The 69432-nt window shown below is 42.4% G+C and overlaps 1 protein-coding gene across 10 annotated transcripts; it reads right to left on the bottom strand.

Moving 5' to 3' along the window:
• Positions 1 to 20393: 20393 nt before the first annotated feature.
• bcl6aa (BCL6A transcription repressor a) lies at positions 20394 to 26921 on the bottom strand. Of its 10 annotated transcripts, none has more exons than XM_079460144.1 (10): positions 26868 to 26917; positions 24381 to 24552; positions 24035 to 24256; positions 23789 to 23918; positions 22977 to 23719; positions 22467 to 22642; positions 22204 to 22371; positions 21963 to 22093; positions 21750 to 21887; positions 20394 to 21611 (listed from the first exon to the last, which is right to left on the bottom strand). In XM_079460144.1, exons 1-10 carry the CDS (start codon positions 26896 to 26898, stop codon positions 21468 to 21470), a joined length of 2055 nt encoding a protein of 684 aa, XP_079316270.1. In that variant the 5' UTR covers positions 26899 to 26917; the 3' UTR covers positions 20394 to 21467. The 10 variants fall into 10 exon arrangements, 8 of the variants coding, with proteins under 8 accessions (XP_079316270.1, XP_079316271.1, XP_079316272.1 ...); XM_079460145.1 differs by having other exon boundaries at positions 22467 to 22639; XM_079460146.1 differs by having other exon boundaries at positions 22977 to 23686.
• Between the last annotated feature and the right edge of the window lie 42511 nt (positions 26922 to 69432).

The raw sequence follows: 69432 nt of genomic DNA, 5'->3' as shown, positions 1-69432 counted from the left end.
ATATTGTCAGAGCAAATCTTTTCCCTGAGGCACGCCATGCATGCGTGTCGTGTCACAATCTGTAATTTCATTGACGCGCGAGCATGCTGCTCAGCACGGAAGCCATCCCATTCCCCCATTAAAGCCATTCATCTTCCATACCAGGTCCGTGGTCAAGTGTGCATTTCTTGCGCGTTTGGACCCAAAACCACACCACATTTCGTCCGTTGTGTGTTGGGACCACAGTGGTGCTCGTGTGTCGAGCTTGGGCCGACAGGGCCACGTCTTGCCAATCTTGGTCACAGAAAGACCCTCGTGTACGCCCAACGCTCACATCTCACATTTTGTACGATACGAAATTCAGAACCACAGGACCAAGCGCTTTCACGTTGGCGACGAGTTGTCTTGACGGCTCTAAGGTTAAAACGTGGTCAGTGCTGGAGCTTAGTGGGTCAGTGGGCGTTATAGTGCCTGCAAGGGCAAGTCATATGTGGTCAAAGGGCACAATAGTTGGTTTGTGGGTGAGGGTGCAGTGCTTAATGGGCCATCGGGCTCAATCGTGCTTTCGTGGGCAACACTTATGTGGTCAGGGGGCACAATAGTTGGTTTGTGGGTGAGGGTGCAGTGCTTAATGGGCCATCGGGCTCAATAGTGCTTTCGTGGGCAACACTTATGTGGTCAGGGGGCACAATAGTTGATTCGTGGGCGAGGGGGCGTGGCTTAGTGGTTCACATGAGGTTAGGGGGCATAACCGTGCTTTGCCGGGACCAGTGGGCAGAGACCGCCATGCTTTCGGTGGTAGGTGGGCAGAATACCAGTTTCGAGGGCACCAAAAGACCCCCTTAGCTCAATGGCACCCCCGGTGGGGCCCACGCACCCATTAGTGGGCTAAGTCGACGACTTACCCTGGGTAAGGCGAAAAGTGCCCGGTCGCCCATTAACTTGTAGGCATTCGGGCGTCTTTTTGGAGGTTACGGTCCCTTCGCTCAACTATCTGTCCAATGGCAATTTATTAACATGGGCAAAAATCCCACCAACCCACTAAATGTCCTTACGTGCCTTTCTGTCCCAATGCTCTCAGGTTTTCATTTACATTTACATTTAGGCATTTGGCAGACGCTTTTATCCAAAGCGACTTACATTGCATTATAGGTATCTGCAATCCCCTGGGATCGAACCCACAACCTTATGTATGGGGTATGGCTGTCTGGGATGCTCAAGCACCGTGCTGTTCATCGTTTGAGGCATTTCGTAAGGAGATGCAAAGACTGTTCGACCGCTCGGTCCGGGGGGATGAGGCCGCTGCTAAACTATTGCCCTTGACAAAGGGCAGATCATCCATCACAGATTATGCTATCCAGTTTCAGACCCTCAGTGCTGCCTGTGAATGGAACGCTGCCGTTTCGTTCGTGCAGGGACTCAACAATGCCATCGCAGACGAGCTGGCAAATTATGGATGTGCCCACAGAACTGGAGCAACTCATCTCTCTTGCTCTACAAGTTGAGTCTTGCCTAGATCTCAGCTGTCGTAGACGACAGGTCGTCAACCCATGGCGCCGGACAGAGGCTATTTTGTGCTTCCCTTCGGACTGACCGATGCTCCGGCTGTCTTTCAGGGCCTGGTCAACAGCGTTCTAGGTGACATGATCAATCAGTTTGTATTTGTGTATCGGGACGATATCTTAATCTTCTCCCCTTCCTTCCAGGTACACACCCAGCACGTTAGATGGGTTCTCCAGCGCCTGCTAGAGAATCGACTCTTTGTCAAAGCAGAGAAGTGCGAGTTCCATGCTGAGAATGTGACATTTCTTGGCCATATAATATCCACTACGGGTATCCAGGCTGATCCTGTCGACAAGCGGCCAATACCGGACTCTCGTAATGGTGTGGGGGATGTTTTCTTGGCACACTTTAGGCCCCTTAGTGCCAATTGGGCATTGTTAAATGCCACAGCCTACCTGAGCATCGTTTCTGACCATGTCCATCCCTTTATGACCACCATGTACCCATCCTCTGATGGCTACTTCCAGCAGGATAATGCACCATGTCACAAAGCTCGAATCATTTCAAATTGGTTTCTTGAACATGACAATGAGTTCACTGTACTAAAATGGCCCCCACAGTCCCCAGATCTCAACCCAATAGAGCATCTTTGGGATGTGGGGGAACGGGAGCTTCGTGCCCTGGATGTGCATACCACAAATCTCCATCAACTGCAAGATGCTAGACACAGTATTAGTATGGTGTCCTAATAATCCTTTAGGTGAGTGTATATATCTATATATATACATTGACACTAACCAAGCTCATATAATATGTCGTTAAATCACCCACATTTCAGCATTTTATATAACCAATTCGGTTGAACAAAGAAATCACAAAAACAATTTATAAACATACCTGCATGAGATGAAAATACAGTAATTATTTGTTGCATTCAATATAGTGCAAGTTTAATCACCCTTCTCTTGTCAAACAGTTGAACATAGAAAATATATTAGCAGACACGCTTCACAGGCCAACTTTACACTAACATACAACACAACGTGATACTGCATTCAGTCGGTTAAACTTTCACTTATGCAGGAAAAACAGCTTTAAGAGGGAAAAAATCACACACTTGTGCATACTCATCTACATTTTAACAAGACTGATCACTTAATTGGAGATAATTTTCACTTATAACACTCTTTTGAACAGGAGTGCACACAATACATACCTCGCTCTGCTCAGACCTCTTGTGGAATAAAGCTAGAGCACGCGCAACACGCCAATGACGTCACAACTGCGACGAACGCAAAACTCATAAAAATACATTTTCTTTTCTTACATACATATGTATCAGAAATATTAGGATTTTGTGTGAATTTAAAATAAAGCAAAAGTTATAATTAATACCTGTTACATTCACCCCCTTCTGAATTCCAAAATCCCAAAGACTCAAGCAACTTCACCTATACACTTGACTGATGTCTCTACAATGTCTCTACCCATTTCGGCCTGAAAATGCTATCTTTTAAAAAGGTTGAGAGAAATTCAAGGGTGATCAAGCCTTAAAGAACCCCAGAATAAAATGATGCCATTCACATTTAGCAGACGCTTTTATCCAAAGCTACTTACAAGTAGTTTTTTACAGTAGCGCATTACTGCAGATCAATCAGGGGTAAGGTGCCTTGCTCAAGGTCACTTCAGTCATGGCCTGCTGGCACTGTGATTCGAGCCAGCAACCTTCTGATCACCAGCCCAACGCTCTAACCACTAGGCCACAGCTTTGGCCTATAGAACTATAGACTTTCTACTCAATGTGTTTGAGTAGAAAGACGATTGACCTCTTCCAGCACGTGTAACTTGTTCTTGAGTATTTTCCACAACCTGGGTGTCTCGATCTCTTGTCTCTGAAATAGGCTGTTCTGTACTGGGCATATTTCCTTCCTCCATTGTGGGATTGGCTCTGTCACAATCAAGACTAAAACAGTCTGTCTGTCATTAAAAGGCTCTGTAATGTGAATGTGATCATCACAAAGCTTCTCAGAACAATCACCATCTTGACTCTGCTGTTCTCCCTCAGTATGGAACTGCACAGGTCCAGTTTCACTTTGTGAACTTTGACCCAGGGAATGTTCTGTTTCATCCAATACCCAGAGGCTTGTCCGTCTCTCTGAACTTTCACTTCCCAAGCAATCTGCACGATCCTGGGGCTTCTGACTCCCCATCATCATCTCTGTTAGGGTTGAGACCGGAGTCTGGTGCGGGTATAAATACAGGCGTTTATTCAGGTACCGAGAAGCAAAAACAGCACTTCAATCATAAGAACAGGTAAAAAGATACCCCGAAAAAACCTATCTAGGCTCGAGCGCTCGGCACTAAAATATCTCGTAACCTGATTCCAAAGGTTGTTTGAACCTGCAAGGAAATAGACGTAACATAGAAGTAACAAGTCCAAAAATGAGTCCATCGGTTCCAGGGTAGGGAAAAAAACAATAACCTCCGGAATGTGCTTGTGTGGCAGGATGGACTGTGGTTAATTGTAGCCCCTCCTCCCCACTTGGTTACGATTGGCTCTTGGTGTAGTATTGGTTGCCAATCATGTCAGGAGGGGGGTGTTATAACCCGAACGTACCCCTTGGTGGCAGTACGTGACGCTAGAGGCGCATGTTTCGGTTCACCTAGTTTGTGGTGGTGTCGCAGAATCCCTTGCTGTGTTGTGGTTACCCCATTTCTTTGTCATTTAATTGAACGGAGTAACAGACTTGGCTAACTTGCGCACGGCGCTGCTAACTTGCGCACGGCGCATTTCCTGCAAGATTCGTGTAGCTGTGTATGGCTGTTCGGGGATAGCTATTATAGCAAGGAAGCGCTTGCGACCTGCCTTAGGGCGACTGCTGCTTTGCTCAAGTGCTGTTAACGCACGTCTCCTTTATGTTCTGGGCTTTTCACCAAGTCAGAGTTAATGGCCGGAGCTCATTTGGCTGGCGAAAATACCTCATGTGTGCCCTTAATTGTCTCTTAAAAGGCATTTGCTTTTGTTTGTTTAAGTCATTTATTTTGCCCCTTTCGTTTGTTTATCTTATTTACCAGCATTAGTTGTTTGGCCAGATCATTCCCTTTGCCCTTTTGTTTACTTTATTTACCAGCATTATAGTCATTCGTTCAAGTTATTTCTTTTGCCCCTTTCGTTTGTTTATCTTATTTACCAGCATTAGTTGTTTGGCCAGATCATTCCCTTTGCCCTTTTGTTTACTTTATTTACCAGCATTATAGTCATTCGTTCAAGTTATTTCTTTTTGCCCCTTTCGTTTGTTTATCTTATTTACCAGCATTAGTTGTTTGGCCAGATCATTCCCTTTGCCTTTTGTTTACTTTATTTACCAGCATTACAGTCAGTTGTTCAAGTCATTTCTTTTGCCCCTTTCGTTTGTTTATCTTATTTACCAGCATTAGTTGTTTGGCCAGATCATTCCCTTTGCCCTTTTGTTTACTTTATTTCCCAGCATTATAGTCATTTGTTAAAGTCATTTATTTCGCCCTTTTGCTTATTTGATTGTTTTCGTAACGTTGTTTCATGATCCCTGTTTGTTTATGTTAAGACATCATTCTTTGTTTATTTAATTTCTCAGTATTACTGTTGTTGAAGTTACATTTGGTTTATTTTGTCCTTGTTATATGTAAAGGAGCTGAGTGCTGACGGTGGGGACGGTGTGCTCGAGGTGGTGGGTTCCCTTTTGTGTGTAGTGTTGGTACTTTCACAGTGTGACCGTTGCCGTGCTGGTTGTGTGGCTGTACACGTGCTTTGGAGTGGATTATTTGGATGCTCATGCCCGAGCCGCTGGACGCCCACCAGTACGCCTCATGCCCGGTTTTGTGAGTGTATGAGAGAGTCTGTTGGTACATTGAAATACACATCTTTGTGTATTATTTATTTATTGGTGTGTGTTGTGGATTGTATGAATTGTTTGGATTGCTGTGAATGTGGATGTATTTTGATGTGGTATTGAGCCTCGCTCTGAGTGTAGTGTTTTAAGAATAGGCTGACGTCAGCTTCCAGAGTGTTTACTACGTTTGCTGTGTATTTGATTAATAAAATTGTATATTTGGTATGGAAGCATTTCTCTGTTTATTCAATGCCCGAACCTGATTGCTTAAATCTATAGAAGCCTTGGTGGTTACTTTTATTTCCCCGGGTTAGATCTCGGGGTGGCGTAGTCGACACACACATTGCTGCCACTTGCTACACTTGGGAGGGATATTCCGTAAAGTCCGAACGAGCTGATCCAAACGGAGGCTCGAGTCCATCCGTGGCTAACCACGCCCGCAGCCGCCTGGCGAGAGGGAGAAGCAGCGTTCTCCGATGATCGGGAATGAACACTCGAAGGCTCCCAGCAAGAGAGTCCTGTAGATAAACGTAGTGTAGGCTCGTCCGAGGGTACGGCGGATGAAGCAGAGGAGGACGTGATTCCGGGGTAGCTGTGAGACAGACGGGAAACACCGTGCAGACAGTACAGTGCTGGAGTCAGGACAGCGAGACGGTGCACACCGGATAACGAGAGAGCCCCACCACACAGACAGGATAGCGGACTTCAAACGGCGACTAGTCGTCTGAAAAAGGGGCAGTCGAAGGCAGGGGTTAATTCCAAGATACGAACGATAATACTAGAGTAATTCCACAGCTAGCGGGTGATAGCCGAGGCGAATAATATCCAAGACTAGAGTGAATTTTAAACAAGAGTTAGATCCATGACACGAGAGATTATTCCAAGACAAGAGAAGAAACTTCCTAGACATGAGCGATAAATCCAAGACAAAAAACTCACGAAAGCATTCTAAGGATGTGCGGTCATAAATGCAAGACAAACTAACGATCTGACAATGGGTGAAAGAAAAAGCGAGGACTAAATAGTGATCAAATTAACCAAAGAGTGGCAGCAGGTGTGCGTGATTAGTGACACAAAACACACAGACGCACATGGTGAACTGACAGCTCTGCCATATGATCGACAAAACAAAAAAACACCACACGTGAGGTTCAGACCCGAGCCCTGACACATCACAGTCATCGAGATAAGGGTTACTGGCTCCTCCAAGTTCTGTCTGAATAGGTAAGAAGCTGATGTTCAACAAAAGATTGCGATGTACAACTTTCTTAGTTCCTTTTTTCATCCTGTACCATGTAGGTATGCATTTTGGGATTCCGGTTGATGACAACATACAGGGTTGACTCCCACTTGTCGGCAAGTTTTCTCCTCCCCCTCTCTCCCTTAATAGCAATCAGTACACGATCTGCAATGCTTAGGTGATTGCCCTTTACTTTCTTGTTATATCCCTGAGCTTGTTTTTTCTGTTCTTTGACAGCATGCTGCTGTGCAATGGTTTCTGCTTCATGAAAATGAGAGAGTAGTGTCTTGGCGTGACTGTCATAATCAACCACCACAGGATCTCTGAGTACCTGTTTAAACGTCACGTTAACTGGAAGTCTCGGCACACAGCCAAACATGAGATAAAAAGGTGAGATCCGGTTCAGTCCAGTCAAGTCTTCTACACACATACAACCAGTACTGTTCTTTCCTGTTTGCTGAGAGTTTACTGAGAGCGCGTGGTTTGAGCGGGAGCTCTTTCAAATCTAATACATCGTCTATTCTTGATGTATCTTGAATAATTGTGTCTTAAATTGTTATTAAGCGAGGGTGAAACCTATCCTTAAGTATATCATAAACAAAAATTGTTGTTAAACGTACTGATAAATTATTTTTATCGGATCCTTCTGTGTTAGCGCTAAGGCTGTTAGCATTACCAGCCTGCATAGGCTACTGCTTAACTCGCTGTTCTCATTATTACATCACTAATGGCTAATGGCTAATGCTTCAGACCTGTTTGTACCTTTGAGTGCAGATGAGGAAACGCTTGCGCTTCAGTCGGAATTGGAGGCTGTTGAGAAGCAGATCCAGGATTTACTTGAGAAGCAGACACGGCTGCGAGAACGTAAAACGGCGCTGGAAACATCCCGTGCTGAAGCACGCAAATCCGTGGTAAGTTTTCTCTGCACAGAGCCCAGGCTTCGAGAACACGATCAGCCAGAATGAACTTCACTCCTGCACCAGCACACCCGCGGCAAAAGGCGCAAGCCAGGACCGGTGAGATGACTCAGCTGCCGCCACCGGTCTTCGAGATCCGGACCAGGAACCGCTTTGCCGCCCTCTGCGAGACCGAATGCAACGCTGTGATCATCGGAGACTCGATCGTCCGGAACGTACGCGCTTCCTCCACTAAAGGTAAGCTGTGCACTCATTGTTTTCCCAGCGCTCGTGTTCTTGATGTGTCTGCGCAGGTACCTGCGATCCTGAAAGACGATGCTAACGTCGGAGCTGTCGTGCTGCACTCAGGAGTGAATGACGTCAGGATGCGGCAGTCAGAGATCCTGAAGAGGGACTTCAGGAGTCTGATCAAGACGGTACACAACGCATCGCCCGCAGCGAGGATCATCGTGTCAGGACCGCTGCCTACCTACCGATGAGGGAATGAAAAGTTCAGTAGAATTTTTTCGCTTAATCAATGGTTGATGTCATGGTGTATTGAACAGAAGCTGCTCTTTGTTAATAATTTTGATCTGTTTTGGGAGCGACCTGGGCTCTTCCGCCCCTACAGCCTGCACCCAGCAGCATCGGAGCGGCTCTTCTCTCCGACAACATCTCGAAGGCGCTACGCACCTGTTGACTATGTCTCCCTCAGGTAAGTCTCCCTCAGGTTAGTCAAAACTTTAACCATAGTCTGTGCTCCTCAACTGCTATAAATGTTACTGTTTCCAAATATATAGAGACCGTATGTGTCCCCCGAATAATACTACAAAGTAAATATTTTGGCAAAAGTCAGAGAAAAAAATCTGATCGTGATTAAACCTGAAGACAATGTAATAAACAACCAAAACCAATTCGTAAAGTTCGGCCTACTTAATATTAGATCACTAAATTCAAAGGCAGTTATTGTAAATGAAATGATCATGGACAACAGTTTTGATATACTCTGTCTTACCGAGACATGGCTTAAACCAAATGATTATTTCGGTCTAAATGAGTGTACCCCACCAAGCTACTGTTATATGCATGAGCCACGTCCGGTTGGTCGGGGTGGCGGCGTCGCAACAATATTTAGAAACTTTCTTACTGTAACTCAGAGAACAGAGCATAAATTTAAATAATTTGAAGTGCTTGCGTTGAACATAATTATTCCTAACAAAAGGAAAAAACATTGCTTTCTTTTACATTGGCTACGGTGTATAGACCCCCTGGTCCCTGTACTGATTTTCTGAAAGAGTTTGCCGACTTCCTATCGGACCTATTGGTTAACGTTGATAAAATACTAATTGTCTGAGATTTTAATATCCACGTAGATCGCGCTAACGATGGATTAGCAGTGGCGTTTACAGAACTACTACAATATTTTGGAGCAATACAACACATTAAAGGACCCACTCATCGATTTAATCATACACTAGACCTGAATATATCTCACAGAGCCGATCTAACCAATATGGATATTATGCCTCAAAGCGACGATGTCACCGATCACTATCTTATAACGGGTACTTTGCGCACATCAGGAATCAGCCCTTTAACTCTTTATCGACAGGGTAGAACAATTACCTCCGCTACTAAATCATCGTTAGTTTCGCAAAGAGTTTGCCAGATCTGACTCCTTTAATAACCATACCAATAAATAAATAATCACTCAATGACATGACCAGCAAATTGGGCACTATTTGATCTAATACATTAGAAGCTGTCGCACCTATGAAGTCAAAAAAGATTAATGAGAAAAAAATTGCACCATGGTACAATAGCACCACTCGCGCCCTTAAAAGAGAAACTCGCAAACTAGAGCGCAAATGGATAAAATTGCATTTAGAGGTCTTTAAAATGGCGTGGAAAGATAATGCAAATTGTTATAAAAAGGCACTAAAAGCAGCAAAGGCATGAGCACCTTCGTAACCTCATAGAAACCAACAAAAACAATCCAAGGTTTTTATTTAGCACTGTTGCTAAATTAACAAATAAACAGACACCACCTGACCTGGCTATTCCGCTGGACCTCGGTAGCAATGAATTCATGATATTTTTTACAGAGAAAACCGAAAACATTCGCGACAAAATAGTAAAAACTCCAAATCTGTCCTATGAATTAGCACCAACCATTGCTCCAAAAGAAAGGCTACAGCGTTTTTCACCTATAAAACAGGAATATTTTATTAAACTTATTGCAACATCTAAACCTACAACTTGCTTATTAGACCCCATACCAACTAAATTATTAAAAGAGTTACTACCTGTTGCAATTGAGTCCATTTATAACATTATCCACTCGTCAATTAATCTAGGCCATGTCCCAGAACCCTTTAAGATGGCCGTCATTAAGCCTCTAATCAAGAAACCAAACTTAGATCCAAATGAACTAGGAAACTATAGACAGATTTCAAATCTCCCATACCTGTCTAAAATTCTAGAAAAAGTAGTGTGCACTCAGTTGTGCTCTTTCTTACAAAATAACGACATAAACGAAATTTCAGTCAGGCTTTAGACCGCATCATAGCACTGAAACTGCGCTCGTTAAAATTACAAACGACCTGCTTATAGCATCAGATAAAGCTAACATCTCACTCCTGGTCCTGCTTGACCTTAGTGCTGCGTTCGATACCGTAGACCATAACATACTTCTAGATCGCTTACACAATTATACCTTTATTGAGGGACAGGCACTACAATAGTTCAGATCTTACTTGTCAGACAGACATCAATTTGTCCATTTAAAAGGGGAATCATCAAATCTAACGCAAGTAAATTATGGATTACCTCAGGGATCGGTTCTGGGACCCGTGCTGTTTTCCATATACATGCTGCGCCTCGGAAACATTATTAAAAAACATGGAATTAGCTTCCATTGCTATGCAGATGATACTTGGCTATATACCTCACCAAGACCAGATGATTCCTCCCAGCTATCCAAATTGGCAGAGTGCATTGAAGATATAAAACATTGGATGACCTTTAATTTCCTTCTTTTAAATTCTAATAAAACTAAGAAATATTACTTATCGGACCAAAGACACGCAAACCGAATATTTCTGATTATAAACTGCAAGTGGAAGGATGTACTTTTACTCCAACAAATACAGTAAAACATCTAGGCGTTATACTAGACAGCAACCTCTCATTTCAAAATCCCATCTCAAATGTCACAAAAACAGCCTTTTTCCACCTAAGAAATGTTGCCAAGTTAAGAAATGTGTTGCTGACGTGGAGAAGCTTATTCATGCATTTATGACCTCAAGACTTGACTACTGTAATGCGCTATTTAGTGGTTGTCCTGCATCATCGATAAACAAACGACAGTTAGTTCAGAATGCAGCTGCCAGAGTTCTAACCAGGTCCAGAAAATACGATCACATAACCCCAATTTTATCAACCCTTCAATGGCTACCCATTAAGTATCGTATTGACTTTAAAGTTATTTTAATCACTTATTTCCTGTTTGCTGAGAGTTCACTGAAAGTTTACTGAGAGCGCGTGGTTTGAGCGGGAGCTCTTTCAAATCTAATTATTCTTGTTACATCTTGAAGAATTGTGTCTTAAATCGTTATTAAGCGAGAGTGAAACCTATCCTTAAGTATAGCATAAACAAAAATCGTTGTTAAACGTACTGATACATTATTTGTATCGGATCATTCTGTGTTAGCCCTTAGGCTCTTAGCATTATCCGCCTGCATACTGATTAACTCGCTGTTCTCATTACTACATCACTAATGGCTAATGCTAATGCTTCAGACGTGTTTGTACCTTTGAGTGCAGATGAGGAAACGTTTGCGCTTCAGTCGGAATTGGAGGCTGTGGAGAAGCAGATCCAGGATTTACTTGAGAAGCAAACACGGCTGCGAGAACGTATAACGGCGCTGGAAACATCCCGTGCTGAAGCTCGCAAATCCGCGGTAAGTTTTCATCGCGATTATAATACTTCTTCCACTTCTACTCCGCGTGTTTCTCTGCACAGAGCCCGGGCTACGAGAACACGACCAGCCCAAATGAACTTCACTCCTGCACCGGCACACCAACGGCGAAAGGCGCTAGCCAGGACCGGTGAGATGACTCAGCTGCCGCCACCGGTCTTCGAGATCCAGACCAGGAACCGCTTTGCCGCCCTCTGCGAGACCGAATGCAACGCTGTGATCATCGGAGACTCGATCGTCCGGAACATACGCGCTACATCTACTAAAGGTAAGGTGCGCACTCACTGTTTTCCCAGCGCTCGTGTTCTTGATGTGTCTGCACAGGTACCTGCGATCCTGAAGGACAACGCTAACGTCGAAGCTGTTGTGCTGCACGCGGGAGTGAACGACGTCAGGATGCGGCAGTCGGAGATCCTGAAGAGGGACTTCAGGAGTCTGATCGAGACGGTACGCAACGCATCGCCCACTGCGAGGATTATCGTATCAGGACCGCTGCCTACCTACCGACGAGGGAATGATAAGTTCAGTAGACTTTTTTCGCCTAATCAATGGTTGATGTCATGGTGTATTGAACAGAAGCTGCTCTTTGTAAATAATTTTGATCTGTTCTGGGAGCGACCTAGGCTCTTCCGCCCCGACGGCCTGCATCCCAGTAGCATCGGAGCGGCTCTCCTGTCCGACAACATCTCGAAGGCGCTACACACCGGTTGACTATGTCTCCCACAGGTAAGTCTCCCTCAGGTAAGTCAAAACTTTAACCATAGTATGTGCGCCTCAACTGCTATAAATATTACTGTTTCCAAATATATAGAGACTATATGTGTCCCCCGAATAATACTACAAAGTAAACATTTGGCAAAAGTCAGAGAAAAAATCTGATCGTGATTAAACCTGAAGACAATGTAATAAACAACCAAAACCAATTTATAAAGTTCGGCCTACTTAATATTAGATCACTAAATTCAAAGGCAGTTATTGTAAATGAAATGATCACGGACAACAGTTTTGATATACTCTGTCTTACCGAGACCTGGCTTAAACCAAATGATTATTTCGGCCTAAATGAGTGTACCCCACCAAGTTATTGTTATATGCATGAGCCACGTCCGGTTGGTCGGGGTGGCGGCGTCGCTACAATATTTAGAAACTTTCTTACTGTATCTCAGAGAACAGAGCATAAATTTAAATCATTTGAAGTGCTTGCGTTGAACATAATTATTCCTAACAAAAGTAAAAAACCACTGCTTTCTTTTACATTGGCTACGTTGTATAGACCCCCTGGTCCCTATACTGATTTTCTGAAAGAGTTTGCGGACTTCCTATCGGACCTATTGGTTAACGTTGATAAAATACTAATTGTCGGAGATTTTAATATCCACGTAGATAGCGCTAACGATGCATTAGCACTGGCGTTTACAGAACTATTACAATCTTTTGGGGTAATACAACACATTAAAGGACCAACTCATCGATTTAATCATACACTAGACCTGATTATATCTCACGGAGCCGATCTAACCAATATAGATATTATGCCTCAAAGCGACGATGTCACCGATCACTATCTTATAACGGGTACTTTGCACACGTCTGGAATCAGCCCTTTAACACGTTATCGACAGGGTAGAACAATCACCTCCGCTACTAAAGATAGCTTCGCAAAGAGCTTGCCAGATATGACTCCTTTAATAACCATACCAATAAATAACGAATCGCTCGATGTCATGACCAGGAAATTGGGCACTATTTTCTCTAAAACATTAGAAGCTGTTGCACCTACGAAGTCAAAAAAGATTAATGAGAAAAATATTGCACCTTGGTACAATAGCACCACTCGCGCCCTTAAAAGAGAAACACGCAAACTAGAGCGCAAATGGATAAAATCGCAATTAGAAGTCTTTAAAATGGCGTGGAAAGAGAGTGCAAATTGTTATAAAAAGGCACTAAAAGCAGCAAAGGCTGAGCATCTTCGTAACCTCATAGAAACCAACAAAAACAATCCAAGGTTTCTATTTAGCACAGTCGCTAAATTAACAAATAAACAGACACCACCTGACCTGGCTATTCCGCCGCACCTCGGTAGCAATGAATTCATGAATTTTTTTACAGAGAAAATCTAAAACATTCGTGACAAAATTGTAAAAACTCAACGTCCAAATCTGTCCCATGAATTAGCACCAACCATCGCTCCAAAAGAAAGGCTACAGGGTTTTTCACCTATAAAACAGGAAGATTTAATTCAACTTATCGCAACTTCTAAACCTACAACTTGCTTACTAGACCCCATACCAACTAAATTATTAAAAGAGCTACTACCTGTTGCAATTGAGCCCATTTATAACATTATTAACTCGTCAATTAATCTAAGCCATGTCCCAGGACCCTTTAAGATGGCCGTCATTAAGCCTCTAATCAAGAAACCAAACTTAGATCCAAATGAACTAGGAAACTATAGACCGATTTCAAATCTCCCATACCTGTCTAAAATACTAGAAAAAGTAGTCTGTACTCAGTTGTGCTCTTTCTTACAAAATAACAACATGCACGAAAAATTTCAGTCAGGCTTTAGATTGTATCATAGCACTGAAACTGCGCTCGTTAAAATTACAAACGACCTGCTTATGGCATCAGATAAAGGTAACATCTCACTCCTGGTCCTGCTTGACCTTAGTGCTGCGTTCGATACCGTAGACCATAACATACTTCTAGATCGCTTACACAACTATACCGGTATTGAGGGACAGGCACTAGAATGGTTTAGATCTTACTTATCAGACAGACATCAATTTGTCCATTTAAATGGGGAATCATCCAATTTAACGCAAGTAAATTATGGATTACCTCAGGGATCGGTTCTGGGACCCGTGCTGTTCTCCATATACATGCTTCCCCTTGGAAACATTATTGAAAAACATGGAATTAGCTTCCATTGCTATGCAGATGATACTCAGCTATATATCTCATCAAGACCAGATGATTCCTCCCAGCTATCCAAATTGGCAGAGTGCATTGAAGATATAAAACATTGGATGACCTGTAATTTCCTTCTTTTAAATTCTAATAAAACAGAAATATTACTTATCAGACCAAAGACAAGCAAAACAAATATTTCTGATTATAAACTGCAAGTTGAAGGATGTACCGTTACTCCAACAAATACAGTAAAAGATCTAGGCGTTATATTAGACAGCAACCTGTCATTTCAAAAACACATCTCAAATGTCACAAAAACAGCCTTTTTCCACCTAAGAAATGTTGCCAAGTTACGAAATATTCTGTGTGTTGCTGACGCGGAGAAGCTTATTCGTGCATTTATAACCTCAAGACTTGACTACTGTAATGCGCTACTTAGTGGTTGTCCTGCATCATCAATAAACAAACTACAGTTAGTTCAGAACGCAGCTGCCCGAGTTCTAACCAGGTCCAGAAAATACGATCACATAACCCCAATTTTATCAACCCTTCACTGGCTACCCATTAAGTATCGTATTGACTTTAAAGTTCTTTTAATCACTTATAAAGCCTTAAAGGGTTTAGCCCCTACCTACCTAACAGAGCTTCTACCACACTACAACCCATCACGCTCTCTAAGATCTCAAAACGCAGGATTTTTGATAATACCTAGAATAACTAAATCCACCAAAGGGGGTCGAGCTTTCTCATACGTAGCACCTAAACTCTGGAATAGCCTTCCTGATATTATTCGAGGATCAGACACACTCGCCAAATTTAAATCTAGATTAAAGACACATCTTTTCAGCCAAGCATTCACTTAATGCAAATCACCAGGAGATGCTGACATTAGATATTATTTACTAGAATAATTTGATTTATTATATAAAACACCATGTAGTGTGTTTTACCCTTTCTTGGGTTTTTCGTTTTTTTTCCCCTGTAAAGCTGCTTTGGAACAATGCAAATTGTGAAAGGCGCTATATAAATAAAATTGAATTGAATTGAATTGAACTTATAAAATCTCAAAAAGGGTTTACCCCTACCTACCTAACAGAGCTTCTATCACACTACAACCCATCACGCTCTCTAAGATCTCAAAACGCAGGACTTTTGATAATACCTAGAATAACTAAATCCACCAAAGGGGGTCAAGCTTTCTCATACGTAGCACCTAAACTCTGGAATAGCCTTCCTGATATTATTCGAGGATCAGACAAACTCACCCAATTTAAATCTAGATTAAAGACGCATATTTTCAGCCAAGCATTCACTTAATGCAAAATATGCAAAATAAACCACCAGTAGAAGCTGACATTAGATATTATTTACTAGGTCTTTTTTATAACAAGTTAAACTATTCATGTTCTGTGTTTTACCCTTTTTTTTCTTTTTTTTCCTGTAAAGCTGCTTTGGAACAATGCAAATTGTGTAAAGGGCTATATAAATAAAATTTAATTGTATTGTATTGAAACCTGTTGTATTATAACGCACTACGTGGCGTTATAAGCAAATGTTAGGGTCTGGATTTGTTGGAGCCACTGATGTTTATCTTAAAGAGGCAAAGAACGCAACATAGCTCCTAGAGTCCTATTAAATCGTTCAGGTCCCCCATTGCCCATTGGATGATACGCTGTGGTGTGCGACTTAGCCACTCCTGACAATTTAAGTAGATCAGCGATGAATGAATGAATGCATTTTTTAAACTTATTTATTTATTTATATTTACGCTCAAAATTGCTTAAATCACCTTTCTTTCCCATTCTGACATTCAGTTTGGAGTTAAGGAGATTGTCTTGACCAGGACCACACCCTTAAATGCATTGAAGCAACTGCCATGTGATTGGTTGATTAGATAATTAAATTAATGAGAAATTGAACAGATGTTCCTAATAATCCTTTAGGTCAATGTATAAATGTAAATTGTTTTATTTCACAAACTGTTGATAAAGCTGATGTGATATTAACTATTACAATTTTCTTTATTCTTTATTCTTTATTACTGTAAATGAGATTTATTACTGTGCATTGTGAGCTTGCTTCAGTCCGCGGGAGGTCTAGGCAGAGCGAGCAGAAGGCTGATTAAACTTGCACTACATTGAATTCAACAAATAATTACTGTATTTTCAACTCATGCAGATAAAGAACCTCTGAACCAGCACTTGGACTCAAGTTTTTATTCATCACACAACACAACGCAGAGTCGTAGCCGAGTCGTAGTAGCAGAGACCGAACCGGTAACACTTGGCTTGCGATGAGGAGCCCCCTGCCTCTCTTCCAGGGAAAGCACGTGCTGTAACACAGATAGCATAGCTGCCGTAGTGTATTTCATCCGCCAGGGGCATACATTCACCATAGATATCGTAACTCGCCCAATGCCTCTCTCTCCGGAGTCAGCAGTGGGCGGTGTCCCTGCGAGGTCCCCTCGACACGGATGCCTTCTCGCACAACTGACCGCAGGACAAGCCGAAGTACGCCTTCTCCCAGGTGAGCCTCCCCGCACAGGTACTGGGCACAGGGAAGAGGAGCATTTAGCCCTACTAATTGCACCCTATTGGCCCTACCAGACTCGGTCCTCGGAAGCGAGAGCTTCTTACGATCACTCCCCTTTGTCGATTCCTCCTGAAAAATACCTTTGTTCTCAGGGAAAGGGCACGGCCTGGCATTTGTGACCAGACCTCTGGAACCTCCAACGAGGAGATCCTGAGTGACCTGTCTCCTGCAGTCGTGATTACGGTCATTGAGGCAAGAGTTATCCATTAGACGACTGTAAGCTTAAGTGGCGGCTCTTCTCGTCCTGGTGCGCTTCCTGCTGGGAAGACCCACAGAGTTCTGCTGTCAGTGTCGCGCTGTATCCCCCCATCTGCCCTGCACCCTTGTGGTCCTGGTGGGCCCGCGTAAGACCCCGTTTGAGCCCCTTGGAGGACACGAACTTCCCTTTCATGATGAAGACGGTTTTCATGATGGCGCTCGACCCCAGGGAGGGAGGGGAATCTGCACACACCCTCTGTGTTCTCAAGTGCCTAGAGCTTGCGGGCAAGTCCCCAGCCTTGCCACGTGCTCGAACCCCACCACTCCCTTTAGGGAGCAGGTGAGGAACTTGCAGGTTCTCCCCCCTTCGGGAGGAAGACCTAACCCTTACGTATCGTGTCCAGCACACGCCTTGCACCTCTGTTGGACCGGACGCAGAGCTCAGACACTCTGAGCGGCTCTCTGTCTGTACTGGAGGATAGCGGAGAGGCTGTCTCCAAGCAGAGACTTGCGCACTTGATCGCGGATGCCATCACTTTGGCACACCGCTCCCAGGCCCTGCCCACTGTCAGTAACGACTCACTTCACCGGGGTGTAGCCTCCTTGTGAGCACTGCCTCAATGCAACTCTTTGGCAGACATCTGGCAATGCCCAATTGCGTCCCATTCTTCATTATGCACTTCTTGGCGGCAGGCTGAGTGGTGCACCTTGCCCCTTTAGTCCGGGTACTACCTAAGCACTTAGCGTAAAGCTCTAACTGGACCTAGTGCTCCACACATAGTAACCCCCCCACAGGGTGGTTCCATCTAGTGTATCCTCATGATCTGCCCAAAAAGGTGAATGAATGGGCACGCCGTCCCATTCGAGAAATTCATTGGCCTTTTCAAAAGTATAATCGGAGATGATAGGTTCTCAAGTCAAACCCCATTCTGTCAGTCTTGTCACAACGTTTCGTTCCCTCCATCAGGGAACCGAGGTTACATCCGTAACCAAGACATTATGCTTAAATTGTCTTTTGGATTTGGATCTTCTTACTGACTACGTTGGTTCTTGAATGCCTCTCTTACAGAGCCAAAAAATATATTTTGTATAAGAGATGCCCTACGATATGTAATTGATTGGATGTAGCAGGAACCACTGTGCATGAGATGATGACCCAAGGACAGGTAAGATTTTCCAGTGGTGACAACCTAAGGCAGGGCTTCGCTGCCACTGGGCACCCGATAAGTAATGTGTAATCTGTAGAAAGGGAGTGGATGTGATGCTTCTTTTGGGACAAGAGCATCAAAGGGGGGACTGCTTAGTGAATGAGACCCATTGAACATTAAAATAGTATAATTAAATTCAATTTATATATTTTTCTCGATTCCTTTACACATTATAATAATAGATACAGTACATCAACACCTATTAACATTAACATTAACAAAAATTATATGAAGAACAAATCTCTTTTATACATGAAAAAGACAGAGACTCTAAATGTATTCCAAATGTACAATGTCAACCTTTTCTGAAATTTGTAAGTGTTTTTTTTAACAAGTCAAACGCAGATAGAACCTTCTGATTCTGAAAAATAATTTTCGGTTTACAATTTAAAAGGTTCTATCTGCAAAACTTGAATTAAAGCAATAGATTGTCAAGCAACACAAACAATTTACTTTTAACTTTTGTTAAAACAGGAAATCAGTTTATAAAAATGAGTAAAAAAAGTACAATTACATGGTTTTTATGACACTTATTTCATATTTTCGGATGCTTTTTTCTTGTTCAAGTTAAGCATAAAAGGCTGTGCTAATTGTTGAATCAATGTTTCATCCACAGGTGGCACTGATCAAATTACTTTTTAGAAATGAGCATGGCTAAAAAAACATAATAATGTTTATTGTTGTAATCAAGACTCTTGACGTTGTTGACGAGTTAGCACTACTACATTATGAGAGTCTGTGTAAACACGGGTAGGCTATTAGGAAGCTAGCTGCTGGCTAGTGTTGTGTCTATAAATATAAAAAATAATCTCCTCAACAAAACCTAAAACAAACAAAAAATACTGTTGTTTGTGTTGTTCTCGTTGACAAGAGTATCAATAAAACAGTCAGCCTTGAGGTTTCTTTTAAACATTGTTTTATGTGGCACTGTTTCCACAGATATTCCTGTCACTGAGGAGTCCGGTCACATGACAAAGAAACTTGATCCTGATTGGTCCTCTGCTGTGCATTCAAAGTGCTGATTGGTTCCTACAGATAAAACTTTATAGCACCAAATTATAATTCGATTTTGTAGATATGTGCATTTTGGGTTCTACAAAAAGGTACTATTTTAAAAAACAAACATGGCATAATGTAAATAATTTTTCACAGAATAAGAATATTTGAATAACTAAATTTTTACAAACTTTCAGATAAAACCTTATGATTCTAAGGCGACAATTTAAGTAATTAATTTTTTTGTAATAAACTTCTATAGATCTATTCAGTGTGATAAACTATCACGATCCAGTATAGGCATTACATACTATAAATTTAAAGCTAAGCATCGCTTTTTATAACAGCTTATGTGAACTGTCTTATTTTGGAGATATTTGCCTTTTCTAATATGGATTTTTTTACTCAGTCATTTTACATTTCCCCAATAAAACAAAAAGACATCAGTTGAATGTAATTTAATTATGTGGCAAATTTCCACATAAAATAATTTCACTGATATAGCTTTATTTAATCATGTTCGTTGGATGCATCTCAAATTTTACTAATTAATCCAAGAACCTTGCACTTATTACATGTACAACATGAACAATTTATATTCCTTTAATGAAGAAAAAAACACATCCGTTTGTTTATTTATAATATTTTAATTCACCTAAAACTATCAATTTATGGTCATCTAATGTCTGCAATGGGATTTAGGTTTTAAATTTAAATGTATTTAAATGTATTTTATTATGTATTTGTTAATCCAAGTAACCTTTCAATTAAATGTCCAAATTTAAGAATTGACATAATTTACACTAAAACATTTATTCATGAAAAAGACATGCATTTGTAAATATACATTATTTTCATTTAGCCAAAATTAACTATTTGTGTTCATGCAAAGAATGGCCGCCTTATTGTTTAAGAGCAGCCTTTATATTTAAATATAAATTTGTTACATTTTAGGTGCTTCTCTAAAGCCCTGTAGACTTTACATGAATCTACTCTATTTGAAATAAACTCAAAAGAAAAGAAATTCAAGACTTTTATTTTACATCCATACATCTATATCATACAATAAGCTTAAATGCATTTAAAAAGTCCAAAACCAAAACACATCCTGAGGATGTATAGCTCACACAATAATAAAGTGTTTAAAAAGAACACATGCACAATACTCAGGTGCACTGTCCTTCTGTGATAAAAACAAGTTCTCATACATCTACACTAAAAGGGCGGAAAGGAGGACGAGCATTGCCCTTCAGTTGTACCTTAGTAGAGCTCGGCTGAATAAAAGGAAATTCATTGAAAAGGCACCTTGAGTACACAGTGTATACACAAACATAAAATAAAAGACAATAGTATAACTTTATCTTGCAGAACAACAACACAACTGTAAACCCTCACTTACCAAAAGAAATAAAAAGTCACATTTCTATACAAATACCACTGAAGCAAAATATATCCGTCATAATATAGAAGTACCTCCTTTTTTTAAATAATTATTACCAATTATTAAGTTTGAATGCATATGTTCCATATAAGCTCTGCCAGCAGAGAGCAATTTTTGCATTTGTCTTCATAATAAAATTGTATTAGTGACAACTCACCTCATGCATGTTTTCCTTTTGAGAGAGCAGCCATCATTGTCAAAAGTATGATTTTCAATGCTATAGTCACAGTTAGAAGTTTCTCTTACAAGATATAGGTTTTAACATACACCTGGGTAACAGCGTGAATATAAAACACTATAGACACAGTTCTCTGCTTTACAAGAGTTTACAACCATCAATTAAAATCCCCCAATACCTTCAGAAAAGTTATTCTGTTCATGTAAAATACTGTGTTTTTTTTCAAAAAACAGATCTAAATCTTATACGTTCCATTTATCTTCCAACAAAATAAAGCTGTTTACAACTCAATGTATAAACACTCCTAACATACATAATATATACAAATATTTAAATATAAACAATAAAGTGACTTCAAGAAACCATGTGTGGTTCTACGTTCAAATGTATAGGAAACCCGTTTAGAATGGCATTATCCTGCCAAGTTTTTTTTCAGATCAACAGTGTGGCACAATAATTTGTTTGTATGCTAGTTCAACAAGTCTTCGTCAAGTCAGCTGGAAGGTCTGTAGAGGACATGCGGTATTGGATCTTGGTGTTGGTGATTGCTCCGTGCTTCTGACGGAGGTGTAACCGAAGCTGACTCTTGTGACGGAAATGCAAGTTGCATTTCTCACACTAAAAATAAATAAATACAATTCAGAACAAAACAATGAGGAGAAAGCAATGTTCCTTGAATCTTTTCAAACAACACTGTATATCATGGGCTGTATTCCCACAAATATAGCTCATTATAATCACTTTATTTCTGCTTACGTGATAGGGCTTTTCGCCTGTGTGTATTCGCAGGTGACTCTTCAACGTCTGCAGGTGGCGAAAACGAGTGCCACAGATTTCACATGGATATGGCTTCTCTCCAGTATGAATCAGAACATGAGCACGAAGGTGAGCAACCTGTGAAACAAAGTCCATATATTTTGACTATGTCTGTGTGAATATATATTGCTCAAAGTAGTGAAAAGCACTCACCTGCACAAATCTGGCTCCGCATGTCTCACATTTGTATGGCTTTTCTCCTGAGTGAATTCGTGTGTGGGTTTTGAGGTTAGCTGGTCGGTTGAATTGAGCCCCACAAATATTGCATCTATATGGTTTCTCTCCTGTGGTACAAATATAGGGAAAGTAACTCAACAGAGAAGCAAATCATACAGCAAGAATTAATCAATGACAGTTGTATTTGCTAAAAAAATTGCAGTGGAAAACCTTTTACCGGTGTGAACGGTTTTGTGACTGGCTAGGTTACCCTTGTAGCGGAACGCTGCTTGACAACGGTCACATTTGTATGGCTTGTCACTGTGAACCTGAAGAGTGTGCCGTTTCAAGGCTTCCTCCTTTGCAAACTTTGAGTCGCATTCATTACAGAAGTATGTTCCATTTTCTGTGAGACAAGTGAAATAAATCAACCAACCTAAAACATCCTGCTTTAAAACACACAAGCGGGTTCATAGGAAACTATTTGGAAAAACATCTCACCACAGCTTGAATCTGAGTACTCCGAATGCATCTCCTCGACCAGACGTGAGGCAGATGTGTTGGGACAGATGTCAGAGTGCTGTGGAGTATTTGAGCCACAGGATAAACATTTTAAGTGCTTCATAGACAGAGGAGAGTGGTTGTCGCAGTTCCTCTGTGATGCTTCCATCGATCTGCTAAGAACATCATATTTTAGTTATTTCGGCTGAAGCAAATGGTGCCTTTGGAATTCACCCCACTTTTATATTTCTATAAATTTCACACGTTTCTGCTAAGAGGTAAATCCTCTGTGTGCCTTAAGAGGATTTAAATGGATAAAAATGATCTGGCTTTGCTGAGGTGGTGGGAGGAGAACTGTTCTACAAAATACTCCTAAGCCTGCAGTTCTGAGGTACACAGACTTAAACTATATCATTTAAATAATGAATTGTATGCCAAGTACCTTAACGTGACACCAATTTGGTAAATTTGAAAGAAAGTCTTTATGAATACCACATGTAAAAATCATACCTGTTAATGATATTGTTAAAGTGACTGGCTACAGGAACAGTAAATTCCTCGCCTTGCTCACTGATCTTTGTTGTTGTCTTCAAACCTGGGTGCTCGACATCAGTATGATAAAGGAAAGCAGACAAGTCTGGCCTCTGTGGGGAATGTATTCCAAGGTCACGAGGATTAGTATCCTCTTCGTTTGTGCTCCGATTAAGTACAATGAACTTGTATTTTTTCCAATAACGAGCTGAAAGGTCTTGTGTACCTTGAGAGGTCAAAGGTTGTGAGGCCTGTGCAAGGGTAGCATTTTTGCTGCTGCTCGACTCTGTTGGAGAATTTGGTTGGCAGTCTGATTTATGTGGGCTCTGGGGACTGCTCATCAGGCCTTTACGTCCATTGGAGGATACACCCATAGTGTAGTGCTGGTGGCTCAGATGTTCCTCTGCCAGGGAAATCTGTTCTTTCCCAGTCTCCCTTTGCTGCTCTCGGGCCAGGCTGAGAAAGCCATGGTTCATGGAGCTCATGCCAATTGACTGGACCACACCCTCCAACATCTCCCTCTTCATCTCCTCATCTCTTTCCAGCCCCCTTGAGGAAAATGAGCCAATATTACTGTCGGTGGTGCCACAGATGAAGCCAGGCGGCAAAGGATTGATGTAATCAGCTGGAGAGCAGTGTTTTTGGTGGATTATGCCTCCTTTTGAGAAAGCGTTTTTGGCCTCTGTCAGCTTGCAAAGTGGAAAGGGGAAACCCTGCATGAACTGTCCATAAAGGTATGAGCTGCTAGGAGCATTGACCCTATTAAACATGCAAACATCGTGGGGTCTTACATTTCTGAACGTTGCTGGCCGTACACATATGTTATCCACAACCTCATGGGGTCTGTAACTCTGAACATTACGAGGTAAAAGCAGAGGGCTGACCAGAAGATCTTCTCTAGGCAGTTTAGTGGAGGAGTCACTGTATTGAAAACATGGACAACATTATAGAAAAATGCATCTCATTTCAAGCACAGCATTCTCTTACATTCACATGTCTTTAAGCATTTAGGTTGTCAACGAGAAAGCAAAATATACCTGGACTTCATGAATCTGTGGCAGGTGTCAACAACATGGTCCATTTGCAAGTATATGGCTGTGTTCATAATGGCCATTATGAGGCTCTCCTTTAGTGCAAGACGTGAAGTGTACATAAACTCAAGAAGAATGGCAAAACCCTCTGGGTCAGCCTTCGGGTCCAGACTGATGGCGTTCAGGTTACATTTGTGTGAGCCAGTAAAGATTGAGTAGAATAGCCCACTGTGGAGAAATTGAAATTAAGTGAAGTTCTTGGGTCACATGTTGCTAAACTTTTATCACATTTTCACATCAATTTTTGTCCTTGTCAATACAAGGGATATGTTATGCAAAATATAAAGTTCACCTGCATGCCATAAGGACAGTTTTGTGTGCTCGAAACTGCTGTCTGTTGACCAGAATTGTGACATCTGTGAGGATATCTCTGCTACGCAATCGGTTCAGGTTGAGAAGAACATCACTTGCATGACGCGTGAACTGAATGCAGCTGTCAGCTGCACAAGACATTTTTACAAAATCTGTTTGAACAAAGTGAACCATATATTACAAGATACTTAACAATAAATGTAAATTTACATTCAGTTCTCCTAATTGTATTTTTCATTCAACTTAAAAATGAAATATAAATTATATTTTCATGTTTCTACATGTTCTCTCAATTGGCAAATAAATAGGCCTGCGTCTATGATGCATCACATTTGTTTATTCAGTGTAAATGTACTTATATACCAACTTTGCATTATTGCAACTTCACGTACAGTAGTAAATAGTATAGAAAGTAGTCCCAAAGAAAAAAATATAATTTAAAAGGGTATAGAAAACAGAATATATTAAATTAAAATACATTGCATTATTGAAATTTTCTCAAAACAATGGACATTAACGAAACTTAGAGTCATTTTCCGGACCAATCTTTGTATTGCTTAAGTGCTCTGTCAATTTTGCAAAGACACTTCTCCAATAGATGGCGACAAACGACAAAAATGTCTTGTTAATTCACGTGAAGTAGAGGGCTTATCAAAAATAACCAGACAACAGGTCTAAGAACTGTATTTACATTTACAATTAAAAGCAACTTCTATGTTCGTATTCTGGCATGAATATGTGCATATCGATTTAGACGTTTAGGCGAATTTACACTCGAGTCATGAGAAAATGTTTTTTATAGGTCTGTGGACTTTTGGGAATGAGTTCAACAATAGCATAATAAACTGTTCAACAAACACTACCCATTAATTTCTTACTGTAAACAAATTCATATTTTAATATTTTGACAGCATTATTTCCAATTTTGTGAAAAGCATATCAAATTATAAAGTTTTCACAACTGTTAGGACACTTTGGCACAAATGCAGTTTAAGATAAATGACATTAATAGTTAGGCGGAGATTTTTCACATGTTGAACGTTCAATTATCAGAGATTTTGTTACCATTTGAATTTACAAAACACTAATAAACCCACGCGATGTCATGGTGCCAAAACTGATTATTATATTGGGATTTTAACCAATGGACAAAAAAAGTTCATTTTAATATCTATCAGAGCACAAATACACAACAGCACAGCGCCATCTCTCAAGTTTAGCATCCACAAAACGTCTCTCGCCTACTAATCAATATTAAGTTCATGGGTAACTTCCACATAAGCATTAAGTGATCTTAAATCATAAGACAACAAAAACATAACATCTCAGAAGAGTGTTACTATGGCAGAACACACTTTATGCATACAGTTCTTTTTGTATGTAACCCTTCGTTATTATATCTTAGTCTATGTTCTGTTACGCCCACGCTGCTACAAAGTGACAGCAACTGTCGAGGGCTGCAAACTTTTTTTATTGCATGTCCTGACAAATACTCAAGATCTGCAGAATAAACGTTTTTGTTTACATTATATATGAGGGCGTACTGTGTATAATAGCTATGTGTGTGTGTATATACACGCGTGTATACATTTAATAATAAAAATACTGTACTTGTAAATACATATTTTTATATTTATGTATAGATTATGATATATATACACAAATAAATATGCAATGTATAAAATATTTATTTCTTAAGATTTGTTGCAATTAATCGTTAATAATTCAAATTTCAACAGGTTAATGAGAGCTTTGAATGGTTACATTTCAAACACTTCTTAGACATGCTTCTTGTTTTCCAACTGTGGCAAAACCAACAATAATATTACTGACAATATCAAAAATACTTAAAAACTCAGCCACAAACATACGATCAATAAAACAAATTATAAAACATCTAATCTTAGAATCTGACCTAATCCAGAACACGGCGTTTATCACAGGACAAAGATACCAAAATGCCAAAATGAAGAGGGCGAATGCAAATGCGATTGCCAGCTTCACTTTCAGCACTAACGTTAGTTGTTTAACAAACCGAATTAACAAGAAATTAAAGAATCGCCTACGTATATTGGTTGTATTAGACAAGTTACGCGATGGTGGCAGGTTACAGTATGTGCTCAAACTCAAGTTTTGAGTTATCCTCCATGTATTTACAATGTTCTATTAGTCGGCGTCTAACCGTTCTTTGGATTTGTACAACGTCTGGATTTTGTATCCCAGTAGTATTTATGACCCCACACTGAGAAAACGGACATAGCTATTGTCCTCGCAGAACTACAGTCAAAAGCATTTTAATCAGGGGAACAAGCATGTCTACATTAAAAATTTGATCTGTCCACGGAACATCCTAACGAACAATCAAAAACAATTTACAACAAAAGAGAGAAAAAATGAACAGCCTAACGAACATGTGTGGATACGAGCAACACCACGCAAGAAAAAAGAAGAATGTAAAAAAAATCACCTGGTAGTGCTTTCCTAGAAACTTCTTGCATCACCACTTCTAAGAACCCCTGTTCTAAGAATCAGTAGAGCTCAATTCTCGGAATTTGAGCTGGCAGCCATACCATGTGTAGAGGACAGGGGAGTGTCTTGTTTTTCTGTAAAGTTTGATTTCTTTAGTTATTGTCAATACATTAAATGTACAGGGTAATACTCAAATAATGGAAGTAGTATTTATCTTTTCGATGTTTACAATGTAGAGGAAACTATCATATTTTCATTTTGAGCTAAAAAAATAGTTGCATTAAATATGTATTTTCTCCTCACTGATGGACGCGACCAGACAGGCACAGTCACGTGGGCAGAGAAAGTGGCTTACGTACGTTCTCTTTAGCCCGGCCTCAAAATACTCAGAACTAATTTGCTATTTCATGACATAAGCAAAGTGTCCGTTCGTAGCCTTTCCCTGTATTAACCCACTACCATAACCTAGTTAATACAGAACACATCTGGAGCGATTAATCAAACGGACATATTTAGCTTATTTTCTTATTGTTTTATTTTCAGTAGCCTAACACTTTTTTTTCCATTTGATATGCTATTTCTTCAATGCCGTGGACCTGCGGGCCAGTAGACATAAGGGTTTGTTTGGATATATGAACATTAAGACATTGTTCTTGAAAACCGGATTTATTTAACGACTGTAATCTCGTTAATGATTTTAACTCTAGTTTTATTTGATCTGATGTATTTTATTATAAATTTGGTGTGTTTAGAAAAGTATATACTTGAGTGTATATATGTAGGCCTACTACTTAATAAAGCACGCGAATACCGTTACCCTTAATTCGAATTGTGAAATATTGTAATTTGTTTTAATGTCAAGGAAGCTGACAGTGTAGTACCGTTTCTTTACTGGTGTGAGTGAAGATGCCAAATGACTCGTACGCATCTATATAAATTCCACTGACGAATTAATCTTCTTGCGCATCTATGCGATACTAAAACATACCTGTCGAGTTGTACATTTTGTGCGTACTAGATGGTACGGTTTCCGCAGTCAAAGAGTTTGGTAGTTTTTAACTTCTTTGGGGTGTAAACACATTAAAAGGCACACACATTTGGGAGTTAAATATGGGATTCTTGTTTTAGGCTCATAAATATTATGCAGCTTTGTGTTGTTTCAGCCTCAAATAATGCTTTGTAATTTAAGTTGTGTGGTTGTCTTGAGCAACAGTTTTAATATTTTTTTCGCACATTTGAAATTAGAGAACTTCTATTTGAAGATGTTACACTTAAGTTGTCCTCAAAATATGTCAGCTTGACTGCAGAGCTAGAGATGTTTAGAATACATGTGTAATTTTGTGGGAGAGGTATGTCATAATTAAAAAAACTTGCTTATAGTCTACCATAGAAAGTTCAATTGCTTTGTTTTTCGTGTCTGCAGTGTACCAAACTTGTGCAGTGAGTGCTGTTATAATCTGTCGCTGCTTTGTTATCCAACGGCAAAAAAACAAGGTGTCATTTTAAAAGCGGAATAGGCTAGATGACAGTGGTAGTTTCTACAGTATAACCTAAAACTCAATTCATTTGTATCTCAGAGAAAATTGATCTATCGGATGGGATGACTAAGCAGTCGAGCATGCTTGCACTGGCTTGGCGAGTAAGTTTTGTTTTTTGTCATGATTTGCTATTTTTTAAGGCAGACACATTTTTTATATGACATTTAGCAGATACATCTTTTTTAAGCTTTTAGTGTATTCGGGTGTTTTCTTATTGTATAGGCATGAGTGATATTAAGGAGGAATATTCCATTGTTAGGAGGAATTGATACGCACTTGCTATTTTTTTCTCTAGCTGTTTTAACGTATTGTATCAATATATCATAAACACTGAAATGTAAATAACTTTTCTATAGAGCATGTTTGGCATAGTATAGTTTTTGGTGGGTTTTTTTAATGATGAGTCGTAATTAAATGAGTTATAATCACATTTGGTCTCACACCTCTTATCTCTCAAGGCTTACAGTAACCAGACAGCTCTGACCCAATATGATGCTTTTTACACAACTATTATTGTTATTCAGATTAATCTCTCTTTTGTAGTGACCAAAAACCATATTATGTACAACCGTGCTGGTTTTAATGTTACCAAACATCTCAGTTTTGGTATAAGTGCCAACTTTGACTACCATCACATTACTTTTTGTCTGGTCAATTTTAAAACCAGTATGTATAGCTAAACAAATTACTTTCCTTACAAACTTTCCTGGATAACTTCGTTTATGGGTCCAGGTGGGGGATCTGGTCTGTACTGTTAATACGTTTACACAGAAACATCTGATGGTCTTTGATGGAAAGTGTAAGAATTTTAGCGTACATGCAACACAGTACTGCAGAATAATTTGTCATAAAATGACTGATTCAGTGATAAAGATATTGATTTAATTGAGTCTATTCATGATAAAAAATGCTTGTGTGATGCATTGTTTATCATGAAAGTAACATTAATGCATTAGCATTAGCACTTACTAAACACATTTTGATTAAATAAATTGCTTATGTAAATGACTACCAAGGTAATCTTAACACATGAGAATCTTTCCAATGTTTCGGAAAAGTAAATGGTGGGAAAAAACACAAACACTTCTGAAGCTTGTGACCCTATGGTATGACTCAAATGATGAAGATTCAAATGGTTGTGGGATGGAGATCATATTAAGATGGAAAAAAGTGACAGAACCTTACATGATTTTCTTTTGGATCTGTTTAGCTTAAAAACATGACTTTAAAAATGTTGAATTGCTATTGTGCATACTCTTTGTAATGGTTTGAAAAACAGAGATGAAATAATGACAAATTTTTGCCTTTATAGTAATTTTTAAAAAATTCCCCTTTTGGTTTAATGACTGCTTGCACTAAGGCTGGTTAAGACTGCACACTTTTGTGCGAAACCTAACAATCCATGTAATTTAAGAATGTTGGGACAATGTTTCAAATTGTTGTGTTCTTTAATGAAAGCAAAGGGATATGACCTTTTGGACAACGCAGGTAGATGGTCAATGTCCCAAATTTGCTTTGATAAGTGACCTAGACATTTATTTTTCTATTTTTTAAGTGTGTATTGATCAACATTCTTTAAATTACTGCCTGACACGATTGACAAGTTTTTTCCTCAATTTTTTCCCCAAAGTGACCTTTTTTTCTGCCTGTTTTTTGCAAGTATACCTAAATGCAAAGTTTATGTTTATTCTTCTTGTGAAATGCTTGTTATGCGGTACCTTGTGTAATGTTTAATGTATTCACAAAAAGATACCTCATGAAAACCGCTCCCTTAGAAAAGAACAAACCTAGACGAAAATGTGTGTACACAATTTACTCCGTTTACATCAAAGTGTTTTTACACTAAAATCATGTTTTTACTTTAAATACTTACCCTGAAGGAAATGTTGTTTGAACATACAAGATCCAACTATATTCTAATAATAGTAGACGTTTTTTCCTATTATTGCACATTTTCTATGCATGGTACGCTCTTTTTCAGACTTATTTCAAATTCTTTAAGTATTTTTTAACTTTCTAAAATTGTTAAGAGCAATTGTCATGTGGGCTTTAGGGGCATGTCTGGTTTGATATGATATCTGTATCTGTAATCGTATTTATTGACTAAACGTTAGTCTCAGAAAAACAAATGCCATTTTTGTAGATGATATTTTTACTATGAAATCAATAAAATTGCTGTAATATATTATATAAGTAAGATATATTTAATAAATTTTTATTGTTTTAATTTTGTTTTTAAATGATTTCTCTCAATGAAGCTGCTTTGCAGTGATGCAACCTATAGAAATATTTTTTAATTAAATTGAACAAGACATGAAAAAATGCTCCAAAAACAGTTTGCCTCTATCTTCTTGGCTAGTTTGTGTGGGAACAGAGATGGTACAGATCTATTGTCTAAAATGGAACGGCTCTTCATTTCTTGTAGAAGTCTTAGCCGTCAAAAGAGAAGCATAAATTGTTGACCTTCTGATGACAGCAAATGGGAAATGCAATTTTAACACCAACTCATATACTGTAAATGCATTTATAGTGTTGTAAAGAGGCAGATGTCATTTTCTTTCCTCAGTTTAACACAGATTGACCTACTTTGTTATTTTGGCCTGAGGAGAAAATTGAATCAACGGAATAAATTGATTTTTCTGACCTACTAATATGTTTTACCAGCTTTGATTCAAATGTATTAGTGAACTATTTTTTTTCTGTAGACGGTAGAAAAAGTCCTAGGTCAAGAAATTCCTTAATGAAGTTGTTTCCACAAATTTAGGATTAATTAACTGCATTCAGCTAGTAACGGTCAAGCTTGTACGAATTATCTGATGGTTTGTCTGTGATGATGTTTGCTCTATGTGCTGTACAGTATATATGTAACCATGGAAAAGGAAATGTAAAATGATATACACTCACTGATTTAAGGTTTACTACCAAATGAAGTTGGTATTTATTTACAGCATTATTTGGATGTACATATTTTCACTTATCATTGCATAACTGTTCCAGTCATAAACACATTTTAATATTTCATTTAACGGATGAATTTTTTCAAAGCATCTTACAAATGATAAGGCATTACACATTTAGTCTGACGTGAAAACATTATCCTTAAGAGAAATTCATGGATATCTTGCCCAGATGCAATCACAACTAAAACACTTTTGCTAACCAAACAGGAAAAGTCTCTTAACTAGTTTAGGACCCCTTTACAACAATCTCTGATTCATCACTGCCAAACAAAGAGCGTGTTGAACTTAAAAACAAAGATCAGCATCAACTTTTTCAATTCACTTAATGGTTGTTTAAGGCACTTGAATGTGGTTATGCATAATGCACAGCCATAAAAGCATCCCAGAATTTGTAGTGAAATGTGTAATTTACCATGGCCCCCTGCAGTACCCAACCACATGTGCATGAGATAATTACTGCAAAACCGTGGAAATCTTTTAGCCAACACATTCCACACAAAAAAATGTGACCCACTTAGACAAGTGGGGTACGGCGAGGACATAAAGGACCCTTGATCAATACTGCATGTGTTACTTAAACTGTGAATAGGAACAGTATTAACAACTACTGTGCAACAGGCATGGATGACACATTGTTAGGGTGACATCACTGGATTGTCCCATAACCCCCACCTCAGTGAGGAATCTGCCTCTGTCGGAAAGGGATTAAAAGTCTAGCAATTTATTATACCACAGTAAGTTCTGGTCCTTAAATATGATTCAAGAAGAGATAGTCAAAGAGTCCCCGTACAGACACAGACATACTTAGATGCTGCATTGAGTTTTGTCTGTTCCTGTGTTGTCAGCTATGTCACTATATTGTGGAAGCAAATGGTTTACTAATGGTTTAATAATACATAAATCAAATTGAATTGTTTTTTATTACAGTGGTTTACAATTCTGTTTACAGTTACTTAGAATCTTGGTTACACTATACAATAAATGTGTATTTGTTAACATTATTAAATGCATTAAATAGCATGACTAACAATAAACAATATAGTTTTTCAACATTTATTAATCTCTGTTCATGTTAGTAAATGGAAATACAGTTGATTGTGTTAGTTTACTGTAAACAGTATACATGTTACTGTTACTGTATACATGTTAAAAGTTACAACTTTAGATTTCAGATTTCAAAAGCTGTTTGTTATATATTACCATACTGAGAGGAACTCTGTGCACTTGCTAACAGCAAATCTGCACCATGTTACAGCTCAGTTGCATCATTTCTCTGATGAACACTTCGCTGACAATGAAGGTTGAAGCTTTTAAAATAAAAAACTAAAAACTTTCTTTTTAGATAAGGCAAAAACATTGCCGCTTATGTAGAAAAGACTGAAGAAGCTTCCCGTACTAGAGGCTAATATTGATGGGCAGCAGATTGTGCCCATTCAGCATCATCATAAATTGAAGTTGAAACTTTGCAGAAGGTGGTTTCCAATAATGCAAGAAACAGCTGATTAACATCCAAACTAGAATTCCCAAAAGAAGTTTGTTACAATAATGTTTTAAGACTAATTGAAGGAATATCATATGTCCATGTGTGCATTATGTATTTGTAGACTCTCACAGCCAGTGCAATTGTAAGTTTGATATCACCTAATATTATTTCAGTGTGAACAGGCTATGTTCCAACCATATACACTTTATGTACATACGCATGTAATTTTGTTACATTTGGAACATCTCCTGAATGTTTAACAAAAACAATTTCCACAGTAGTTGACACCATTGTTAGTCCAATTTCTTTATAAAGCGCTTTTTAAAATTTTCATTGTTACAAAGCAGCTGTACAAGAAACATATTGACTTTAAGCAAAACGTATAAGGTTATACAAGTAAAAATAAATAAAAGGTAAAAACACAGAAGATAGACACACAAAAAACCCATACAAATACACCTACATACAACACACTCCACACTCACAATATGCACACGTACTAACACACATAGACACACACAGACACGCAGACACACGCACACACATGCGCACACACACGCGCACACAGTGTTATCACTGAGAATCACACATTTAAGATAAAGGAGAGAGAAACACATGTAAAATTTTAAACAGACAAACAGATAAATATCCTATATGCAATATTATAAGTCAATCTTTAAAATTCTAAATGATATTTTTTTAGAAATTCTATACACACAGTAGCTACTATAGAGGAAAACTTATCTTACTCTCAGGGCTTAGAGACAAACAAAAATTAAAGCTGCGAGCAGCATTTATTCGGTTTGAGCAGTTTAAGGCCCCTTAGGCATCATTGCCGTCGTCGACTAGGCTCAGGAATCGCACCCTATCACACCCACGATGGACGATATTCACTCACATCCAAAAAAATTACAGAGATGGTTAGTATTTCTTTTTTGTGGTTATAATAGACTTGTATGAAAAAAGCCATTTCATTTCATATTATATCAATAGTTTGTGTAAATGTCAAATGTCACGTGATACAAAATTGTTTAGGAAACCAAAGACGTGTCAATTTTGCCATTTTTACTATTATAGCGCCACCTAGTGTCCAAACGCCGCAGTATTTGGTACGTTACCTCGGAGTGATGGTCTACACATCTGTTCCAAGCCCCATGATAATATATTAAGCCGTTGGGCATTTTAATGTTTTCTCTTATACACGTTGCGCATAATTGAAGCCACAATATGGAAGAATTTGTTGTGAAATATCCAAAAATCACTTGCACAGTGTAATATACTTCATGAAGTTGTGTGTCATGGTTCATGGGTTCACTTACTCATTCTCGCTCTCTCTATCACTCTGCTGATATGCGCTTGTCCGTGTCGTGCAGATTACTTGATTGGAGTCAGCTGTGGCCCATTTCAGCAGGACTATGTAAGCTCTCAGTTCCTGTCATTTGTTGTCAGGTCGTTTTGGTTCTTACCGTGTGCTGGTGGCGTCTGGCCTTCGCCGTCTCTTGGCCTTCGCCGTCTCTTGGCCTTCGCCGTCTCTTGGCCTTCGCCGTCTCTTGGCCTTCGCCGTCTCTTGGCCTTCGCCTTCGCCGTCTCTTGGCCTTCGCCTTCGCCGTCTCTTAGCCTTCGCCTTCGCCGTCTCTTGGCCTTCGCCGTCTCTTGGCCTTCGCCTTCGCCGTCTCTTGGCCTTCGCCTTCGCCGTCTCTTGGCCTTCGCCTTCGACGTCTCTTGGCCTTCGCCTTCGCCGTCTCTTGGCCTTCGCCTTCGACGTCTCTTGGCCTTCGCCTTCGCCGTCTCTTGGCCTTCGCCTTCGCCGTCTCTTGGCCTTCGCCTTCGCCGTCTCTTGGCCTTCGCCGTCTCTTGGCCTTCGCCGTCTCTTGGCCTTCGCCGTCTCTTTGGCCTTCGCCGTCTCTTTGGCCTTCGCCGTCTCTTTGGCCTTCGCCGTCTCTTTGGCCTTCGCCGTCTCTTTGGCCTTCGCCTTCGCCGTCTCTTTGGCCTCGCCTTCGCCGTCTCTTTGGCCTTTGCCGTCTCTTTGGCCTTCGCCTTTGCCGTCTCTTTGGCCTTCGCCTTTGCCGTCTCTTTGGCCTTCGCCTTCGCCGTCTCTTTGACCTTCGCCTTCGCCGTCTCTTTGGCCTTCGCCGTCTCTTTGGCCTTCGCCTTCGCCGTCTCTTTGGCCTCGCCTTCGCCGTCTCTTTGGCCTTCGCCGTCTCTTTGGCCTTCGCCGTCTCTTTGGCCTTCGCTTTCGCCGTCTCTTTGGCCTTCGCCGTCTCTTTGGCCTTCGCTTTCGCCGTCTCTTTGGCCTTCGCCGCCTCTTTGGCCTTCGCTTTCGCCGTCTATTTGGCCTTCGCTATCGGGGTCAGCTGTGGCCTAATGGTTAGAACGTTGGGCTTGTGATCAGAAGGTTGTCGGTTCTAATCTCAGTGCCAGGAGGTCATGACTGAAGGGCCCTTGAGCAAGGCACCTTACCCCTGATTGCTCTGCAGTAATGTGCCACTGTATAATACTACTTGTAAGTCGCTTTGGATAAAAGCGTCTGCCAAATGAATAAATGTAAATCTCTTGGCCTTCGCTATCTCCTGGCTTGAGTCAACAGTGGTGTTATTCCCAGACGGTTTATTATTCCGGTTGGTTTCTGGCGCTCTCTAGTTGGATCTTACCCACGGGACACAGTCGCCTCTCCGGGTTGCTGCTGTGGCTCTCGCACTGGATCTCACTCACAAGATCATGGTTACGGCCAGGTCTGCTGTCTACCTAAGAGGACTAGTCTCTTGGCCTTCGCCGTCTCTTGGCCTTCGCCGTCTCTTTGGCCTTCGCCGTCTCTTTGGCCTTCGCCGTCTCTTTGGCCTTCGCCGTCTCTTTGGCCTTCGCCGTCTCTTTGGCCTTCGCCTTCGCCGTCTCTTTGGCCTCGCCTTCGCCGTCTCTTTGGCCTCGCCTTCGCCGTCTCTTTGGCCTTTGCCGTCTCTTTGGCCTTCGCCTTTTCCGTCTCTTTGGCCTTCGCCTTTGCCGTCTCTTTGGCCTTCGCCTTTGCCGTCTCTTTGACCTTCGCCGTCTCTTTGGCCTTCGCCGTCTCTTTGGCCTTCGCCGTCTCTTTGGCCTTCGCCGTCTCTTTGGCCTTCGCCGTCTCTTTGGCCTTCGCCTTCGCCGTCTCTTTGGCCTCGCCTTCGCCGTCTCTTTGGCCTCGCCTTCGCCGTCTCTTTGGCCTTTGCCGTCTCTTTGGCCTTCGCCTTTGCCGTCTCTTTGGCCTTCGCCTTTGCCGTCTCTTTGGCCTTCGCCTTTGCCGTCTCTTTGACCTTCGCCGTCTCTTTGGCCTTCGCCGTCTCTTTGGCCTTCGCCGTCTCTTTGGCCTTCGCCTTCGCCGTCTCTTTGGCCTCGCCTTCGCCGTCTCTTTGGCCTTCGCCGTCTCTTTGGCCTTCGCCGTCTCTTTGGCCTTCGCCGTCTCTTTGGCCTTCGCCGTCTCTTTGGCCTTCGCTTTCGCCGTCTCTTTGGCCTTCGCCGTCTCTTTGGCCTTCGCTTTCGCCGTCTTTTTGGCCTTCGCTATCGGGGTCAGCTGTGGCCTAATGGTTAGAACGTTGGGCTTGTGATCAGAAGGTTGTCGGTTCTAATCTCAGTGCCAGGAGGTCATGACTGAAGGGCCCTTGAGCAAGGCACCTTACCCCTGATTGCTCTGCAGTAATGTGCCACTGTATAATACTACTTGTAAGTCGCTTTGGATAAAAGCGTCTGCCAAATGAATAAATGTAAATGTAAATCTCTTGGCCTTCGCTATCTCCTGGCTTGAGTCAACAGTGGTGTTATTCCCAGACGGTTTATTATTCCGGTTGGTTTCTGGCGCTCTCTAGTTGGATCTTACCCACGGGACACAGTCGCCTCTCCGGGTTGCTGCTGTGGCTCTCGCACTGGATCTCACTCACAAGATCATGGTTACGGCCAGGTCTGCTGTCTACCTAAGAGGACTACACCGAGAGCTCGATCTACCAGACTGTTATTGATTTCCAGAGTGGATTATCTAATAAATCTTATTTGTTTCACCCTTGCTACTGAATCCACCTTTACTTAGGGACCCGGTCCATATCTGGCTATTCTAATGAGTTTTGCACCTTAGCAGCAGAAAGTAAGTGGAACGAGGAGGCGCAGTGGGATATCTTCCTGCACGGGTTGGTGGTAAGATGGACTTATTGATTTAACTCTTCGAGTAGATGCCCGCCTTCAACGATGCGATCAGCGGCTGTCCAACCCTCCGAGATTCGAGAGCTCGGAGCCGGACGTCACCAGATTCACTAACCCAGTCAGTCACACGATGGAGGCTGAACCTATGCAGGTGGGCAGAGCCTGGCTTTCCCGGCAAGAGCGGAATCATCAGGGGGCAAGGGTCTTTGTTTGTATTGTGGCAATGCGGGTCACTTCCCGACGAACTGTCTGGTAAAAGACCAGGCTCGGCAGTGGAACTGAGGTTACTGTCGGGCGGGCTCTCTATGGAGAAATCCTCATCTTACTAGGCCTTACTAGACTCCGGAGCAGAGGGGAACTTTATGGACTATAGACTGGCTCAACAGCTTCAGATTCCTATGATTCCACTCACCCGTAGGATTTCGGTCAACACACTCGGTGGACAGAGACTTCCCGCCATCATGCATTCTGCAGGACACACATGCTGATCACCTTAGGAAATCATACTGAGAAACTTACCCTGCTGATCATGGACTCTCCCTTTGTTCCGGTAGTCCTGGGATACCCCTGGCTTGTTCTCCACAACCTGAGGAATTGGAGCCGTAGTTCCATCGCAGCATGGGACAAGCAGTGTTATGCCTCATGCCTGTAGTCTGCTTGTCCATCGTTGTGCTCTTCTGCTTTGCAGGATGAGTCGGTGAACCTGTCAGACGTGCCCGAGGAGTACCTGGACCTGAAGGAAAAGGCCATGGTTTCCCGAAAGGGAGGCCATGGAGAAATACATTTCTGATTCTCTAGCAGCTGGGTTCATCCGCCCTTCCTCTTCTCCCGCAGGGGCAGGGTTTTTTGTAGGGAAGAATGATGGTCCCCTGCGACCTTTTATTGATTACCGAGGGCTGAACAACATCACGGTAAAGAATACCTATCATTTGCCGTTGATGTCTTCAGCTTTCGAGAGGTTGCAGGGAGCTTCAATATTCACCAAGCTGGATTTGCGCAATGCTTATCATTTGGTTTGCATAAGGAAGGTGGATTTATGGACAATGGCATTTACAATTACTGTCATGGTTCATGGGTTCACTTACTCATTCTCACTCTCTCTATCACTCTGCTGATATGAAGATGAGGCAGACGCAGTGATACCGGAAATGAACTTTATATTAAAGGCAAAAATACTCCAGGCAAAAATATATTCCACAATGATAAAATAATGAAGACAATGACACACAGCAAAAGGGTAAATCCACAGGGCAGAAGCTGGGTGCAAACAAAAGACTCCCAATAAAAAATTATAATCCCAATAGCTCAAAACGGGTAAACAAAATGTGTCAAAAGCAAAATCTCACCATAATTACAAAAGTATGGCAACAATCCAGGGTACTAACCTACAAACACAGAGCAAAGAACTATAGAAAGCTAGGGGGTTAAATACACACAGGGCAAATGAGGGACAGGTGAAAACATAACTAAAATAAAGGATAGGATTTGCCTGGCCGGGGGGGCTGATAGAATTTTATAGTTTTATTTCATTAACATTTCATATAGGAATTTATAGTCTGTCTGATATTTGACCTGTGTTTTGACTTGCATAACCTTATATGTTTTGCTTATAGTCAATGTTTTCTTGTACAGCTGCTTTGTAACAATGAAAATTGTTTAACGTCTGGTATATGATGTTTAACTAAACATGATCACATGTTCATCGCACAACATGGACTACTTGGTGACACCGCCGGCTTTAGAGTCTTTCGACGAAATAGCAGACGGAGGCCATCAGCCTCTCCGCCGCGACCCGGTCCCCACTAGGACGTCGAGGTCCCAGTTGGTGTCTACATCCCAGCAGCCTTCCCCCTCCGTACCTCTGGTGCCTCCTCCTCAGGTAGCCACCGTGGAAGGATGTCATCGGAGGACATCAACTCTCTACCAAGAAGCGAACCAGGACATCAGGCGCAGCTCCTGCCACACGATCGCTGTCGAGCCGCATGGGATGATCATTACCACGTCCCACATTAAGCCGGGCCCTTCAAAGGGCCTGGTACCCACTTGGTCTCCAGGAGAGCTTCCTTCTCCCTGGGTGCCCACAGCATGCAACAGCCTCAATTTGACGTTGTGACATGCTACTTCCGCAGCACTCTCCACGCAACGGTGCGTTTGGTAGCGAAAACTTAAGGCAGGTTAGTCAGCAGACCCGCTCGCCCCCCCAGGGCCCTTACCCTGGCGGGACAGAGACGTTTTTTAAAACAAAAAAATGTTAAATAATTGAAAAAGGATTGCTAAAGATATTAATCCACATGATAAAGGAGGTCTTGAATGTACAAAAGAGACTCTGTTAGAAAAAAACTGCTGTTAGACGCACTAATTTGTTGATGAAACGCTGACTCATTGTGGGCAGAAGTCTAAAACGGAGAAAAGTTGTGTTTTCTCGCAAAAACATATTATCATAGATAATCGTATAAGCCCAGAGCTGTGGAACCCACATTTTTTGGCAAGACCCTATACATTGCCAACCTCAGAGGTGGCTGATACACGGAAATTGATAAAGTGGTGCAGGACTAGAGATTATGATCTGGTCAAATGTCAGATATAAACTATATTGTTCTAAGGACGACAGTAGTCTTCCTTATAGGCTTAGAAGTACACATGGCCACTGTAGTAGCATTTTACTCGCATTGATGGTGCTTTATTAAAAGCGATGGTGCTTAATTTAAAGAAATGGCCTGACGGTCAAATTTCTAAGGGACTGAGATGTTTACCCACCACCTCCCAACATCGCCTACTTGGGCGTGAATATGCTGCTTTTTCTGTTTACTCAAAATATGCTACATGGTACAATATGTTACACATTACATTAACACACCATCCTTATTGTAACGTGAATCTAACCCACCCACATAAAAAGCTAAAGACTAAAAGCAGTTGTACTTTATCTTGCACTCTATGTCCTTAAAGATTGAATAAGTGATAAAATAAACCTTGAGTGTTAGATACAAGAGTGAGTAATAACAATACTGTTTTACACCCAAATGGGTGACTTCATGCTCGGCTTACTATGCTATGCGAACCACATCTGTCTTTATAAGCTGTAAATATGACCTATTTACAGAAAGAGTTGTTATTTGACAACAGGTGAACTTAGGGCGTGCTGATCATTTAGACAGGTTTCAAAATGAAACGTGGGATCTAAAAGTTTGATGATATTTTCATTTGACATCTCCTTGAACATGAATCATCAAATGTCCCAAATCAAATAACCAAAACCTTTTAAGTACTCAGACTTTTAATTAGAGTAAACATATGTTTTCTCATACAGTTGCCCTTGAATCTAACTATTCAGCTGCTGTGTGCCGATTTTGTGTGATATTTTGTGAAGATTTAGTATTAAGAACGTTCATTTCTAGCACCAGCCACTTCACACTAGATACAATTTAGGCTGAGGCGTGGGCTACGTTGTCTCGTCTTGAGGTTTTGCATGTGAGCTCAGCACAGGAAGTCACAGCCCAAACAGCTGTAGGAGGGGTGGGGCGAAGAGTGGTGCTGCTTTTCTTATTTATCAGTAATAACAACTTAGATTAATCAGTAATATTACAGATGTGTTATGCTTGGTATGCTGACTGTAAGCAGGGCCTGCATGGAGCAGGTGGGGGAAGGCACACATCTGGCATATAAACACCCTAATTGCCACAAACCTTCTTGAATAACTGGATTAAGATGCATGTCATTCCAAAAAGTTTTCAGAAATATTTGCAAATGTATTTAATGATAATACTCCTTTGAACAGAAGATTAGAAAAAATATTTTTTATAGCTAAATAATTTAAAACAAATACTTTCTTCCCTTGTTCCTGCATTTTAATAAATATAAAAAATTTAATAAATCTTACTTTTGACACCTTTAAAATCTGGTATCTTAGAGTGTTGCACTAACGCTGAAATGTAATTATATGGAATTTTACATTGATTTAATACTTGACTTTTGTAAGGAACAGGCTAATCTATAGGTAAAGATCAATTTCAGTTTATTTTTAGTGTGAATTTCAACTGTAGTATCAATCAAACTGCAGTTGGGTTGTTTTGATAAGTGTAAGTGTTCAAGTGCAGCTGAAAAAGCTCAGCTAAGGAAACATCTTTATAGTGACGTGGAGACAGTGACAGGAAACACTGCATCACACATTAGAAGAGTAGTGCATTTTTTGGAGTCTATGAGACACACATGTGTAAATGTGTTTTCACATTAGCAAGCTAACATACCTTTTGCCTATACAATTATTTGGAGATGAACATGTGTAACAGCAAAGGATATTTGTGTTTCCTAAATCTATACACATTCCTCAGGACAAGAGTTAAAGTCATCTGCATCCCCTCTGCAACAATGCATTTGCATTCATGTTTAATCATTTAGCAGATGCTTTTTTCCAAAGTGACTTACAAAGAGGTAAACAATAGAAGCAATTGGAGCAACATTAGGACAAAAAAAACCATAAGTGCATTAAAATTCATCTCATATAGCTCACCACAGTATACAAATGTAGCAGGGTGAATCAAGTGTGCCTGGGTGGTAAGCTGAATTCATTTATTTAGCTTGAGTTTGTGGGTATTTATATGGGTGAACCTCCGCCACTTGGATGTGCGTCATTGCTGGTGTAACAATCTATCACACTACAACCCATCTAACCCATTCTCTAAGATCTCAAAACGCAGGACTTTTGATAATAACTAGCATAACTAAATCCACCAAAGGGGGTCGAGCTTTCTCATACGTAGCACCTAAACTCTGGAATAGCCTTCCTGATATTATTCGAGGATCAGACACACTCGCCCAATTTAAATCTAGATTAAAAACGCATCTTTTCAGCCAAGCATTCACTTAATGCAAAATATACTAAATAAACCACCAGGAGATGCTGACATTAGATATTATTTACTAGAATAATTGGATTTCTTTTATAAAGCACCATGTAGCGTGTTTTACCCTTTCTTGGGTTTTTCGTTTTTCCCCTGTAAAGCTGCTTTGGAACAATGCAAATTGTGAAAAGCGCTATATAAATTGAATTGAATTGAATTGAACAACAGAACAGACAACAAAAAAATGAAACACAAGGGCTAGGAAAAGACACAGGGAAAACGAGATAAAAAGAAACACCTGGGGCAACGAATAACCAATGCAGAAAAAGAACTACAAAGGACTACAAAACCAAACAGGACATAAAGGTCCACAAAAAACTGGGGAAACACAGAACAGATCATGAGAAAGCCCCCCCCCCAAGAGCTAAAGGAGGGTGGTGGAGCGGAGGCACAACAGGGGGTGGGATGAAAGGCCAGGCCCATGAAGGGGAGCAGAGGCCGACCTGGGCCATGGAGCAGAGGCAGATTCCAGGGCAGAGCTGGAGGGGAGCTGGCAGGGCTGGATGGCCAGATGAGGACATCTTGGTCAAGGCAGGGAACTCAGATGCTGCCATCTTGGACGAGGGAGGGAGATCAGAAGTGGCCATCTTGTCGCTCAGAAGCGAGAGGGCTCTGGCCTGGTGGCCATCTTGTGATTGGGCTCTAGTGTGTTTGCCGGCACTACTACACTGTTATACGTCATTACAATATGTCGCTGTTCCTACGGAGATGTTTATCACAAACTTCCAAGATGCTGATGTCAGCTGTAGTCATATCAACTTTGTGGATTACAGCCTAAAAAGTGACCCTGAAGCAGCTAAACACACACCCCTCCGTTCGCCATCTCCGGAGTGAGGACCGGGGACGGTGGATCGCGTTTGCTGAACCTGTTGTTTGTGATCGCATTCTGTGGTTCCCTTTCTGTCGGTCTCTCGACGTTGTGTCGAGACTGACAAAATGGGATTTGACTTGAGAACCTATCATCTCCGTTTCTACCTTGAAAAGGCCAATGAACTTGGTGAATGGGACGGCACGCCAGACTCTGCCACGTACATATCACCTTTTTATTCTTTCGGAACCTGCAAGGCTTATGCTGAGCAATCTTCGATCTATGACGCAGAGCAGCGGAACTCGTCCTGGGGTTTGCGATTCCCCTGAGCGTTTCAGTAGCTGGTCGAAGGTGTCTTCAAAGAGCATATTTCTAAAAGAGGAAATTGTCCTCTAGCGTGCACATGTCGCCAGTGCATGTCTCACCACTGTAGTCTTGGGTGTGACCGCACCATCTGTGAGCCAGACAGGCACAATACCTACTTCACATATCTGGGTCATTGCTGGCCGTGGCTGGACCGCCCAGGCCCGATCATGCTCACTCTCCTATGGGCGTCACCAGACAGTCCCATGGCGGATCCACGCCACAGCGTGCAGAGGATGAGATACCCTGACATCAAACGCTGAGGACTCCCTGCAGCTCCCGGCTACGGCCACTCATAGCCCAGGAGGAGGCCGACGTGGAGATGTCAGCCGTGCTTGCCCGGACCGCCGTGAGCATAAGACGAGGGAAAGCAGGACCCAGTGGTTATGCAGGGCCTGCGCACTGCCACAGACCTATCTCTGCAGGCGACCAAAGTGACGGCGCACACCCTGGGTCTGACAACGTCCAAGAGAGACACCTGTGGCTCAATCCTTGCGCAGATGGGAGGCGTCGAGAGAGTCTGCTTTCTTGATGCACCTATCACACAGCGTGGGCTGCTTGATGACACCGCCAAAGACTTTCGAGTCTTTTGACGAAATAGCAGACAGGTTAGATTGGTTTGTGGTTATCGACCCGAAGGACGCGTACTTCGTGCCTCAATCCTCCGGCAGACCATTTCTTATGTTTTGCACTCAAGGGTCGAACATACAAGTACAGCCTCCTCCACCTCGCTTTGGCCCTGCCTCCTTGTGCCTTCACGATGGTCACGGAGGCTGCCCTCACTCCCCCCATGAGCAGGGAGTGCGTATGCTAACTATCTTGACGACTGACCTATCTTAGCACTCGTGCGATCTGTGGCCTAGACTAGGGGGACTAGATTCTGTTACCATACAGCATGCCTCACGAGAGCGTGCCCAGTTGATGCTGTGCTGCCTGGCCCTCGTCAGGCAGTAGTCAGCGGTCGCCCTGAAACACTCAGAGGCTCCTGGGGCATATAGCGTCCTTGTCGGCAGTTATGCCGCTCGGGTTGATGCATTGGAGACCAGAGACAACAACAAATGAAAGACAAGAGCTTAAGTAAACTGGGATAACGAGATAACAAGAATCACCTGGGGCAACAACAAAAATAACTATAAAGGACTACAAAATCAAACAGGAAAAAAGAAAAGTCCACAATAAACTGGGGAAACAAAGAACAGTTCATGAAACCTGGTGACGACATTGCCTTTTTGGTGAGTCATCAGTCGTCGTAGAAGGTAGGGTAGCGCTGTTTGTAGTTGCTGGGTCTACACGAATGGGGGTTAATTATGTTTATTGTTGTCTGGAGCTATTGTCGTTTTCCAGTTTGGCTGGGTTCTGGCTGCCTATTTCTCATGCATTATGTTGCTGGTTGAGTGCCTGCCATGAATGGTGTGAGCCGCGGCGTTTGGATTGGTTTATGACCGAATAGAATGGTTTCAGTGGGCGGGTATTCACAGATCAGGAGACCAGCTTGATCTCATATACACCCGCAACTGCACTACAGATAACATCTAAGTCACACCTCTTCACATTTCTGACCCCTTCTTCGTCACTTTCAACATGCTCCTTCCTACATGCACTACACCTACAACACCACCACCAGTTTATTTTAGACGGAACCTTCTGTCTCTCTCCCTAGCACACTCCCTGCTAAAGTGACATCCTCTCTTCCCTCAAACTTTGCATCTCTAGATGCAGACACTGCCACCCACACCTTATGCTCAACAATTACATCCTATCTAGATAAACTTTGTCCTCTGTCATCCAGACCAGCTCGTGTCACTTCCTCCTGCCTTTGGCTGTCTGACATCCACTGTGAACAATGGAGTACACTCAGGGCTTCAGAAAAGGAAATGGTGTTAGACCAAGAATCCTGCTGACCTAAGGGACTACCATTCACTATTCTCCTTTTTTCTGCTTGTGTAACCACAGGTAAAACAACTTTCTATATCAACAAGGTGAGTAATGCACCTAACATTCGGCATCTTTAAAAGACATTTAACTATCTTCTTTGCTCTCCTCCTCCCCCACCCACTTCATTTTTGACTGCTGAGGACAGCTGAGGACTTTGCTGACTTTTTCACTGAAGAGCAATTTTGACTGAAATATCCACTCGTTACAACCGAGGTATGCAGCAAAGAAATTGTGAAGCCACAACACGCACAACATTGAGGTGGATGGGCTTCAACAGCAGAAGACCACACCGGGTACCACTCATCTCCACTACAAATAGGAAAAAGAGGCTACAATTTGTACGAGCTCACCAAAATTGGACAGTTGAAGACTGGAAAAATGTTGCCTGGTCTGATGAGTCTCAATTTCAATTTCTGTTCACATTGACAGTTACTTTTTGCCAAGCCAATTGTCTCTCCCTCGCATATGCAGCTGTATTGCTTTTTTTCATTATAATGGGCTTGAACTCCTCATAAGCAAACATTAAAACTTCTAACTCCGCTTCGGAGAAGTACGCGGCACGTAACTTTTCACCCTTAGTTTCCATGGTGACTCCTGAATTCGGCGTTGAAAATGCTTTGATATTTTCTCTGTGCGCGCGCATTAACTCAAGGTTATTAGCAGTAGGTTGATTAAACTAACTCGACACAGGTGTTCTGGAACCGACATACCCCGAGTAAACAGGTTTTGGGTTAATCAACCCACAGTTCAGGGTTAATCTGATGGTAAATTAACCCAGTTTTCTGGAATACACCCCTGCTTTTTTTGAGAATCTTTTCTTATTGATTGCCTCGCTACCTGGAACAGCGATAGCAGTTGATTTTAATTGCACTCTTGACCCGTTGCTTGACCGTTCTTCAGGCCTGTGTGACAGTATGGGCAAGTGAAGGTGTGGTGATTGACATTTGGGATAGCCAATCAGCGACCAGTGCTGGCTATTTAGTCGTGATTGGTAGTAGCCTGGGATGCGTCACTTCCGGATCTTCCCCTTTGGGTTTTTGTGTGCGGTAGTTACAGGTATGTGCGGTTAAGCATGTAGCATGTCGCAGCCTTTACTCTTCTTAATCACCATCCCTAGGTATTGACAATTTGTTTGTTGCACCCCAGCCTGTCCTTTTCGTTTGGCGTTTCTCGTACGTTGATATAGTGGATTTACTGACTGCTCTTAATTCAGGTATGCAAGCAAATTTGATGGTTAACTCCTTGAGGCTTGCCGCTGGCGGGGGGTTTAAATAATGTGTAGTCCCTGTACTCCAGTTTAGCAACGGGTTGAGTGAAGACTGTGTGTCCTGGCCTGAACTGTGTGTAGTTAATTTACCGAGGTTTGGTAAGTTTACCAGGGGATGCTTTGGGGGAAACTCTAGCGGGTAATGGTTACTTTTTTTATAACAATGTTTATTCTTGTTGTAGGATCCTCCCTTTTTCGCCTCTAGTGTGTCTCCTGCTTTCGTTGCCTGTGATTGCTATTTCTACTGCCTGGTCGCAACGCAGCCGCTAAAGCTACATTAACGCTACTGCTATTGAACACTCAGCGCTTCCTGCTGCTAAAGCTACATTAAAGTTACTGCTCTTGAACATTGTGTGCTGCGGTCACCGCCTCTGCGGTTTCTGCCGCTAAAATTACATTAACGCTATTGCTACCGAACACTCTGTGGTTCCTGCTGTTAAAGCTACATTAACGCTACTGCTATTGAACACTCGGCGCTTCCTGCTGCTAAAGCTACATTAAAGTTATAGCTCTTGAACATTGTGTGCTGCGATCACCGCCTCTGCGGTTTCTGCCGCTAAAATTGTATTAACGCTACTGCTATTGAATACGCTGCGCTTTCTGTCGCTTAAGCTATTGCTATCTGTTTGGTATTCTGGGTTTGGAAGGCTGTCGGTGCCCACCTTGTTTGTTTGAGCGGCAAGGGAGGCTTTACAGTTGCTTCCCTTCGGAGCCAGGCCGCCTTGGTCTATGTACTTTTGTGTTAGTTTATTCTGTTTGATTATTTCTTCTCTCTTTGTTTTGTTTTATTTTGACTTTGTACCATTTCTGATCATCTTTTTCTTATTTAAGTTGAGTATTGGTTTGTTTTGTGATTTTGATTCTGTTATATATTTATGGAATGTGTCGTGTTTGTTTTCTTTTTTTTCTTTCTTTCAGGAGCTGGGGTCCCACGGGTGAAAGGTCTCTAGTGGTGGTGGTGCTACTTTAAGGTTTGCTGTGTCGTGTGACACTTTTGATGTGTGTGTGATCTGAGCTCACAGTGGTGTGTGCTGTTCTACAACCAGTACAGACGACCTTCACTGCAGTGGGTAACCCCAGCCCTGTGCATGTGCATGTAATTTCATTCCATGATTCTTTTTGTTTAAGGTCTTTATTTTTGGTTTATTGATAACAAGAATATTTTCTTGTTGTTTATGGTTATTCTTTTATTTGAGTTTGTAACTTTTCTTTCTTTTGTATACTATGGTGTGCTTGGAACGTTAAATTGCGCCGCCCCAAGCTATTTTTATATTTGCCTTTTATGTGACTTATTTAATAAATACTATTTTTGTACTGGATACCCATGCTCTCGGCTACCTTAATTTATGAAGAGAACGAATCTGTGTGATCTTAACTCGTGGGGTTTACTTTTAGTTCCTGGGTCTAACCCTCCCAGGTGGCGTAGTCGGATATTAACTGGAGTAAATTAACTGGTTCATTTGTGAACCTTTCTCATTAGTGCCCCGCCACATTCTGGCGTAGTCGGCAGGGTCTCTTTTGTGTGGTGCAGAGACGTGGGTATCTGGTGTTTGTTTTATTTTAAAATTTTTCAGACGGTAGTCGTTTTGTACCTTGTGGGTCTGTGCAGAAGGTAGACCCTCTGAGTTTGTATACCTATCAGTAAGTGGAAAGTGACCGTGTGACTTGCGATTATGGACGATGAACTGCGTGAGTTAAGGGAATTAGTAGCCCAGTTAAGGGCTGATAATGAAAAATTGCGACAAGACCAAGTGCCAATTGTACAGCCTGGTCCATCCAATGCTCCCATTGCAGCTGGCGTAGACCCTTCACTCACTGGGGCGAGGCCATCAGCGACTGATCGGTTTGTGTTTGTTCCTCGGGATCGCAGGTGCCCGAAGTTTAATGGTAAGTCCGGCATTATGATCGAGGAGTGGGAAGAAGAGGCTCAGGCCTGTATGCGGCTTCGCCATCTCTCGATTATTGATAAAGCTTTTTTTTTGGTTGATCATTTGGAGGGAGAAGCGCGAGAGGAAATTAGATATCGGCCTGGGGGCGAAAGGAAGGATCCAAATAAAATGATTGAAGCGTTACGTGAATTGTATGGTTGCATGAGATCATATGTAGCTCTTCAGGAGTCGTTCTTTTCGAGAAAACAACAGGGCGGGGAGACCTTGTTAGAGTTCTCCCTGGCCCTGTTGAATCTTCTGGAAAGGGTGAAACAACAATCACCCCATGGCATGCCTAATGCAGATGTTTTACTGCGAGATCAATTCGTTGAACATGTTCATGATAGTGCTCTTCGACGTGAATTGAAACTGTTTGTTCGTCTTCAACCCGCTGCTATGTTGTTAGCTGTTCGCAGTGAAGCTATGCGTTGGGAACGGGAGGGGATGCCTGGCGGGGCACGCGGTCGGAGCCAATCCGTTCCTTCCATTCATGGGATTCAATACGGGGTACAGGGACATCAGCACATAGAGAGTGGTAGTACTACAACTGCTTAACTGGGCGAATTGCGGGAAATGCTGAAACAACAGCAACAGCAATTAAGTAAATTGACTCAAAGTATGGCTCAAATTCAAAATATTCAGCCACGGTTGCAATCATCCCGGCCCAATCCGATTATTTGCAGAAGGTGCCAGCAGCCCGGGCATTTCACCAGGGATTGTGGTCGAGAGCAGAGACCTTCCAGTTTCCAACAGCACAGGCAGATTTAGCCTTAAATCTGTGTGCAGTCACAGCTTGGGCGGACGTCGGAAAACTAATTCCCGCTGAGCTGCAGGGGCACAGCTTAGTCGGGGAAAGGACAGGCTCGAATGTTCAGATAAATGCCAATTTTATGTCTCGGTTTATGTCAACGTGTCCACAGCTTGAGGTGTGTATGGGTGGGGTTACTGTAGTTTGCTTGGTGGACACTGGGTCCATGGTGTCGACCATTACAGAGAGTTGTTTCGTAAGAAATTTTGGGTCACGTGGTCAGGAACAGCTAAGGTCTTGCCATTGGTTACAGCTCCGTGCTGCAAATGGCCTGTCAATACCTTATATTGGCTATTTGGAGCTCGATGTACAGCTTTGTGGGCGACTGGTGTTAGGTTGCGGGGTTCTGGTCGTTAGGGACCCTCCGGGTGGGTTGTGCACACGGGTCCCCGGGGTCTTGGGGATGAATGTCCTGAGCCGCTGCTACCAGGAACTCTTTGGCCAACATGACACAAGTCTTTTTGAGTTACAGGCGGTGTCACAGGCTCATATTTCTGTCTTTAAGGCTTTACAGCATTGCCATCAGATCGGAGTTCAACCAGTGTCTGATCAAGGGGGAAGAGTGAAGGTGCGGGGACGCCGGGTGTGTCGTATCCCAGGGGGGACCATGAAACTTGTAGCTGTAACATGCGCTACACAGTATTCAGGTGGTATAGTTTTGTTTGAGCCATTGGATTCCGGCCTCCCAGCAGGTTTGTTAGCGTCCCCTGCTTTAGTACAGGTGGACCATGGTACAGCTCATGTGCCAGTGGCTAATGTAGGCATGGCAGAGGTATTGATGTACGCGAGTACAGTTGTAGGTACGGTCAGCCATGTTTATGTGGTTAGCTTGCCTCCAGAGGTCACCGAAGTTCCAGGGGTGTCAGCCAGGGTTAATACCCAAGTGGTGCAGGCTTCATTGTCTGTACAGGATCAGATTAGGGCACTTGATCTGTCGGTTTTATCTATCGAAGAACAAAGTAAGGTAAGGTCTCTCCTGGATAGGTATTCATCTGTGTTTTCTTTACACGATGGGGATTTGGGATGTACAAATCTTATATCCCACAATATCCCCTTGTTAGATGAGGTTCCTGTGCGGCAACGTTATAGGCGGATTCCACCTTCTGAGTAAGAGGTAGTGAAGGCTCACATCAACCAGCTCCTTGAAGCTCAGGTCATTAGAGAGAGTTGCAGCCCGTACGCTTCGCCCATTGTCTTGGTTAAGAAGAAAGACGGTAGCCTGCGCATGTGTGTAGACTACCGTCATTTAAATTCTAAGACCCGTAAAGATGCCTTTCCTCTTCCTCGTATAGATGAGACCTTGGACTCACTGGCTGGAGCACGCTGGTTCTCTACCATGGATCTTGCCAGTGGGTACAACCAAGTCCCTGTTAGTGAGTCAGATAGAGCCAAGACAGCTTTTTGTACGCCGTTCGGGCTCTTCGAATGGAATAGGATGCCATTTGGACTTTGTAATGCCCCCAGCACCTTCCAAAGGTTGATGGAACGGTTGTTTGGGGACCAACAGTGTCAGTCTCTACTCCTGTACCTTGATGACATTGTTGTTTTTTCCTCCTCAGTTGAGCAACATCTAGCTCGGATGGAGGTAGTGTTAAGCCGGTTGCTTAGTCAAGGGTTGTAGGCAAAGTTGTCAAAGTGTGCCTTCTTTCAACGTGAGGTAAAATACCTAGTTCATGTGATCTCATCAGAAGGGGTTTCTACAGGCCCAGGTAAGATTGAGGCTGTTTCTCAGTGGCCTCTGCCTACCAGTGTTTCAGGGTTGCGGTCATTTTTGGGGTTAGATACTACCAACGTTTTGTGGAGTGGTTTGCAAGGCTGGCTGCTCCCCTCCACCGGTTGGTAGCCCAGTTGGCAACCCCAAAACGCTCAAAGCATGCAGCTTGTGAGTTTAGTGAGGCCTGGTCTATGGAGTGTCAGAGTAGCTTTGAGGAGTTAAAGTGTAGACTTACCACAGCCCCTGTGCTTGCCTATGCTGACTTTTCGCTCCCTTTTATCTTAGAGGTGGATGCCAGCCTTGGTGGACTTGGGGCAGTCCTCTCACAAAATCAACAAGGTAAGGTGCGTCCCGTAGCGTATGGTAGCCGAGGCCTTAGGCCCACTGAGCGCAATACATCTAACTACAGCTCTATGAAGCTGGAGTTTCTTGCGCTCAAGTGGGCCATGACTGAGAAGTTCCGGGAAAATCTACTGGGGCAAAAGTGTGTAGTCTACACAGATAATAACCCTCTTAGCTACCTAAACTCCGCTAAGTTGGGCGCCATGGAACAACGTTGGGCCGCTCAGCTGGCAGCGTTTGACTTTGAGCTTAAATATAGATCAGGTAAGAGCAACCAAAATGCTGATGCGCTGTCACGCCAGAGCCTCCCGGTGGTGGGAGTGCAGGATTTGTGCCTTGGTGCATCTCTTCCTGGGGTGTTACGGCAAGTTGCCCAAGGGGGATTGGTGGCTCAAGCAAACCAGATTGTATCATTCCACTAGTGATATTCGTGCTCAGCAGCAGGCCGATTCAGTCATCGGTGAGCTGTTGGTGTTTTGGAGGCGCAAGTCGCCGCCTAGCTCCGAGGAGCGTAAGAAACTCTCCAGGTCAGCCGTGATCTTGTTTCGGCAGTGGGATCGCATTATGGAAAAAGAGGGGTTACTTTATCGCCGGGTGTTTCGCCCTGATGGGGGAGAAGAGGTTCTCCAATTGCTATTACCGTCGGACATGAAGTCGGAGGTGTTGACTCAATTGCACCAACAGCATGGCCACCAAGGGGTAGAGCGGACCACCCAGCTAGTAAGGCAGCGTTGTTATTGGCCAGGAATGTCCTCTGACATTGCCAGGTGGTGCCAAGAGTGTGAGGTGCGAGTGTGCTAAGGGTATCCCAGTGGCCCCTGGTAGCTTCATGGGACATCTTTTGGCTGCACGGCCAAACGAGATTCTGGCCTTAGATTACACTGTGCTGGAGCACTCACGCTCTGGTTTTGAGAATGTGTTAGTAATGACTGACATTTTCACAAAATAGACCCTGGCTATACCCACTAGAGACCAACGAGCGGAGACTGTGGCACAGGTCTTGGTGACAGAATGGTTCTCTAAGCTGGGGGTGCCTGGTCATATCCATTCGGACCAGGGCCGAAACTTTGAGTCCGCCCTTATTCGGCAGTTGTGTTGTTTGTACGAAGTCGAAAAATCACGTACTACCCCCTACCACCCAGCTGGAAACGGCCAGTGCGAACGTTTCAATCGTACGTTGCACAATCTGTTGCGCACATTGCCCTTAACGAAAAGGGTGATTGGCCATCTTGTCTTCCCCAGGTATTGTTTGCCTATAACACTACTCCTCACCAAGCTACAGGGGAATGCCCTTACTTTCTAATGTTTGGGCAGGAGCCTAGACTTCCAGTTGACTTCCTGCTCGGAAGAGTTGAGGAGCCATTGGCGGGTAGTGTTCATCGGTGGGTTCTGGAGCATCAGGATCGACTACAGGTGGCTTTTGAGGGTGCTCGTGAGCGGTTGGGGGCTGTGGCCGATCGCCGGAAGGTCAGGTATGACCTACAGGTAAGAGAATCACCACTGAAGGAGGGTCAGTTGGTATATCTCCGCGATTATAGCGTGAGAGGTCGACATAAAATCCAAGACCTGTGGAGTTCAGTGGTGTTTCAGATCTTAAAGGCCCCGAAGGAAGGAGGTAGCACCAGCTGGGCAGCACTCTAACGTATATCATCTTCCACGATCGTCGGGAGCAGGCACAGTCTCTAGCATAGTGGGCAATACGGCTGCTGTTTTTTTCCGCCCGTGGGACTAAATGGTTAGATGTGTTCGTGTTGATCACCGTCGGGGCGACGATGAAGAAGCTAGGGGTGGATTGTGACAGTATGGGCAAGTGATGGTGTGGTGATTGACATTTGAGATAGCCAATCAGCGACCAGTGCTGGCTATTTAGTCGTGATTGGTAGTATCCTGGGATGCGTCACGTCCGGATCTTCCCCTGTGGGTGTTTGTGTGCGGTAGTTACAGGTATGTGCGGTTAAGCATGTAGCATGTGAAGGTGTGGTGGGTCCTTTACGCTTTTTAATCACCATCCCTAGGTATTGACAATTTGTTCGTTGCACCCCAGCCTGTCCTTTTCGTTTGGCGTTTCTCGTATGTTGATATAGTGGATTTACTGACTGCTCTAAATTCAGGTATGTAAGCAAATTTGATGGTTAACTCCTTGAGGCTTGCCGCTGGCGGGGGGTTTAAATAATGTGTAGTCCCTGTACTCCAGTTTAGCAAAGGGTCGAGTGAACACTGTGTGTCCTGGCCTGAACTGTGTGTAGTTAATTTACCGAGGTTTGGTAAGTTTACCAGGGGATGCTTTGGGGGAAACTCTAGCGGGTAATGGTTACTTTTTTATAACAATGTTTATTCTTGTTGTAGGATGAAGGGTGAAAGGTCTCTAGTGGTGGTGGTGCTACTTTAAGGTTTGCTGTGTCGTGTGACACTTTTCACGTGTGTGTGTTATCTGAGCTCACAGTGGTGTGTGCTGTTCTACAACCAGTACAGACGACCTTCACTGCAATGGGTAACCCCAGCCCTGTGCGTGTGCATTTAATTTCATTCCATGATTGTTTTTAACTGGATTAAATTAACTGGTTCATTCGTGAACCTTTCTCATTAGCGCCCCGCCACACCTGGATAGCTCTCACTCTCAAAGTAGAAGAAAAATCAGACAAGCCATGAAAGATTTAAACCTATACGACCCTTGGAGAACACTAAATCCATTAAAAAGAGAATACTCATGTTTCTCTTCTTTATCTAAAACCTTTTCTCGTATAGATTACTTCTTAATTTCTGTTTCTTTTCTTCCTAATATAGAAAGATGTATATACAATTTTTTTTCGGACCATTACCCCATCTCGTTATTTTATTTAGACACTCCAGTAAAGAAAAGTTCCCCTAGATGGCGTTTGCAGCCTAGATGGTTGCAAAACTCTGATTTCATTAAATTTATTGGGGAACAGATAGACTTGTATTTTTCAATAAATACAGATCAAACCTCGGGCGGCCATTAGATGGGAAGCCTTTAAGGCATTTATTAGAGATACTAGTTCCAAATTTTACAAAAATAGACAAAAGATGCATGAATTAGATGCTGAAATTAGAGATTTCGAGAAAATATTAAACTTAGATAAATCTGTACAAACTAAGTAAAATTATTACCATTAAAACGCTGAATACGATAAATTTTCAACGCTAAAAGCTGAAAGCAGTATATTAAGACTAAAACAAACTTTTTATGATCAGGCTCCTCTCTCATAGAAATGAGAGATGAGAAATTATAACTGATCTGGGTGAGATTAACGGGACATTTGAGTCGTTTTACAAATCTCTGTATCATTCTGAATTTCCTACAAGCACCATTACTTTAAATACATTTTTGGATGGATTGGATATTCCATCTATTTCCGAAGCAACAAAACTAGATAGGGAACTGGAATTAGAAGTTTCTAATGCTATTCTTAAAATGAGGGGCGGAAAGGCGGTGGGCCCGGATGGACTCCCAATAGATATTTATAAGGAGTTCAAAGATAAATTAATAGGCCCGTTACTAGATATGTATGTAGAAGTTTTTCGGTGAGGTTCTCTTCCGCCCTTGTTGAAAAGTGCACTCTTGTTTTGAAGCCAGGAAAGTCACCCGTAGAATGTGGGTCATATAGACCTATTTCACATTTGAATACTGATGCAAAAATTATTGTTAAAGCCTTGGCGATGAGGCTTGAGAAGGTCCTGCCTCTGCTGGTACATTCAGACCAGTGTGGCTTTGTAAGGAATCGTCAGGGGTTCCATAATGTTAGGAGGGTACTTAATTTGGTACATGCCGGAGACGGAGCTCCTGATACGGCCATACTGTCTCTCGATGCCGAAAAAGGCATTCAACAGACTTGAATGGCCATACTTGTTGGAGGTTCTTGCAAGGTTTAGTCTGGGTGACAATTTCCGTAGATGGATGGAAATTCTATTAGTTGATTCTACTGCAGAGGTACTAACTAACAATTTTATCTCACAACCGTTTAAATCAAGTCGGGGTTCAAGACAGGGCTCGCCTCTTTCACCTTTACTCTGTGTATTATCCATGGAACCGCTAGCAATAGCAATTAGATCCCACCCAATAATTTGTGGTATTCATACAGCAGTTTTAGAACACCATACCATAGTGTTTCTATCAGAGCTTGAAAAATCGATACCTTCCCTTTTAAAGCTTATGGGCATGTTTGGTGTTTTACCAAATAAAGATACGTCATCAATCATGTTTCTAAATGAACAAGAGAGAATTAATCCAAAAGTAGTTCATCCATTTGTTAACGCTATTAATGATTTTGATTACTTAGGAATTAAAATAACCTCTAGAATAGACTCACTTAGCTCAGCCAACTATGAACCTTTAATGGCGAAGGTGTATGAGGAGACGACTAGATGGATGACGCTGCCCCTGTCTTAAATGGGAAGAATAAATGTGATTAAGATGAACATATTACCGAGGTTTCTATATGTCTTTCAATCGTTACCACTTGCCCCTCCTCCTGCTTTTTTCAAAAAAGTGAGCAAACTTCCTTCTAATTTTATCTGGAACAACAGGAAACCTAGACTTCGACTTTCCCTTCTGTATTTGCCCTATGACAGGGGGGGCTTCAATTACCAAATTTTTGTGGTATTATTGGGCTGCTCAAATGAGGGCTGAGATGTTCTGGTTCTCTAGAGAAACCAATATGCCTTGGTTTTAGGTTGAAATGTTGGCTGCAAAAGGCTTGACACTTGACAGCTTTTTACATTCAGCACCCCTTAAAGAACTAAAACGGAAAACAGACAATCCATTTGTGAAAAATACCGCTATGATCTGGTACGAGATGTTCATAAATTTCTCGGAGAGGCCCCTTTGCTGTCTTGCTTTTCACCGATTTGGGGAAATTAATATTTTACTCCAGCTAAAAATGATATGGGGTTTAAACTATTGTTGAATAAAGGAATAGTTAGATTGATGGATTTATATGAGGACAATATTTTAATGTCATTTGACAATCTGGTATCAAAGTTTAATATATATTCCAGAAACATCTTTTTAAATATCTACAGCTTAGAAGTTTAATTTTTTTCGAAATTAAAGAATTCTGTGCAACACCCTTCATTATCTACACTGGAAACCTTTTCCACACAAGAATGTTTCAGTAAAGGGCGAATTACCCAATTATATAATATACTGGTACAGAATTATAAAGAAACTGAAAATAAAAGAGAATGTATGCAAGATTTAAATACAGACATTTCATTAGATGAGTGGGGTACAATATGTTTAAAAGCACAAACTCAAACTATAAATACTCGTTTAAGACTATTACAATAAAACTGGATAATGGGAACTTATATCACTACTGTAAGATTAAATAAATGAAACCCTAGTATCCCTGACTTGTGTTTTAAATGCAATATTTACCAAGGCAAATTGTTTCATTGTGTATGGGAATGTGTTGAGGTGCAAAAGTTTGGGAGGAAAGTTACTCATCATATATCTCAATTTACGACTACCCCTATATCTTCAAGCCCGGTAATATGTATATTGGGTATTTATGTAGACAATTATTCCCTGCAGAACAAAGAAAAAAACTGGTGGATTTGAGCCTATTACAAGCCAGCCGTTCAATTGCCCTTTGCTGGAAGTATACAAGTTGTCCTGATATCCAGTTTGGCCCTTGAGAAGCTAACATGTGTAATTAAGGGAAAGTCTTGAGAAATGTTCTTGAGATTTGTCAAAGAAGGTGATATTGAAGAGGCTATAGATGTGTGAAGTTGTAGTAAATACTTAATTAGTAACAGAAGTGTATAATTTAAACCACTGTATAGGGAATTGTTTTATTTTTATTATTTATCTATTATTGTAGTAGACTATTTTAGCTAAATCAATGGTTGATGTCATGGTGTATTGAATAGAAGCTCCTCTTTGTTAATAATTTGTATCTGTTCTGGGAGCGACCTAGGCTCTTCCCGACGGCCAGCACCATCTGAGCGGATCTCCTGTCTCACAACATCTCAAAGGCGCTACGCACCGTTTGACTACGTCTCCCACCGGTAAGTCAAAACTTTAACCATAGTCTGTGTTCCTCCCACTCAACTGTTATTAATATTTCTGCTTCCAAATATATAGAGACGTTTCTGTCCCCCGAATAATACTACAAGATAATAATTTTGGCAAAAGTCAAACCAATTCATAAAGTTCGGCCTACTTAATATTAGATCATTAAATTCAAAGGCAGTTATTGTAAATGAAATTATCACGGACAACAGTTTTGATATACTTTGTCTTACCGAAACCTTGCTTAAACCAAAAGATTATTTCGGTCTAAATGAGTGTACCCCACCAAGCTACTGTTATATGCATGAGCCTCGTCTGGTTGGTCGAGGTGTTGGTGTCGCAACAATCTTTAGAGACTTTCTTACTGTAAGAACAGAGCATAAATTAAATAATTTGAAGTGCTTGCGTTGAACATAATTGTTCCAAACAAAAGTAAAAACCATTGCTTTCTTTTACATTGGCTACTGTGTATAGACCCCCTGGTCCCTACACTAATTTCTGAAAGATAACGTTTTGCTAAACTATTGGTTAACTTTGATAAAGTACTAATTGTCTGAGATTTTGGCCTAATGGTTAAAGCGTTGGTCTTGTGATCAGAAGGGCCCTTGAGCAAGGCACCTTACCCTTGATTGCTCTGCAGTAATGTGCCACTGTATAAAACTACTTGTAAGTCGCTTTGGATAAAAGCGTCTGCCAAATGAATAAATGTAAATGTAGATAGCACTTACGACGTGTTAGCAGTACTACTACACTCTTTTGGAGTAATACAACCAATCAAAAGACCCTCTCATCGATTTAATCATACAATATCTTTTATTATATCTCACAGAGCCGGTCTAATCAATATAGATATTATACCTCAAAGCCACGATGTCACCGATCGCTATCTTATTACATGTACACTGCGAACTGCAGGAATCAGCTTTTTAACTCGTTATCGACAGGGTAGAACAATTACCTTGGCTACTTAATATAGTTTTGCAAAGAGCTTGCAAGATCTGACTCCTTTAATAACAATACCAATAATTACAAAATCACTCGTTGACATGTCCAGCAAATTGGGCACTATTTTCTCTAATACTTACTTGCTTATTAGACCCCATACCAACTAAATTATTAAGAGTTACTACCCGTTGCAATTGAGCCCATTTATAACATTGTCATTAACATACATGAAAAATTTCAGTCAGGCTTTAGACAGCATCCACAGTACTGAAACTGCGCTCGTTAAAATAATAAACGACCTGTTTATAGCATCAGATAAAAGTGACATCTCACTCCTAGTCCTGCTTGACCTTCTTTGACTGCGGCTAAATCGACTTGTTTGTAACACTGCACTTGCACTCTCTTTAAAATTAGTGTATTTTATTCGTAGTATACATTGTTACTTATCACTGTCGTTGCTAACTTATCCTGATATCTCGATAACCCTGTCCTGGTTATTAACTTGAAGATCTTAAACCAAAATTGATAGTTAACTCGGCGCTGTTAGCATAGCATTACCGTGCTAGCGGGCTTTCTGTTTACACTGTTTAATATCATCTGGCCTTCTTGTTGTCTTGTGTGCTTACTGTTTCTCTTTTAAGTGTATATACTAAGATTCATCAAGCAACCTTGGTAAATTGAAATTACTCTTCAAACCCGGTGAGTTATGGCTTCTCCTCTTATTATTGTTACTTGCACCTCATGTCAAATGTTTAGCTCAGACTTCTCTGTCAGCGGCGAGGGCTTTACATGCGATAAATGCAGGGAAATAGCTAGGCTGATAGAGAATATCTTAGAATTAGATTCTCGCATCCAATCATTATCTGAGGATAGTAAGAGGGCAAGGACCTTAGAAAACACTTTCGATGTGAGCAACGTTAGCGCGCACAGCTCGGTTCCAGCTGAAAATCCCCGCAGCTTGGAAACTTTGTGACTGAGACGGCATAGTTGAAGGTCAAAACACCACTCAACCGTTCCGATTACAGTCTCAAACAGGTTTGCCCCACTCAGTCACGCACTGTCTGAGAAACCTGCTGAAAGTTTCTTAGTTACCGGTAATTCTATTGTTCAGAACGTTAACATAGAGGCACCAGCCACCATAGTCAAATGTTAACCGGGAGCCAGAGCACCTGACATCAAGTAAAATTTAAATGTGCTGGTTAATGCTAATCGTAATTTAGGTAAGATTGTTATTTACGTCGGCACAAATGATGTTCGACTCCGTCAATCGGAGATCACAAAAGATAATATTAAAGAGGTGTGTGAGCTCGAAAGCATGATGTCAGACAGGGCACCACATAGATTTTATTAAATAATTTGGTGGGTTCTTATTAGAACTAGTACTGGCCGCAGACAGAGTGTTGTTGTTGGTGACTTTAACCATGTAGATAACGAACAGATGCTTTAGGAATGGCTTTTAAAGACACTCTTAACTCCATGGTCGTTAGACAACATGTGTCAGGACCCATTCACCTTCGTAATCATAATTTAGATTTAATACTGTTTTACGGTATAAATGTGGACAACGTAAAAAAAAGATTTTGGAAAATCTGGTATCATGCTTGCTTCACTGGCCTATGGATTCAAATCAAACTCCTAGTTACAAATATGGTAGAACAATAACTTCGACTACAAAATGTGCTTTTCTTGAAAATGCGGCTGAAATGTCTCAAATCTCTAGCATGAGTAATAACATCGAAGATCTTGACTTTACCATTGAAAACTTTAACGCCACCTTCTCGGAAATGCAAGACACAGTTGCTCCTCTGCGCTTATAGAAGATTAAAAATGACAGCCTGACACCATGGTATAATGAACAAACTCAGGCCCTAAAGAAAGCGGCACGAAAAAATGGAGCGCAAATTTAAGAAAACGAAATTAGAGGTATTTCGTACAGCATGGAAGGATAGTATTAGAAAATCCAGGAAAGCCCTAAAAACGTCTAGATCCGCCTACCTTTAAACACTTATAGAAGAAAACAAGTACAACCCTAGGTTTTTATTTAACACAGTGGCTAAATTAACCAAAAATAAATCGTCAAGTCAGCTTTATTTATATAGCGCTTTATTTATATAGCGAAGCAATTATAACAACATAGGCAACAAAATACATAAATGCATTAAACTAGTCCATTAAAGCCTAGCACAGTATACAAAGCTAAGAATAGTGAGGGTAGTATTTTTTTTTTAAGAAGGAAAGGGAAAAGAATTAGGATAAATCAATCAGAGACGTGTTGACGGAAGAAATGCGTTTTTAGGCGTTAAAGATGGCAACAGAGTCTGCTGATCTTGCAGCAGGTAGATCATTCCACCAATGTGGAACAGATCCAGAGAAGGTACCGGAGAGTGACTTTTTTCCTTTTTGGGATGGTACCACTAGTCGTTGTTCCTTTGCAGACCGCAGTGATCTGGCAGGAACATAGATCTGCATTAGCGAGTGGAGATACGATGGTGCGGACCTGGTGGTGGTCTTGTAGGCGAGGAGCATAGCTTTGAACTTTATGCGGGCGGCAACAGGGAGCCAGTTTAACCTGATGAAGAGCGGAGTTATATGCGCTCTCTTCGGTTCATTGAAGACCACTCTTGCTGCCGCATTCTGGATCATCTGGAGAGGTTTGATTGTGCAAGCAGGAAGTCCAGCCAGAAGCGCATTGCAATAGTCCAGTTTGGACAAGACAAGAGCATGGACTAGGACTTGCATAGAGTGCTCCGATAGGAAAGGTGTAATTTTCCTAATGTTGTAGAGGATGAATCTACAGGACCGGGTGGTGCTGGCAACATGACTTGTGAGGTTAAGCCGATCATCGATTACCACCCTCAGGTTTCTGGCTGTGCTGGACGGTGTGATAGTTGATGAGCCTAGTTGAATGGCAAGGTTTTGGTGAATGTTTGGGTTGGCTGGTATCACAAGCAGTTCCGTTTTTGCAAGGTTTAGCTGCAGGTGATGACCCTTCATCCAAAGCGAGATGTTACTCAGGCATGCCGTGATGCGAGCAGAGACCGTCGGATCGTCCGGTTGAAATGACAAGTAGAGTTGTGTGGTGTCAGCATAGCAGTGATAAGAGAAGCCATGCTTCTGAATGACCGAGCCGAGGGATGTCATGTAAATGGAGAAGAGTAGCGGTCCAAGCACTGAGCCCTTACAAAGCAGCTGTACAAGAAAAATTATTATAACTATGCAACCAGAAGTGAAACCCGCTGAACAAACGACTAACTACAGCGCCCCTAAGGAGAAATTGAGATTATTTTCTACCATAGATCAAGAGGAACTGATCATCTAAATCAACTACATGCATGCTAGACCCTATACCTACAAATCTACTAAAGTAAAATGATTGAAATTATACCCAGAAATTATAGATCCTCTTCTTACCATTATTAACTCATCTCTGACACTAGGACATGTGCCTGAAGCATATAAGGGGACTGTTATAAGGCCCCTTGTCAAAAAAAACCCTCTCAACCCTGGAGAACTAGAAAAAGTAGTCTCAACTCAATTATGCTCCTTCCTTCAAAGGAATGACATCAATGAAGATTTACAGTAAAGAGACTGCTTTGATCAGAGTTACAAATGATCTGCTTATGGCGTCTGACCGAGGTTGTATCTCCTTATTGGCGCTGCCAGACCTTAGTGCTGCATTCGACACCATTGACCACAGCACGCTCCGACATAGACTCGAAAATTATGTCGGTATTAATTCCCTACACTGCTGTGCACTACAATAAACAAGTCATGTGTTGCACCAGGCCATCGCGCCACAATGTTTGTAAAAATCATGTTGGCCTCACAAACGGAATGCACATGTTTTCGATTCACATAGATGTACTTGTTCTCATGTGGAGCCCTTATAGCAATATGAGTGCAGTCAATTGCGCCGATTACATTTGGGAATCCGGACATTGCTGCAAATTTCCATTTGATATTGGCCTGTTCCCCAATAGTGTATGGAAACTTTATGTATCGATTTGTCATTTTAATAATCCCTTTCAAAACAGCAGGCAGCATTAAGGAGCTCAGTGATGGCTGTGATTTCACAGCCCTATATCAAACTAACAGAATTAAAAGTTTCCACATCAAGCTTTGCGCTGAAAATAGGAAATCTTCGCGGTCTCTGAACCCCCCTTCCCTCCTAAGTCTGCCATTGGCATAGTCCTCCAGCAATGCCAGTGCATCCATCATGCCGTAGATGCAGGGGTGTCACCATAGTATTTTTGTTTACAGCGATCACATTCAATCCTTTACACCTGTCATACCAATCAGACAATGAGTTGTAAACCCATACGCCAGCCTTAGATCATTAGCAAATTAAAGTAAAATTAATTGAATTGATGCAATTTTATTTCATAATTTGATAAGCAGATAAAAACTGCTTCGTCTCCAAAATGTTCGCACGCATAGGTCACAGTTTGCGTGCAAGTACGCAAATATTCCAGTTAAGTTTGTTTTTATAAATCACAATTTATGTGTCTGAAGTGGCGTACGCCTGTTAAAAGATGTTGCCAAATCACGAAATATTCTGTGTTGCTGACGCAGAGAAGCTTATTCATGCATGTGTGACCTCAAGACTTGACTACTGTAACGCACTTCTTAGTGGTTGTCTTGCATCATCAATAAACAAACTACAGTTAGTTCGAATGCAACTGCCAGAGCTCTAACCAGGTCCCGAAAATACGATCACATAACCCTAATGTTATCAACCCTTCAAGTCGTATTGACTTTAAAGTTATTTGAATCACTTATAAAGCCTTAAACGGTTTAGCCCCTACCTACAAAACAGAGCTTCTATTACACTACAACCCATCACGCTCGCTAAGATCTCAAAACTCAAGATTTTTGATAATACTTCGAATAACTAAATCCACCAAAGAGGGTCGAGCTTTCTCATACAAAGCACCTAAACTCTGGAATATCCTTCCTGACACTATTCGAGGATCAGATACACTTGCCCAATTTATATCTAGATTAAAGACACATCTTTTCAGCCAAGCATTCACTTAATGCAAAATATTCTAAATAAACCACTGGGAAACGTCTCGGTTACGTATGTAACCTCTGTTCCCTGAAGGAGGGAACGAGACGTTGTGTCGAACCGACAGATGGGGTTCGCCCCTGAGAACCTATCATCTTCTGACTATTTTAAAAAGGCTGATGAAATTGGCGAATGAAATTTGCATGCCGGGCTCCACCCCCCGGATCTCCGGGTATAAAAGGCTCCTCACCTTTTGTGCTGAGGAGCCTGAGAGCATCTCACGATCGCTGCAGCGGACGGCTAGTGTTGTGGCATGAGGGACACAACGTCTCGTTCCCTCCATCAGGGAACAGAGGTTACATACGTATCCGAGACGTTCCCTTTCTGTCGGTCTCTCAACGTTGTGTCGAACCGACAGATGGGGTTCCTATTGAAAACGCCACAGCACTAAGCCGCGTCACAATCTCTAGCAAAGCGACATTGACCGGCCTGGGCGAGCCACACGTGAGCGCTATCGCAAAATTTGTAACCTTCCAGTGGGCAGGCAGGGGCTCCCAGAGCTTTTGGCAAAGATGAGTAGCCCCTGCCCTCGGCCACCACAGACGGAGGCGTTGTTCTCTAAACGAGAAGCCGTCCGGTACCTTAGGGCTACTGGGTAAGCGCTGTTCCCTCAATGTGGACGTGCACTACGGAGACCACTTCCCACCATAGGGGGGAATACAGTGGAGACACCAACATGGTCTCACCAAATAGGGGAGAACTCATGGGAGGTATATGCGGAATGCCGCAAGGTGGATGTCCACCTGGGGGAGGTCATGGGTTGCCACGCGGGGAACCATCTCATGACGACATCTCAGACGGAACCACCCTAGTGGGGGGTTACTACGTGTGGGGCACTAGGTCCGGTTAGAGCTATATGTAATAACTCAGCTTGATACCCGGCCATAGGTGGCAGGGCTGCTCCGCCGAGCCCGCCGCCCTGAGTGCTATTTGATGGATGGACGGACTGCCTATTCTTCACCCTTGGGGAAAGAAGGGAGGCAGCCCATAGCGCACTGATCCACCTAAGAAGGGGAATGGCGCTATGCGCAGGCATACGCCCTACGACCGCTGGTCTCACCTGTTGGCAAGACTCGAGCTGCCGGTTCCCCACAATCGGTGGACACGGAATGCTTGCAGGTGCATCACCCTCTGGATGGACTCGAGCCCCAGCAGGAGAGCCAACCCCCCTGGCAGAACGAGGAAGGGGGCTCTCTGCAGGGCACGAAGAGGGTAAGGGACGAGGCCTTAGCCCCTCGCACCCTAGAGGAACCCAATAATAATCAGGTCATGCCGCCCCAGAGGCTCACCAGCAACTGGTACGTGATAACCGTGACAGCGGGTACCCACGCTCCAATGTGGAAGGGGAGATTACTCCTCAGCCTCTCCTGCAATAGGACAGCACGTTCCTGAGCGAGCAATTCCGCGGGTCTTCTCCTCGAGAAGAGCACCAGGACGAGAAGGGGCTCCACTTAAAGGCATCCAGCCTTGTGGACATGGCCCTTGCCTGAGTGATAGTCTCCACCACTGTGGGGGGTAGATCATCCAGGAACTCCTCGTCCCATCCAGGATCCAGACCCAAATCCGGCTCGAATGCCATGTCGAGTAGGCCCTTCGCCAGGGGATTTGGCCAGGGGGAGTTGTCGTCAGGACTATTAGCTCCGAGGACCAAGTGTAGTTGGGCCCGTAAGGCGCAATTAGCAGCACTTCATACTCCCTTCCCAGACCTTGCACAGGACCTGCGCAATGAGGCTCACTGGGGGAAGCGTACTTCCGCTTGTCCCGTGGCCAGCTGCGCGCTAGGGCCTCCGTGTCGAGGGGGGGCCTCGTCCAGGGAGTGCCCTGCGGTACTGGGTGGTGTTCAGGGAGGCAACAGGTCCCCCTGTGCCCACCCAAACCACACCCAAGCCGGCCCGCAGGGGTGGAGTCGTCACTTCCCACGAGGTGTCAACTGACGAGAGAGCGCTTGGCTGTCAGGTTCAGGACACCTGGTGGGCGTGTGACATGCAGGGGCTTTGCCACCTGCTGTCTCCACGGGAGGAGGCGTTTGGGCGAGTTGCGAAGACTGCAGCGAGCGAATGCCACCCTGAGGTTTAGTACGCCACGCCAGTCGTGCTGTCCGGGCCAGTATGCTGGCTCTGCACGAGAGGCCGGAGCCTCATCAGTGCAAGCAGGACAGCTAGCAACTTGTGGGCAGTGATATGCCAACGCAGGCGGGGGCCCGTCCAGCGACCCGACACTGCGTGCCCTTTGCACACCGCACCCTGTAGGGAGGCGTCTGTCGTTACCACGACCGGTCTCAAGACCTGCCCGGGGTTAGGATGCGACTGCAGCAGGCGTAATGACGATACGCCTACTGCCAGTGCGCCACGCTCTCCAGGGAACTCTTCTCTGTAGTCAGTGCTGTCACGGTCCCATGTGCGTCAACCCGAGGGGGACAGGCCACCCCCGAGGACACCATGCCCAGGAGCCTCTGAAACTGATTTCAGGGGACCGCTGGCTGCTGCCTGAAGTTCAAGCAGCTCAGCACTGACTGTGCGTGCTCGAGAGCGAGCACGCCGTCATGGAGACAGTGTTGAGTTCTCTACCAGGAAAAGGGGAGCTCTGCGCCAGGGAGAGCTGCTCTTTTTCCCAACCCGTTACTGACATGCCAGCCCCTCGACAGTGCCGAGGGAGACTGGACATGAGAGTATGCGGTCAGTTGTCATGAACCACTCCTGGCATCTGCAGACACGCGCTTCTGCACCTCCTGAACGGCACCCTTGCAAGGTGCTGCTCAAGGTATGCAGCGACCCCTGGTTTTGGGGATGATGAAGTGCGGCTGTAGAAGCCACTGGACATCTCGGCCGAGGGGACTGTTCGATCGCCTTCGCCAGAGGGGTGGCAGCCCCGGCCTGGAGCACGGGAACATCCCTGCCTCTGCTGAGGTAAGAGGATGCCCGAAGTCCGGCGGAGGTCTGGCGAACTGGATCGAATGCCGAGACGGACCACACTCCCAGCCACCGTGATGGTTCAAGATGCTAACCAAGCACCCAGGGACCTCACAGGGGGGGCTACGATCTGCTTCATCAACCCGCGGGGGTTGGTTCAATGACTAGCAGTGCTGGTCCCACCCCAGTCCGACCATCCAGCGACCAAGGCTGGGTCGGGCCCGATGGTTCAATCTCTCTAGGTGGTCCTGGATCTTGACAGAACACAGCCACCGTGACGCAACGTCTGAATAGCCATCCGCCCGCAGTGGCTGCCACAGTGGTCGGACCCCCGAACACCTGCGGCAACCACCGTATCCGTCCCCGTCCTCGATGAGTGTACTGCACCCTAGAGATCAGCGGGCAATGCCACGCTGAGGAAATTGCTCTTTTAGAAAAACACCTCTGGAACTGCCAGGACGCCCAGGGGAATCTCCGCTGCACCGCGTCGTAGAATTCGGCAATTCGAAGAATGTCATCAGATGCGAAGGCTCCGAAGAACAAAAGGTGAATGAATGACCACGCCGGCTCCCGTTTTATACCCGGATATCCGGGGGCGGAGCCCGGCATGCAAATTTCATCCGCCAATTTCATTGGCCTTTTCAAAATAGTCAAAAGATGATAGGTTCTCAGGGGCGAACCCCATCTGTCGGTTCGACACAACGTCGAGAGACCGACAGAAAGGGAACTGCATTTATTTGATATTATTTACTAGAGTAATTTAACTTGTTATATGAACACCATGTACTGTGTTTTACCTTGTTTGTGTTTGTCTTATTTTCTTATTTTCCCATGTAAAGCTGCTTTGGAACAATGCACATTGTGAAAAGCTCCATATAAATAACATTTTATTGAATTGAGGTTTGTATTTTTGATTGGATATTTATGTTTTGTAAATATTTTATTTATTATTAGTGTTTCACTATTATTTTTACACTGAAATTTTGTTGTTGCTTTAAATTACTTTGGTTGTATAATGCATTTAAATTTAAACAAATCTGACTTTTGTCTTTACAAACATTGTTTAAGTTACAAATGTGTAAACATAAAACAAATGTAGATATAAATTATTGACCAATTGTAGAATAATTTTCACTTCCACTTCTTTTAGGTTGCGCAGGAGACAGTTGCATGTTTCTAAGTAGGATAAAGGTTTAAAATCTAATGTTGCTAATCTTGCATTTCAGGCTGCTTGAATCAAGCACACACAGTTTTATGTTTGCATCATTTATTTAGTCTCTTTCAGATCTGTCAGAGGCAGGACCAGGACTTCAACCCCCACAAACCGGCCAGGAACCTGCCACACAAAGCAGGCAGCCTCGAGCTGTGACCCAGTGCGCGTCTTCCACACCATCGAACATCGAACATCGTAGATCGTAGAAAAACATCAAAGCATGCGTGTTTTCTGTTTTCATAAAAATGCATATTTGTCATACAAAGAAGCTATCATCTTGCAAATAGGTAAACTTACCCATTGCTTGTAATTGATTATTGTAGGTTTTTAAATGTTTACTTTTAACTGTGCATTTTAATTAGGGTAAATTATCTTAGAAGTAGCCTAAAAGCTCATGAATGTTTTTTTACATCAAAGCATCATAAAAGTTAACCATATAATTAGGCTAGAAAGGAAAATATTTTATTAATGTAATGAAAACAATGAATCGCATAGGAATCTATTAGAACATTTTCTATGCTAAATGAAAAAAAATTATATCTTTCTATTTGTCATTATTATTTTTCAATTATCAAATGTTTAAAGCATGCACAGACCTTCACCCTATCTCAAAACTTGCGTACAGGAACTAAGACTTGTTGCCAGATTTGACCATAGCAACCAAGTTCCCCTGTCTGTCTCTCGACGTTGTGTCGAACCTAATGCTTCTGACGACAACTCCCCCCTGGCCAATTCCCCTGACGAAGGACCTTCTCTCGCAGGGGAAGGGCACGTTGTGGCACCCGAGACCAGACCTCTGGAACCTCCACGTCTGGCTCCTGGATGGGACGAGGAGATCCTGAGTGGTCTACCCACCGCGGTGGTGGAGACCATCACTCAGGCTAGGGCACCTGCCACAAGATGCAGATCTAGATAGGGCGCACGGCCTTTGGGGACAATGAAGTACGGGCTGTAAAACCCGCTGGACATCTCGGCCGAGGGGATGGCTCGATCTCTTCCTTTGCCAGATGGATCGAATAGCTGAGACGGATCATATTATCCAGCTGCCGCGATGGTTTCGGAGTGCTAAAATGTTGTTTACATGGTGACCCTGTTGTTTTTAAAGAAAAAAATAATATTTCAAATTATTTTCCATAAACTAAATGTGAAGCAGATTTTGTATTCTTATTACAGTCTTGGATATGTTATTAATTAAAAACAGCAATCATTTTAATGCATTATACCAAAAATCATTCAATTTCAGAGTTTTAACATTGTTTGTTTACATAATTCCACATATTTTATGCCTGTATGGTTAAAACTGTATTGAGGGGCATCTGAATGTCTACATCAAAATCAATCTCACCTTTTATCTCATTTAAATACAACTATAAAAAATTAACGAACATGCAAACAAGGAATAAAAAACACTCAGAAAAAAAAAAAATCTCAGTAAGCTACAGCTACTTGAATATAAGGGAAGCGCAGCAGGGCGAGAAGAGGCGCCACTCTTAGCAACAATCGCCTAGTGGTTGGTGCACCTCGCCCTCCTGGCACAGACCTCTCTAATCCACTCCCCCCTTGCCAAATATATATATACACTTTGTGCACATGTATGGGGTTTTATTGCATTGAAACTTGCTTTGCATGTGTGCATCAGGTTTTACACGTGATTTATAAATGGGACTAAAATTGGTCCATACTTTAATTCCACTGAATAATGCACATAGAGAAGTGATCGAATATACATGTAAATCGATAACTATATCTCTACTGAAATTAAACTTTTCTGACCTTGTCCAACATCATTGATCGAGCACAGACAAACACCATTTGATTTACACTTACTAAAAAGTGTTTCAGTCAACATGTCTAATGAAATTAAGCTCTTCAGTAAACTGGAAAATTAAATAAGTGCTGTGTATTCACATAGATATGTGATAGTTACCTGGCAACTGAGAATGTTTGCCTCATGTTTAAAATTTGAAATGTTGCTAATATTAAACATCTGTAAATAAATTTTGGATTGATCTAATTAGATTACCAAAATATCTACCTTATCCACCATGTTCACCTGCCATAGTACACCAGAATGCATTTATATTTTCATAGGGTTTTCGTGTCCCACTCTACAAAATGCAATCTTACCCCAACATCCCATGCAAATTGATGTGTTATTAACAATTCTAGAAATATGGTTTATATAC

The sequence above is a fragment of the Barbatula barbatula genome (genome assembly GCF_947034865.1).
Source record: "Barbatula barbatula genome assembly, chromosome: 7".
Taxonomy (NCBI): domain Eukaryota; kingdom Metazoa; phylum Chordata; class Actinopteri; order Cypriniformes; family Nemacheilidae; genus Barbatula; species Barbatula barbatula.
The sequence above is the reverse complement of the archived record's forward strand: the minus strand, read 5'-3'. Positions and strand labels throughout refer to the sequence as shown.

Coding starts and splice junctions, on each gene's coding strand:
- bcl6aa (XM_079460140.1), bottom strand. CDS start 26,898: ATGCAAGAAGTTTCTAGGAAAGCACTACCAG. Junction 22,372..22,466: donor GTACTCAGATTCAAGCTGTG/GTGAGATGTTTT, acceptor CTTGTCTCACAG/AAAATGGAACATACTTCTGT. Junction 21,888..21,962: donor GCGGAGCCAGATTTGTGCAG/GTGAGTGCTTTT, acceptor TTTGTTTCACAG/GTTGCTCACCTTCGTGCTCA.